This window comes from Engystomops pustulosus, chromosome 1 (genome assembly GCF_040894005.1).
Source record: "Engystomops pustulosus chromosome 1, aEngPut4.maternal, whole genome shotgun sequence".
NCBI classification, from domain to species: Eukaryota; Metazoa; Chordata; class Amphibia; order Anura; family Leptodactylidae; genus Engystomops; species Engystomops pustulosus.
This window is the reverse complement of record NC_092411.1, coordinates 193,817,985-193,890,073: the sequence shown is the minus strand read 5'-3', so window position 1 is coordinate 193,890,073 and position 72,089 is coordinate 193,817,985. Positions and strand designations below refer to the sequence as shown.

The following is a 72,089-nucleotide window of genomic DNA, read 5'->3' as shown; positions in this document are numbered from 1 at the left end:
CCCCCTGTTCTAGTTCCCCTCTCCCCCTAGTTCTAGTCCCCCCTGCTGCCCCCCTGTTCTAGTTCCCCTCTCCCCCTAGTTCTAGTCCCCCCTGCTGCCCCCTGTTCTAGTTCCCCTCTCCCCCTAGTTCTAGTTCCCCCCTGCTGCCCCCTGTTCTAGTTCCCCTCTCCCCCTAGTTCTCGCCCCCCCTGTTCTAGTTCCCCTCTCCCCTAGTTCTAGTCCCCCCTGCTGCCCCCCTGTTCTAGTTCCCCTCTCCCCCTAGTTCTAGTCCCCCCTGCTGCCCCCCTGTTCTAGTTCCCCTCTCCCCCTAGTTCTCGTTCCCCCTGTTCTAGTTCCCCTCTCCCCCTAGTTCTAGTACCCCCTTTTCTAGTTCCCCTCTCCCCCTAGTTCTAGTCCCCCCCTGCTGCCCCCCTGTTTTAAGTCCCCTCTCCCCCTAGTTCTAGTCCCCCCTGCTGCCCCCTGTTCTAGTTCCCCTCTCCCCCTAGTTCTCGTCCCCCCTGTTCTAGTTCCCCTCTCCCCCTAGTTCTAGTCCCCCCTGCTGCCCCCCTGTTCTAGTTCCCCTCTCCCCATAGTTCTAGTCCCCCCTGTTCTAGTTCCCCTCTCCCCATAGTTCTCGTCCCCCCTGTTCTAGTTCCCCTCTCCCCCTAGTTCTAGTCCCCCCTGCTGCCCCCCTGTTCTAGTTCCCCTCTCCCCATAGTTCTAGTCCCCCCTGTTCTAGTTCCCCTCTCCCCATAGTTCTAGTCCCCCCTGCTGCCCCCCTGTTTTAGTTCCCCTCACCTCACCGCAGCCTGTTCCGCAGGAGTTTGTATAGAGGAGAAGCCGGAGGGTCATGTGACAATGACATCATCACAGGTCCTCCTGCTTCCCCTGTATACAGCAGGAAGGTCCTGCACACATTTATTATTACATTTATGCCGTGAATCGCGGTAAAAATGTAATACATTCGGGGCCCCGCTGTCCTCTGTTTAGGCCCCTCAAGTCCCCTGCGTCTTCTGCTCACCTGAGAGGTGAGTTTCTGAGAGGACTTGATTCTCCTGCAGGGGACAGGCTGCGCGGCCGCGTGATGTCATCATTTAGTGGCCGCGCATCCTGGGTCAAAGTGCGACGTGCGCCAGGAAAGTGTCCCAGCCGCGTCGCACTGTGACTTTCAATGGCATCGGCATCTGTAGATCCATCAAGCAATGGTGCACGAGCGGTCAGTGACAGCCGCACCGCATACTTTTGCTAGAACTCCTATCGGGCAGAGCCCCCTGCCATAGAGACGGCTGCTGGGGCCAACCGGAGGATGCTCCGGTCCTCCGCCGCCCCAGTCCGAGCCTGCTAAGGTATATAAGATATTGAACACGGAAAATTCATGGAATATTAAATTTAATTCAGAAAAACAATGGGAAAGGGATATTATTTATAACACTGTTATTCACTGGTCAGAAGTATATCGTAATATTGTATACTCCTCCTTAAATATGAACCATAGGTTGCAACAGTTTAACCGGTTCGCGACCGCCCGCCGTGTATTCACACGAAGACCCGAAGCTACTTCGGGTTAACCCATTCATTACAATGTGCTATCAGCACATTGTAATGTATGAGGAGTAAAATCCCCATATACTGCCATACTGTAGTATGGCAGTATATGGTAGGATCGATCAGACAACCTAGGGTTAAAGTACCCTAGGGAGTCTGAAACATAGTAAAAATAAAAAAAAGTTATAATAAAAAAACCTAAAAATTAAAATCACCCCCCTTTCCCTAGAACTGATATAAATATAAATAAACAGTAAAAATCATAAACACATTAGGTATCGCCGCGTCCGAAAATGCCTGATCTATCAAAATATAATAACGGTTTTTCACTGCGTTTAACACCGTAACGGAAAATCGCGTCCAAAGTCAAAACTAGCATTTTTTTGCCATTTAAAAAAAAATTAAAAATTCTATAAAAAGTGATCAAAAGGTCATACAGTCCTAAAAATAATATCATTGAAAACATCATCAAAAGTTGCAAAAGATGACACCACCCTCAACTCCATACAACGAAGTATGGAAAAGTTCTAAGCACAAGAAGACTGCAAAAAAAAAAGTTTTTTTGTTCATGAGGTTTTCATTTTTGTAAATGTATGAAAACATTATAAAACCTATACAAATGTGGTATCCCTGTAATCGTACTGACCCAAAGAATAAATTAGATGCATCATTTGTGGCGTGAAGTGAAAACCGTAATATCCAAGCCCACAAGAATACGACACAAATGCGTTTTTTCACCATTTTCACTGCATTTGGAAGTTTTTTCCTGCTTCCCAGTACATGGCATGGAATATTCAATGAGATCACTATGAAGTGCAATTTGTTACGCAAAAAACGAGCCATCACATAGCTTTTTACGTGTAAAAATAAAAAAGTTATAGATTTTTGAAGATGGGGAGTGAAAAATGGAAATGAAAAAACGGGAAAGGGCCCGGTCCTTAACCGGTCAATTTTGTGCATAGACTCTATCTTACCCCTGGTCGTAGGGCTAAAATGGGGTACAGTTTGGTATGTCCCAAGTGCAATGAAAGACAAGCCGACTTTTTGCATATGAGTTGGGGGTGTACAGCCCTAGAAAATATTTGGGTACATGCTTTTATAACTAACACTCTGGGTATCCTGTTACCATGCTCTTTTGAGGTTTTAGTGATTAATGATCTCATTAATGAGGGAATAGTAAAGATATCAAAACAACAAAAAATAATTATCTGTAGGCTATCCATGGCGGCAAAAGTATTGATCGCAAGGAATTGGATGAAGCCCATAATGCCAACCATTGGGGACTGGAGATCCCTAATGGAAAAAATCAGGAATTATGAAAGAATATATTATGAGAAAATGGGATCTAATCTGGAAAATAGCTCTGTAGCTTGGGGAACAATTGTTAATGAGGGGTGTTTTTTTTTCTTCCCCTTGGCAGATTGGGGTTGGAATTATACAGTAATTTAAAGATAGGTGGTGTCACAGTCTATGGGGAATAGTCCCTTAGGACTGAGTCAGTGCACTCCCTGGACCACTGAAGGAGATAACAATACCAGCCGCAACCCGGGAGCAGAGTCTTAGTGAACTCCTGGTCTTCGCCAGAGCCCGCCGCAAAGCGGGATGGGAAGGCAGGACCACAGGGAAGGCAGGACCACGGGGAAGGCAGGACCACGGGGAAGGCAGGACCACGGGGATGGCAGGACCACGGGATGGCAGGACCACGGGATGGCAGGACCTCGGGATGGCAGGACCTCGGGATGGCAGGACCTCGGAAGGATGGATGGCAGGACCTCGGAAGGATGGCTGGTAGGACCTCGGAAGGACGGCTGGCAGGACATTGGAAGACCACTAGGATACCGGACCGCCACAGGAATACAGGACCGCCACAGGATTCAGGAACACGGGAATCACCACAGGAACACGGGAATCACCACAGGAACATGGGAATCATCACAGGAACACGGTAATCACAGAATACACAGGAACACGGGAATCACAGAATACACAGAGGCTTCTGGAAACGCTCAGGAACACAGAGGACTTTCTCTTCAGTAACAGGACATGAAGATCCGGCAGGGGATGCTGGGAGTCGCCAGGCTATTTAGCCAAGCCGGGAATGCCAGGGCCAATAAGGAGGACGCTGGCCCTTTAAGGCTGGGAGAAGTCCGTGCGCCCCCCCCCCCCCCCCCAGTGGCGGGAGCATGCGACTGCAGAGAAGAAGCATGCGGCCTACACGCTGGGAGCCAGAGTGCTGGCCGGAGCCAGGAGAGGTAAGTGAGGGCTGGGGAAGCGGAGACCGCGGCAGCAGGCACGGGTGCACCCTCAATCTGTACTGAGGATCGAGAGTGTAACCGTGACTGGTGGACATTGAAATAAGAGGTACAGCTGAACAAACTGTCAATCATGTGAAAAATGTGAAAAAGGGGGGATATTTTGTAATATGTTTATTAATGTATTATTGTATTATGTAAGTTTTGAATGGAAAATGAAATAAAAATTAAAAAAAATAATAATAATAATTTTTTTAAACCTAACTATAAATTGTAAATTGATCCGCATTTCTTTTGTGTTAAATACAGAACTGTGTTCATGGGTTATCATATTGCTAAACTGATGCATATTGCATCATTTATACATATGCATAATGCATGTAAATACAGATAACTTCTTTGATTGAGTAACTAAGCTGCTTCAATCTGTTCTTATTTTCCCAAAACCTAGGATCCAAGTAAACATGTCCTTACGCTAAAAGACAAATATGGTTATCAAAGAAACAGATATAAGAAAGCCTTTGAGAATATACAGGCAGTCCCCGGGTTACATACAAGATAGGGTCTGTAGGTTTGTTCTTAAGTTGAATTTGTATGTAAGTCGTAACTGGATATTTTATCATTGTAATCCCAGCCAGAACTTTTTTGGTCTCTGTGACAATTGGATTTTAAAAATGTTGGGTTGTCATCAGGATTAACACTAAAGCTTCATTACAGACACCTGTGATAACTGTTACAGCTAATCATTGTAACCTAGGACTAAAGTACAGTAAATTACCAATATCCAGTGGTCTGTTTGTAACTAGGGGTCGTATGTAATTCGAGTGTTCTTAAGTAGGGGACCGCCTGCACTGTATAAATAAGTGTTACTATCTAAAGCATTGTTGTTCCTGTTTAGCAGCAGTCAAAGGCTCATTTCTCCCAATCATGTAATAAGAAATCAGAAAAAATGTTCCATAATCCCCTTTCACGGTACACAGATGCTACGGCAGCTCCCACATTCATGCTAGTATTTAATCTAGACACATTTGGTGTCCACAGACATTTTTAAACATTTATGGACCCTGTAGATAGGGACAGAAGAGCAGCAGACTGCTGAAAAGTATACTTTTATCACATTATTTTTCTTTAAGAAAATCAGATGTATAAAATCCCCTATAAACGGAAATGTAGTTGTTTTCAATTTGTCATGTTTGGCAAATACATTTAAGATGTGTGTATTTTTCATCAGAACTACTTTATTGATTTACTAGCACTTTTATACACACAGTTTTCCATATATTTTTTTAGATATAAAAGCTTTTGACAAATACCAGTGTAATGTGTATGGTAATACTGTACATAAATAGACCAAGCTTTTGTAAGTTTATGAAAATATTACTATAAAGGCACTTATTTCTTCATCCTCGTTCAGTAGCCCCTGATGATGTTTGAATGACGCTGCTGTTTTTTTGAGCCCCATTGCACCTAAACAGGTGAAATGCTGTCATCGTTGGCAGATGAGCCCTCTCCATACATGACTAACCGCACTGTGACATACAGGTTTGTTATTTGAAAAGCCTAATGTGTCGCGTAAAAAAACATTAAAAACATCCATAAAAAGCAATACACCAAAAGGTAACATTTTGCTCTCTTCGGTTACCCCCAAGACACTGTACAACACAAAAGGGTTGAAGATGAGAATAGTTCTTAGTCCACAGTTCTAAAGATCCAGAGATAACATTACATAAATACAGTGAATTGTGGGAACTTCACAAACAGCTCCCACTTCTGATTGTACTATTAATCCAATATTTATAGCTCTGTAGCCCCTAGAAAAAGCAATCCATATGTGATTTTAAAGATGACATTCTAGGTGCCACAGATCCAAAATGTTGGTTATTAGTAGTCAGGGTTGTGACAAGGCATTTTGGTGCCCTAAGCAGACAAGACAATACATTTTTGCACCCTGACAATGTCTCTATGCACAGCTCCCAGGAACATTGCATAACAAATAGGTACAACCAAGCATATCACATTCCATATCCTATTCCTCCCAGTGATTGTGACTCAGCAGTCTCTTCTCTGTCATCCGCACATGTGCTGAGTCACACCGAAAACATATGGATCTCAAGCAACATATCTATGGTTTGTGGCTGGTGACATCCACAAGCCCTAAAGATAAAAGCATAACCATGTATAGCACATATACAAAGAAACAATCATAATGTTTCTCTAAAGTGTTATGAGATAAAAATGGTTGTTTTTAATATTTATGGCTCTGGGGGTAAGAAAATCATAAACAACAGATACTCACCCCTTCAGTCCTGGTGCCACCCTTTACCACTCGCCGCTATTTGTATACTGAGGCCAGTGGTGATGTCACATCAATAGTCGTACGTCTACTACAACCTTAAACTCCTGCTGTATTAGGTGCCCAGGTGCAGGTGTTGTGAAAAATTTTAAAAACTGAAATAAAACAAATCAAACATTTCATATAGCTATTAAATATTGTGAGAAAGTAAGAGGTGTTATTTGGGAGAACCGCTATCTGTCATACATGCAGATGAAGGGTGTGTGGTAAAAGCCCTGGATTTGTCTGCAGTAATCTAAGGGTTAATGCATACAGGTGGTAAGCAGGAGCAGTCTGTTAGGCCCCTTCCACACTGGCGATTTTCACGCGCGAGTTCTGCGCGTGCATTTGACGCGCAGAACTTGCATTGCACTCTGTCCCATTGTATTCAATGGGTCTTTCTTCATTAGCGTTGGTTTTCACGCGCGTGCTTGCGTTCGTTTTCACTTTTGCGTGTCACGCGCGTTTTTCCCGCCCCATTCAAGTCTATGGAGATGCATCAAGAACGCATTGCACTCGCAATCATTGCAAGTGCAATGCGAGTGCAATGTGTTTTAAACGTAAGGGTTGCTAGGTGACCAGAATAACAGTATTTCCCCTGCTCGAGAACGATCATTTAATTAAAAAAACACAATGAAGAACAGTGAAGAATAGAATAAAAACAGTGAACACAGGATCATTTAAGAGAAAAACACAGTGCAGAACACAATGCAGAATAGATTACAGATGTTCGGCACATCTGCTTACTTGTCGGGAGATACGCGCGGAACGGTGCGCCCAAAATAGCATGTGAAGAACAATATATATGTGTGAAGAACACATTGCAGATGTATTTAAACATCTGCAATGTGTTCTTCACACACATATATATTGTTCTTCACATGCTATTTTGGGCGCACCGTTCCGCGCGTATCTCCCGACAAGTAAGCAGATGTGCCGAACATCTGTAATCTATTCTGCACTGTGTTCTGCACTTTGTTTTTCTCTTAAATGATCCTGTGTTCACTGTTTTTATTCTATTCTTCACTGTTCTTCACATCTGCTAACTTGTCGGGAGATAATATACACGGGGAACAGTGAAGAATAGATCGCAGATGTTTGCAACTTATCAGAAGACATTATTTTTCAATTAAATAACACATTTTAATCCCAAACCATGGTCCCTTTGAAAAATGCTCGAGTCTCCCATTGACTCGCGCGTGAAAAACGCGCCAAAAACGCAAAAAAAACGCTGACAACACGCGCGTGAAAAACGAAAAAACGCTAATTACTCCAAGGAAAAATGGAACAAAAACGCAGCCAAAAACGTCAGTTTTTCACGCATTGCACCCTGACGTGAAATGCAACGCTAGTGTGGAAGGGGCCTAAGTCTATGTTGGACTAGCTAGCATAGAGACCTTGTTATTTCCGTACTGGGCCTGCTTATAATGGAGTAGGGGTAGGCTTTTAGGGGAACGCCTTCTCAATCCGGGCTTCAGCCCACAGGTGCAGGTCACAGGACTCCTTAGAGACAGATTTAGACTCCAGGCCAGAAGCAGTAGGTGAAGCTGAATGCCGGACTGTGTTCATACAGGAAAGATAACTGAGTGCCTCCTGATATTCTGGCAGCCATTTGTTCATGCCTATGCTGAGGCTGAATTGAAGTTGATTGACCGCAGAATGTGAATAAAACACTTGATTTGGACTATAACCTGTGTGTCCCTGCTTCCTGCACCACTACTACCTAGCGTCTACCAGAGTGATATAAAACTTATAATCACTTGACATGTTATATATTTAATAGCTATAGGAGATATATGGCCTCATGCACACATATGTGTACTAGCCACTTTTTTGAAGCTAAAACTAGGCCCCAATACACCATAGGGGATCAGCTGCCCATCTTTGCAGCCGGCCAGTCATTTTCTATTGATATTGGTGGCGTGAGTGCTTGCATTCATAAGGCCTATATCTTCATTTAAGACAAGCAAGCACTCCAGGATTTTTCAAATAAAAGTGAAGACACATCCTATAACCAGCGCTATATTTTCTACTACTAATAATAATAGTAATCTTTATTTATGTAGCGCCATCTTATTCCATAGCGCTTTACACCTATGAGGAGTGATCAGCTGAGTTCTCTACCTAGCCATACCTGGTCATACAAAGCAATATATACAGTATATTTACTAATGTACCTCTTTGGTACTAAACCTTTACAAAAACAATACAATTAATAAATATATTAATATCATATAGCCAGAAGGCTGGCTATATACTGGAGACAGAAAGCTGGCTTCATGCAAGTGCATGCTGGATACGTATACTGGGAGCATGGGCTGGCTAAATACTGGGGGTTTGGGCTGGCTATATACTTGGGGACAGGGGCTGGCTGGTTATATACTTGGAGCAAGGGGGTTGACTATATACTAGGGGGTATGTGCTGGCTGGTTATATACTGGGGGGTAGGGGACTGACAATATAATGGCACACTTTATACTGGAGGCATGTGCTTGCTGGTTGTATACTGCGGAAAGGGGTCTGACTATACACTGGGGGCATTACCGACTGTCTATATACTAGACACAGGTTTTATACTGGGGGCAGGGGGCTGTCTTTACACTGGGGGCATGAGCTGGCTGGCTATATACTTGGGAAGTGGGCTGACTGCCTATATACTTGGGGCATGTGCTAACTAGCTTTATACTGGGGGCAGGATGCTAACTAGCTATATACTGGGTGGGCATGGGGCTGGCTATATACTGGGGGCATGTGCTGGCTGGCTATCTACTGGGACATGGGCTGGCTATATACTGGGGGCATGTGCTAACTAGCTATATACTGGGGGGGCACAGGGCTGGCTGGCTATATACCGGGGGCATGTGCTGGCTAGCTATATACTGGGGGCATAGGGCGGCTGGTTATAAACTGGGGCATGGGGCTGGCTATATACTGGGGGGATGTGCTAATTGGCTATATACTGGGGGCACGGGACTGGCTAGTTATATACTGGATATTGGGGTGCAGAGCGCTGGCAGCTATATTTTGGGGGGCAGGGCCATCTATATACTAGGGGGCAAAAGGCAGGCTAGCTATATACTGGGTGGAGGCTGTGACCAATGCATTCCCCACCCTAGGCTTATACTCGAGTCACTAGGTTTTCCCATTTTTTTGTGTTAAAATTAGGTACCTCCACTTATACTTAGGCTGGCTTATACTCAGGTATATACAGTATATTTTTTATTGTACCCCTATGGTACTAAACTTATATAGTAACTATAAACATTTTAAAGTTTTTTAAATATTTTTTTAGATCTTTAAAAATTTTATGAGAACAAAAATCAGTAACTGAAACATCATGGCAGGAAGGGATACATGGTCTGCTTGTCCCCCCCTTATCCAATAACTCTAACCACTAACCCTAATCACATTAATACCAACCTTGTTTATGTAAATGAAATTTGAACATGTTTACCCAGCATTTACCTAAACGCAATGTGAGCTTGATGTTTGCACTGCGTTTACATCAATGTGAGATTTACATAGCGTTTACGTAAAAACACAATCTGAGCATTATGTACACCTGCCTTTAGATAAACAGTGATATGAACAGTGCAATGTGAACAGGATGTTAGGCTACGTTCACACGGTACATTTACACAACATTAAGATTGCATTGATTTCAAATGTGATTATATAAACAATGCGCTGGATTCGGGTTCGGCCGGGATTCATCAAGGTAGTTCCTCCGCCGTCCACCAGGTGGCGCTGCTGCGCTGAAAAGCATCTGAACGGACTGGAGTTCACCGGGCCGGACCAAGTGAAGGTGAGCGCGTCCCAAGCGACACATTTCTTTTTTTAAATGCGGCGGGTTTTCCGAATTCGTCGGGTTTTTCGCTCGGCCACGCCCCCCGATTTCCGTTGCGTGCATGCCGGCGCCGATGCGCCACAATCCGATCATGTGCGCCAAAATCCTGGGGCAATACAGGGAAAATCGCCGCAAATCGGGAATATTCGGGTAACACGTCGGGAAAACGCAAATCGGGCCCTTAGTAAATGACCCCCAATATTTACAGCACATTTACATAACATTTCCAAGGCTATCTATAGCAATGATCTTCACACATGGACATTTTTTGAATTGACATGTCCTATCTTTTTGCTGTGTATGAAGCGGTACGGTGCCGCATGTGTGTGGCACTGTATAGCTCTGTGTGCCCATTGCCGGCCATACATACGTCCCCCTATAGTCGTGTGAAAGTAACCGAACTCAGTATTCCTCTGTAAAAGCTGTCTGAGAGAGAGTTTAGTTGTAACATCACCGCCACCTACTGGTCTGTAACAGTATTTATGTGCAATATCTACTCATTAACATATTGTAATATTCTATCTTATATATTTTTTAACATCACTTTCTGTTAAGTAGACTACAAAGAAAAGCCCTGTTTTGAGACTGTCACTCCAAGGCCTAATAGGGTCACTGGGCTAGCTGTTTAGCATAATGGCCTCCCCTTTAACAACGGCCCAGGACCGTTACCACCCAGGGATCCCGGAGGATCTTACCACTGTCTGGCCAGTACTACTTGCTTAGTCCTTGTCAGTACGTTGGGTGTAAGAGAGTACACTATGTCAGGATGGAGCAAATTGCACCAAAATATTTTTCCGTTGCCATGATAAGTACCTGAAGTCCTCTGAAGTACCAAAACAATGGATACCCCTACCAAGTGATACCCCTACCAAGTAGTTTGGAAACTACACACTTCACTGATTTTATTAAGTGGTATAACGCACATTTTAAAACAAGGTAGTAGTCTATACAGGGTAATCAAATTATAAATGAAATGTGGGTAAATTATATGTTTCAAACATTTCATACAGAGTCCAGGTTTTTCAGTGCAAGGGTCACACTGACAAGTAGTGCCCTTCCACCCCCCCCCCCCTTGTTTAACCTGCTGGTACCTACAACTGGAGCAGCCATCCATAAAGAACCCCTCCCAAATGTACCTGAGGCTCGTGAGCCAAAATCCCCTGTGGACATCAATCAGTTAATCAATCATAATACCGGAAACCCAAGCTTGCTCCAAAGATGGGTCCTTACTAAATTTTTAATACCCCTTTTCAAGCCAACATCCCAATTTTGGTTTTCTCAAGTATTCTACTGGTGCCATATGCTGTCACTTAGTGATGAGAGTTGTTGCTCCTGATGTCTTTCTTGAGATTGTGCTGAGAGAACACACTGAGAGCCGACCTAGATCTTTGGGATACTTGCCAACCAAGTGGACCATTGGTGCAGGCTGACGTTCCCACTAGCCAGGGATTTTTCCTACTGCCATAGCCAGCTAATCTACAGCTCTGCTAGTCCTTTGAAGGAAGGGGTTCATTGCCAGCCTGTTACCTGCCAACGTACATTTCTGCCAATAATGGAACTGTAAGTTGTTTTCAAGATCTCCACTTGCTGTTTCCATGGCCTGCTGCTACCATAATGGGCCTCCCTCTTTGCCATCTGCCAGGGATGGCACATCGGTAAGTTTCAACATGCGTTTAATATCTTCAAAAATGTGTGCGCATCCCATGGCGTGCAGCATGGACAATACCCAGCGCATATTACCTGTACCAGTCTCTTTATCCAGCTTTGTATTTGAAAAAGGCCAAAAGGGGCCGAAACGTCATAAGCTATTGCTGTAAATTCACATTTTGAAGCTATTAAACACATGTTGAAACTTAATGATGTGCTTGATCCTAATTTTACTATAGTAACTTGGGAATGGATCCATGGATCAACTGCACCAACACAACAAGGTTGTGCAGACTGAACACATTGGGGCTCATTTACTTACCCGGTCCCGCAGAGTTCACCATTATGCCGCAATTCACTAACATGGTGCTCCCGATATCCTGCATGTGTCGCATCCCCGCTCAGGTACGACAGAGTTCACCATCTTTTTCGTAGTGCATCTAAGTGCATTACCTTGTGACACAATTTGAAAGCCCCCAATTTCTGTCACATGAAAGCCAGCGCTGCTGACCCAAAATCGAATTGTGTGTGACACAGTCCCAGCGCAGAAACCTAAGGGTGAAGACACACATGGCGTTTTTGGGCCGTTTTTGGGCCGTTTTTACTAAGTGCGTTTTCAGATCGTTAAAAATGCATGCGTTAAAACACGCATCCGTTTTTTAAAAACGCATGCGTTTTTTGAAAACGCATGCGTTTTTGTCCGTTTTTCATTGCCCAATTTCGGAAAAACGGACAAAACGGACATGCGTTTTCAAAAAACGGATACGTTTTTTAACGCATGCGTTTTTAACGATCTGAAAACGCACTTAGTAAAAACGGCCCAAAAACGCCATGTGTGTCTTCACCCTTAGGGTGAAGACACACGTGGCATTTTTAGTTAGTGCGTTTGCAGATCGTTAAAAAGGCATGCGTTTTTAAAAAACGGATGCGTTTTTTAGCACATGCGTTTTTTACGATCTGAAAACGCACTTAGTAAAAACGGCCCAAAATCGGCCTAAAAACGCCACGTGTGTCTTCACCCTAAGTCAGTTCTAGCAAATCTTCTGCATCTACGACTAGTAGATGCCCTGGTACTTGAGGGCCCCTTCGCTACTTCACTATGAAGGAAAACCTAATAGGGGGAAGATGCTAGCAATATTTACCCTGTACCCTGTGATTGAGGAACAGAGGAAAGCAATCTTGATTGGCCAGTTACGGGGACCAGATCTTTGGGAAGTCAAATCTTGGCCAGACTATAGTTCAAATACTGGATTAGAACTACTTGAAAACTGCACCTGAAGTAAAACTGGCTCTGTGGGAAGAGATAACAGCTCCAAGAGTCCCTCAGAGACTGTGCGAGAAACTTGGAAAGCTATTGTTCACATAGAGCACAGAGAGGCAGGTAATCAAACCCTGAGGGCGCGTTCACACGTTGTGTTTTGGTTGCGTTTTCATTGCGTTTGAAACGCATATACAACAGCTGATGAGAGGTGATTTGCCTAATTACATTGCCGTTTACGTTTGTAAATGCAATCTTAACGCATGTCTTAACAAAATGCATGCGTCATTGCGTTGTTAACGCATGCGTTAACATGGCATTTACGATGCGTTTTGTAAACGGAAATGTTTACAGTGATGTAATTAGGCAAATCACCTCTCCTCAGCTGTTGTAAGGACAATGTTACTCCGTCTGTTCCCTTGATATAGCTGTAACACCAAGGGCGCCCCATCTATTACCCAGGGACTCATACTACAGACACCAAAGGGGTTGCCCCAGGAAGAACCAGTACATCAGCCTCCATCTTTCTTGCATACACCCCATGCTGGAGACCTGCCAGGCTGTAGGACAGCCCTCCAGTCCCCATACCAAGCACCGTGACCACAGCGTCCCTAGGCCGCAACCGCCAGCCACTCCGGTATTCTGGGCGATGGCTGCCTCCTGGCCGTAAAAAAAGGCTAGGCCCCGGTGGGGGATGTTGCAGATGTCTCCATCCAGAGAGCCATCCTGTGAAGGAACACTTGACATCTTCCAGTTGTTCCAGTGTTTCTCATATCCATGTGATGGTTCCAGTGTCTTTCAGACCGCTGTGGGGAATTGTTCTGGTAGACAATAGGTAGTGTTTTGTTTTAGTCATCTAGGTCATGTGGCTAAAATCTAAAGGACTTGATGCTCCTCTCATCCACCAGTTTTCTTTGTTGGCAGGTCCAATTTTCCAACGGGGTGGCTTGTTTTATTACATAGGGGAGGGGAGGGTATGTAGGTGGGTCCTTACTTATTCATATATGCCCCTGTAGGAGCCAACATCCCCATTTTGGTTTGCTCAGCAATTCTGCTATCTAATGTACTGAACCAACATAGAATGGAGTCGTAGATACACAATCTAAAAAGACAATACATCTTTATTGTAATGTTTTGTATTGTAAAATCTGTAAACAATAAAACATATCAAGATTCCAATACATTAATAGCCATCAGGCAAGTGAGTCATTAAAACAAATAATTTTAGAGTAAATGCAAAGTTGCAGCAAGTTATATATAGGAAGTGATTTTCACACACCACATATAGTCACTACACTCTCAGTGATTCTAATGTATCTGTCACGGGTGGTCCCGCGATCCACAACCTCGAACCCTGACAGTATCCAATCTCATATCATGACATACAAACATTCCACATTTATGGCTCCCTTACCCATGTTCAATGACTGCACCCCGGGGCACCCCACCATGCATTTTCTCACCCCAGGGCGCCCTCACATTCACTAAAAACAGTGCAAACTGCACCATGTGCAGTTTGCCTATGTAGAGTGTTCTTCATGAATCTGGCGCCACCTGCACTGCCTCAGAATACGGCGGCCTGCACCATATATTCCTATGAAGAGGGACGGGGGTGAGCAGCGCTCTCTCCCCCTCCTCCTCTCCCCCGGCACTGCCGTGCTACGGTACAGCGGGCAACGGCACTGTGCATGTAGCCATACAGTGAGGAATACAGCCAGACAGTGAGGAACACTACCTCCATACAGCGAGGAACAATACCGCTATACAGTGAGGGACACTAATGCCACACAGTGAGGGACACTACCACCATACATTGAGGGACACTACCGCCATACAGTGAGGAATACAGCCACACAGTGATGAACACTACCGCCATACAGTGAGGGACATACCGCCATACAGTGAGGAGCACTACCTCCATACAGAGAGAAACACTACCGCTATACAGTGGGGGACACTACCGCCATACCGTGAGGGACACTACTGCCGCACAGTGAGGAATACTACCACCATACAGTGAGGAACACTACCGCCATACAGTGAGGAATACAGCCACACAGTGATGAACACTACCGCCATACAGTGAGGGACATACCGCCATACAGTGAGGAGCACTACCTCCATACAGAGAGAAACACTACCGCTATACAGTGGGGGACACTACCGCCATACCGTGAGGGACACTACTGCCGCACAGTGAGGAATACTACCACCATACAGTGAGAAACACTACCTCCATACAGTGAGGAACACTACCTCCATACAGTGAGGAACACTACCTCCATACAGTGAGGAATATTACCGCCACACAGTGAGGGACACTACCGCCATACAGTGAGGGACACTATCACCATACAGTGAGAAACACTACCTCCATACAGTGAGGAACACTACCGCCATACAGTGAGGAATATTACCGCCAGACAGTGAGGGACACTACCTCCATACAGCGAAAAACAATAGCGCTATACAGTGAGGGACACTACCGCCATACAGTGAGGGACACTACCACCATACAGTGAGGAACACTACCGCCATACAGTGAGGAACACTACCGCGATACAGTGAGGAATATTACCGCCATACAGTGAGGAACACTACCCCCATACAGTGAGGAACACTATGGCCATACAGTGAGGAACACTACCTCCATACAGCGAGGAACAATACCGCTATACAGTGAGGGACACTAACGCCACACAGTGAGGGACACTACCACTATACATTGAGGGACACTACGGTCATACAGTGAGGAATACAGCCACACAGTGAGGAACACTACCGCCATACAGTGAGGAACAATACCGCTATAGAGTGAGGGACACTAACGCCACACAGTGAGGGACACTACCACCATACAGTGAGGGACATACCGCCATACAGTGAGGAGCACTACCTCCATAGAGCGAGAAACACTACCGCTATACAGTGAGGGACACTACAGCCATACAGTGAGGGACACTATCGCCATACAGTGAGAAACACTACCTCCATACAGCGAAAAACAATAGCGCTATACAGTGAGGGACACTAACGCCATACAGTGAGGGACACTACCACCATACAGTGAGGGACACTACCACCATACAGTGAGGAACACTACCCCCACACAGTGAGGAACACTACCCCCATACAGTGAGGGACACTACCCCCATACAGTGAGGGACACTACCCCCATACAGTTAGGGACACTACCCCCATACAGTGAGGAGCACTACCTCCATACAGTGAGGTGCACTACCACCATACAGTGAGGCACACTACCGCCATACAGTGGCAATATAAAGGATTGTTGAATCCAATGCGGCAGGGGGTGTGTAGGGTAAAGTGTGTGTTGTGGGGTGGAAGGTGGGTGCACTGAATAGCAAAGTTACATGGAACCAGGCAGGTGAATTTTCGATCAAATCACCACATATAACACATGTCTGTGGCCACATACATATATAGCTCCCTTGGTCCGGAGCTCTGGGCACCTGTGCCCTGCTGTCAGTGAGGGAAGTATAGTGAACCCCGGCATCACTTGCAGCATTGCACAGTGACAAGAGATCTGGGCTAATGGCAGTATATAAGTGGATATCTGTTATACAGGACAATTTGGCACACTAAACAATAAGGACCTATAGTTGTTTAGGGTCCCAAAGCCACCTGACTGCTGCCTGTGCAATACACACAGAGCAGCTCCTTTACTTATGACTTCTCTAAACTCACTGGTCAAAGGTCGCTGTGTGCTTGGGCAGTTCTGTCTCACTCTCCTCCTGTTCCCAAGCTGCAGGGGTATGGGGGGAGTTGCGGCACTGACCTGCTCTGTGCTCACTAGTGCTGCCTTAGAGACACAGCAGCAGGTCAGTGCCGCAACTCCCCCCATCCCCCTGCAGATGCAGCCTTCAGCTAGAGAGATCACCGAGCTCTCGGCCAGCGGCAGCTTTTCCTGCCTGGCCCTAGCTTCAGAGATTAGTATATAGACGGCAGGGGAGATGGTGCGCGTGCCATAGGTTCGCCAACACTGACATAGGGCGTGCAACACGTTTCTGTCGGACTATGTATCATAAATAGTGCACCGGAACGACAATTCCAGTGCAGACTTTGTGTTGCACGAAGAATAGTGCAGCCGCGCTAGAAAACGGTTGCGTGTGACACAAATGTGGCGCATGCACTTCTTAAATACCTGTGCAAGCAGCTTGCACTGAAAAGAATGTGCAAAGTCTGACAGAAAATTGACGCAAAGACCTTAGTAAATGTGGGCCGCTGTGTACAATGTCCGTCTATGTCAGTGGTGGCGAACCTATGGAACCTAGAGCCCTCTATATTGGCACCCATGCCATCACCACAGGGTAGAGTTTCGCAGACAGGACTCAAAGCCTCTTGTAGTCCCAGTTAGTCCAGGATCCTAGAAGGAATCTACAATGATAATCCAAACTTCTTCTCCTTCTTTCTACTGTATTGGTGTCCTGAAGTGCCTATACCAGTGGTGGCGAACCTATGGCACGGGTGCCAGAGCTGGCACTCAGAGAACTTTCTGTGGGCACCCAGGCTTTCCCCCCAACACAGAGTTTGCCAAGGCTTTCTCCTGTTATCCAATACAGCCCAGGACGTGCCATGCTCAGCGCTATTTTAAAGCGACATCCTTGGCTGGCAGGGCCACAGGAGGAGCGAGACGGTGTGGATAGAGATGGGTTTTCATTGGAGTTCCTGTTCTGGGTCCCCTGATTCTGTCTCTTCAGGGGGCCCTGGAGGGAAGCTACAAAACAAATTTCTCCATCATCTTTCTATTGTATTGGTGAATTCAGGAGGCCAATACAATTAAAACATGTGCTACAGCAATAAGCAATAAGTTACGGCTTAAATTGTCATGTTGGCACTTGGTTGTAGCTTGGGCACTCTGTCTCCAAAAGGTTCGCCATCACTGGCCTATACAATTTAAACCTGTGACACAGCAGCTAGTAATAAGTTACTGCTTGAATTGTCGCAATGACACTTTGCAAAAAATATGTGGTTTTTGGTTGTAGTTTGGGCACTCAGTGTCTAAAAGATTTGCCATCTCTGGTCTATGTGTCACACCAAAGGGTTAATTGATTTATTTAGATTAAAATGTAAAGCTGGATTCACACCTCCTTATTTGCCATACGTCAGGAGGATTCCACCATGTCCTTACATGTATTGCACTGTAGGTCTCTACAGTTGGATACGCTGACCGGGGACCCCTCTCCCTCCTGAATGCAGGGGGAAGAGTGTATATCGGCAGCAGCTGGCTATTGGCTGCTGAACGGGGTGAACGGTTGTCCCTCCTGCCAAGCGCCATATGCAGTCTGTGGGGCTGTGGGGAGAGATGTAATATGCTGCATCCACTCCCCATAGCCATTTATTGCCTCCCCTGTGCTCATACGTCGTCCAGACGCAGGCTGCAGGAGGAAATTATGTAGCTCTGTCTTCAGAACACACTATGTACAGCAGAGCAGACTTGGCTCATTAGAGATACTTGCCAGCCAAGCTGACCACTGGTGCAGGTTGAAGTTCCTGCTAGCCAAGCACTTCTGCTACTGTGAAAGGCAGCCAATCTGCAGCTCTGCTAGCGCTTTGAAGGAGTCTGTAGCCAGCCAAATACCTACTGTTGGACAATTCTGCCAATAAAGGAACTGTTACTTGTTTTTAAGATCTCCGCTTACTGTGTGTGTACCTGGCCTGCTGCTAACATGACGGGCCTCTCTCTCTATACCATCTGCAGGGGATTCTACCTCCTACATCAGGAGTGCCCCAGAAGGAACCTAATAGTCCTTTTATGTTATGTTCACAACTGCCAAAGAGCTTTATTGTGACACAAGAAGTCTTCAGTTCTATGCAAATGGATGGCAAAATCAGTCCTTTTATGTCACAAATGCCAAGGTGCTTTATTGTGACATGTGCAGTGTTCTATTAAATGCAAATGGTTTGTTGCTTTCAGCATCAATCCCTTTATGATGTCATGCTCCAAACTGCCCAGAAGCTTTATTGTGACCCATGCATTTTTCCATACTGTATAAATGGAATGGTTGCTGCCAGAACCAGCCCCAACTGCCAATAGATTTCATTATGACATGTGCAGTATTGCATTCTACACAAATGGAATCAGATTGGAATTGGCAAATTGAATCGGATGGAATCAAAATGAAATGGATTGTAGAAGTACAGGCAGTCCCCTGCTTAAGAACACTCGACTTAGAGATGACCCCTAGTTACAAACGGACGTACATTAGCCCTAGGCTACAATAAACAGCTGTAACAGTTATCAAAGGTGTCTGCAATTAAGATTTATTGTTATTCCTGGTTCTCATGACAACCCAAGATTTTTAAAATCCAATTGTCACAGAGACCAAAAAGAATTTGGCTGGGGTAACAATTATAAAATATACTGTTTTTTATGGCATCCTCCCAAATAGCTTTATTATGATGTGCAGATCTCTATTTTATGGAAATGCCAGAATTCATACATTTATCATGACATGGTTCCAACTGCACATGAGGTGTATTGTGTGTGACACTTGCAGTGTTCCATTCTATGCAAATGTTGTTTCTAGGATCGGTCCCATTAAGATCTCATAGTCCCAAATATAAAGGAGGTTTATTGTGATATGTGAAGTGTTCCAAATATTTTTTTCACCGTGTCTTTTTGTGTGCGCTTTTATACTGATGAGTTTATGAAAACCATCTTTAATTTGATGTGGCTTTGATGTAGAATTTTTTTCTGGAAATGTCAGATTTTGAAAGAAACATATTTAAATCTGGATTAAAAGTTCACTAGACATACCGGCAATAAATCCATGCATATAATCCATATGTTGGCGCTATATATAATCATTATTATCACAATATGCCCCATGTTCAGGCTAAACCATGCTCACATGGCTATTTTATAGCAGAATGTCCATTTACAAAAAAAGCCTAAAATATTTCAATAATTTCAATGGGAGACAAAGCATCATGTCCTATTGTGTTTCCGTGCCCCCATAAGCTAAGCCAGCAGCCGGTTGTTGTTTATTTGGAATCCCCCAAGGTTTCCTTGTCTGGGCTGGCAGAGTAGATGAGTATCCTACACAGTGTCAGGGAACCTGGATCCCACTAGTAACGGGAAGGACACGACACCCACTATGTGTTGTATGGGAAGGTGAGGTGACATCAGCTGCTGCTTGTACACGTCACCGCCACGTCCTCCGCGCATGCGCGCACAGCGACCGCCGCTTCCTGGTTTTGCTTGGTGAATGCACACGTCATCATCGCTCTGCTGTGTGTACACTGACCGCAGCTCCCGCCCCCATTTCACCCTTCACCCCGCCGCGTCTGCATAGCACCGGGGCCTGCACCCTGCCTGACCAGTCCAGGGGATCCGTGTCCCCGAGTCCCGGCACAGTCACACCTGACAGACAGCCGTCACCATGAATTTCCTACGGGGAGTGATGGGAGGTCAGCAGAGCTCCGGGGTGCAGCCGTCTGGAGCCGAGACTGTGAGTGTCTGCTTATTATATGTGCGGTGTAGTGACGTCATATACGTGTGTGCCCACCTGTGCAGGCTGCCTGCCACCCGGCTGGGCACTTCCCTGCCAATCTCCCACTATACCAGCTTGAGCTGAAAGCATTGTGTGTAGGCTGACATGTCTGCTGTGTGACTGATGGAGGAGGTACCCATGTGTACAGGGGATGCCTAATGGAGGGGGGTACCCATGTATACAGGGGATGCCTGATGGAGGGGGGTACCCATGTGTACAGGGGATGCCTGATGGTGGTGGTACCCATGCATACAGGGGATGCCTGATGGAGGGGGGGTACCCATGTGTACAGGGGATGCCTGATTTTGGTGGTACCCATGTATACAGGGGATGCCTGATGGAGGTGGTACCCATGTATACAGGGGATGCCTGATGGAGGGGGTACCCATGTGTACAGGGGATGCCTGATGGAGGGGCTACCCATGTATACAGGGGATGCCTGATGGAGGGGGGTACCCATGTATACAAAATGTATACAGGGAATGCCTGATGGAGGGGGTACCCATGTGTACAGGGGATGCTGATGGAGGGGGTACCCATGTGTACAGGGGATGCCTGATGGAGGAGGTACCCATGTGTACAGGAGATGCCCGATGGAGGGGGTACCCATGTGTACAGGGGATGCCCGATGGAGGGGGTACCCATGTGTACAGGGGATGCCTGATGGAGGGGGTACCCATGTGTACAGGGGATGCCTGATGGAGGGGGTACCCATGTGTACAGGGGATGCCTGATGGAGGGGGTACCCATGTGTACAGGGGATGCCTGATGGAGGGGGTACCCATGTGTACAGGGGATGCCCGATGGAGGAGGTACCCATGTGTACAGGAGATGCCCGATGGAGGGGGTACCCATGTGTACAGGGGATGCCCGATGGAGGGGGTACCCATGTGTACAGGGGATGCCTGATGGAGGGGGGTACCCATGTGTACAGGGGATGCCTAATGGAGGAGGTACCCATGTATACAGGGGATGCCTGATGGAGGGGGGTACCCATGTGTACAGGGGATGCCTGATGGTGGTGGTACCCATGTATACAGGGGATGCCTGATGGAGGGGGTACCCATGTGTGCAGGGGATGCTGATGGAGGGGGTACCCATGTGTACAGGGGATGCCCGATGGAGGAGGTACCCATGTGTGCAGGAGATGCCCGATGGAGGAGGTACCCATGTGTACAGGAGATGCCCGATGGAGGGGCTACCCATGTGTACAGGGGATGCCCGATGGAGGGGGTACCCATGTGTACAGGGGATGCCCGATGGAGGGGGTACCCATGTGTACAGGGGATGCCTGATGGCGGGGGTACCCATGTGTACAGGGGATGCCTGATGGCGGGGGTACCCATGTATACAGGGGATGCCTGATGGAGGGGGTACCCATGTGTACAGGGGATGCCTGATGGAGGGGGGTACCCATGTGTGCAGGGGATGCCTGATGGAGGGGGATACCCATGTGTACAAGGGAAGCCTGATGGCGTGGGTACCCATGTGTACAGGGGATGCCTGATGGAGGGGGTACCCATGTGTACATGGGATGCCCGATGGAGGGGGTACCCAGTGCTGTAGTATTGTAAAAATGACTTTTATTCTTCTTTTCTTTTCTCAGTTATCCAGTCAAGGAGGCGGGGAGCTCTTGGATGCAGTCAAGCTCTCCGTCTCCTCCTAGTTGTCTAGAAATCCATAAAACTTCTGTTGCACAACTAAACCTCTTGTTAACCATTGACATCTAAAATAAATCTAAAACAATGTCACATCGCTTATGGGAAAGATTTCTAGAACTGTCTTTGTTACCCATAGAAACCAATCACAGCACAGCTTTCATTTCTTATGGCGATCTTGAAAAGTGTAAGCTGAGATGTTATTGGTTGCTTTGAGCAGCAAATGTCCTGCTGCTTTTTGCCAGAATTCATGGCTCCAACTGCACATGACACTTCCATTCTATGCAAATGTTATTTCTAGGCTCAGTCCCTTTAGAATCTCGTAGTCCCAAATATAAAGGAGGTTTATTGTGATATGTGAAGTGATTGGTTGCCTTGAGCAGCAAATGTCCTATTGCTTTTTGCCACGTTGACTCTCATATCCATATGCTTGTAATAGTGTACTGTGTATATATACTGAAATTATTAGCAGTCAGTTATAGAGGTTGTTCAGCCAGAACAAAACCTTGTTTCACTGTTATGTAAATAATTATTTATAATCCTTATTATTATGACAGTCACCCAGTGCCTGAGAATACACGCTGAGGTTTTCCCGCTGGACAAGCCCCTTAGTACATAGGGACAGTGGTGACAACAGAACTCAGCAGGGTCAATAGCAGGTGGTGAAAGAAACAATTTTCTATGTAAGGTATTTCTGTGTTGCAGGTGACCTTTGTAAATACAAGCAAAGATAAGAAGGCATTGGGATATGTCTGTGTGGCCATACCTTATGGCTGTAATTTGCTCAACCATTGCTTGATTTTCTTTTCACACCTAAAACATATTTTGTGATGCTACACCAATTCATACGCCTCTCACTTACAGATTTAACCACTACTATTACAACTTTTCAGTTACTCAAGTTTACATCCCATTGCCAGGCTAACCATGCCATGCCATGGAGTAGAGGTCCATGGAAGTTGCTGTGACTTCATGTGATCAAATACAGTACAGTACGGGTACAGTTTTCTATTGTTAAGATGCTAAAGGACCTGAGATGATGTCACCCTCGTCACATGACCTGAACTGCTGATTAGGAAGGGGGCCTAAGGCATGAGGAGCAGTAGATGGGAAGGGTCGGCCAAGCGGGACACGCCTCCTCTGATGCCAGGTAATATAAGGTGATTTATGTTGATGTAAGTGGAGCAATTTTTAGCTAAAAGAAGGTTGTCAGTTAGTTATGAGGGCTTTATAGAAACCTGTCACTAGCTGTATATGTGATAATGTGGTGACAGGTTCCCTTTCATTGCCTAGATGAGAATGAAGATGGACTTCAGCCTTTGTTTCTGTTGTGGTTCTGGTGTCGGGGTCTCTGTAGGTCATCAGTATACCTATCCTGGAAATCTTTTAGGAGATCAGCTCTGTAAATGTGGTGACACATAAAGGCTGTCATGTGTAGTGTGTAGTTGTTGTGAGACGCGGGGTACTAATCTGTATGGATGAAGGCTTAGAGAAAATGCACATCTCTGTGTTACAGCATTGATGTGCTGAGCTGTCACTTTTTACTGTCCCTGTAACTGCTGGTCATGTGGCTATGGCTAAGCTCTACCTCCCTGATAGTAGTATAGTGGCTTGTAGCTATCCTGTGCTGTATGTACACTGTTTGGTGCTATACTGATTTTACTGATCTTGGACTCCTTTATGAAAGTATTTTGGCTAGTGTAGTTATTCAGCCTGGTAAATGATAGCAGAGATTGTAGCCAACATAGTAAAGGGTTGTTTACTGGATGTGTTTGCAGCTGTTGGGACAAGTTGGGAATATGAAAAGACTGTGCCAAGTTGAAGGATTTTTTTGGGCATCTGAGTATGTGCTATATGAGTCCATACGTTTTCTGAAGAGGGTGTAACCGTGCCAGTACAGTTCTTGTCTAAGCTTTTCGGTTCCTTTCCTTATATTCCTAGTGATTAAGACCTCTAGTTTCCCAGTTCAGCGACCCTTTAACTTTGACTGCAATCTGTATCTGGATTTGCAAATCATTCTCAGCATTTTTTAACCCATGCCAGCCAGCACAAAATTGTAAAAGGACCACTTGGACATGCAGCGGGAACGTAAATAGTTCTTTGCTTTAAATTATGTAAGACCAGCACATAAGATTTCCATTCTGAATAACTTTTGTAATGAAGTTCTGCTGATTTTGTCATTCCCAGACTTTGGATGTAGGAGACATGCTTAAGCTCCTATCATATATTCTGACTTTCTGTACTTGTGGTCCGTTGTTCTGGTGTTGGGGTGTGTGTCCTAACTGTTGGACCCAGCGTAGCATTTATCATCTATCTAGTACTGAAATACCCTTACCTGAATGAGATGTAACTTTCCAAGAAAATCTGTGGAAGAACCACATTAAGTTCAGACATATAACCATGCTTGGTCGGTGAATCATACACAGAGGAAGGGACTGTAATTATATTGATATGATACAAGGAGTCCTTCTTCAAGCGGGAAAGAGGGGAATCCTTCCATTATATATTTCACTATGATGCATGGAGTCCCATCTTCTGTGGTCCGTAAAATCCACAAGCACACAGTCTGTGATTCACAGACCTACTGCGGTTTTGTCACTGGCCTGACTGTTTCCAAATTACACTGCTCAAAAAAGGGAACCCTCAAATAACACATCCTAGATCTGAATAAATGAATTATTCTCATTGAATACTTTGTTCTGTACAAAGTTGAATGTGCTGACAACAAGCTCACCAAAAATATCTATAGAATTAAATTTATCAACTAATGAAGGGCCTGGATTTGGAGTCACCCCCAAAATTAAAGTGGAAAAACGCACTACAGGCTGATCCAACTTTCATGTAATGTTTGTAATACAAAACAAAATGAGGCTCAGTATTGTGTGTGGCCTCCACGTGCTTGTATGACCTCCCTACAATGCTTGGCATGTTCCTGATGAGGTTGTGGATGGTCTCTTGTGGGATCTTCTCCCAGGCCTGGAGTAAAGCATCCGCCAACTCCAGTCTTTGTGTGTGACGTTGCTGGATGGAGCGAGACATGATGTCCCAGATATGCTCAATCTGATTCAGGTCTGGGGAACGAGTGGGCCAGTCCATAGCTTCAATGCCTTCGTCTTCCAGGAACTGCTGACACACTCCAGCCACATGAGGTCTAGCATTGTCCTGCATTAGGAGGACCCCAGGGCCAACCGCAGCCTCATATGGTCTCACAAGGGGTCTGAGGATCTCATCTCGGTACCTAATGGCTGTCAGGCTATCTCTGGTGAGCATATGGAGGGCTGTGCGGCCCCCCAAGAAAATATCACCCCACACCAATACTGACCCACCAGTCACGATGAAGGATGTTGCAGTTAGATTTTGCTCTGCACAGCGTCTACAGACTGTCACATGTGCTCAGTATGAACCTGCTTTCATCTGTGAAAAGCACAAGGCACCAGTGGAGAATTTGCCAATTTGGTGTTCTCTGGCAAGTGCCAAGCATCCTCTATGGTGTTGGGCTGTGAGTACAACCCCCATCTGTGGACGTCGGGCCCTCATACCATCCTCATGGAGTCAGTTAATAACCGTTTGTGCAGACTCATGCGCATTTATGGCTGTTGGAGGTCATTTTGCAGGGCTCTGGCAGTGCTCCTTTTTTTCCTCCATGCACAAAGGCGGAGGTAGCGGTCCTGCTGCTGGGTTGTTGTCTCCTACAGCCCCCTCCATGTCTCCTGGTGTACTGGCTTTTATACTGGTGCGCCTCCAGCCTCTTGACACTACGCTGACAGACAGCAAACCTTCTGGCCACAGCTCGCATTGATGTACCATCCTGGATGAGCTGCACTACCTGAGCCACTTGTGTGGGTTGCTGAGACGCTGTAGGGAGGTTTTACAAGCACGTGGAGGTCACCCACAATACTGAGCCTCATTTTCTCTTGTTTTAAGGATATTACATTAAAGCTGGATCAGCGTGTAGTGTTTTTCCACTTTAATCCAGGCCTCCAATGGTTGATAAATTTGATTTCCATTGATAATTTTTTTTTGTGATTTTGTTGTCGGCACATTCAATTTTATACATAACATTCATTCATGTCTAGGATGGTTTTATATTGGTTAGTTAAATGACTAGTATGTGAGCAGCTTCTACGTGAAGAAAACAAGTGTAGGACAACTTTCTAGCTTTTTATGGAATGCAGCTGTTTCCTAGCAGCTGATGTAGCATCTGTCACATGACCAAAGTCATGTATATATAAAAATATATTAATATATTACTCAGCAATAGGGCTCTGTGATAAGCCCGCTAACACTTGTACACAAGTGTGCCCAGAGAAATGTACAGGGACAAGAATAGTGAAAAAAAAATCCCTGGGAGGGACTCTGCACGATTGCATATGCATGCGATCAGTAACCAGCGATCGGTGTTTTCGCCTTAAACAATACAAGACACTCGGATTCTTGTTAGAGATCACATTTGTTTAGCTAGCTTTGCGTTAGTAAATGCAACACTAGCTGAACGTGTGACCTCACCCTCGCACACTAGCAATTGAACTAGGACTGGATGACAACTAGAAAGGTATCACTGTTGGACCCTGAAGAACCAGTTGGATTGATATGTCTTTTTTTTTTTCCTGTCTCAACCAGCTGCCTCTCTCACTTATGGCCAAATGGTAACAATTAGCTTGGTAACGCTACCATGTGTTTGGCCGTTTTTCTTCATTGCTGCAAGTGTAAGCAGCTCTGCAAACATTTTTAAACACCCTTGGGGTTGGGGCCTCCATCTTGGATTTCTGTGTGATGGCCGTTGTGCTGAGTGTCTCTCTATTGGCTCGCTGCAATGTAGCACCGTTCCCCTGAAGTACAGGAGTCGCTCACTGATGCACAGTGAGACACAGACAAACAATTCCTGGCAGCAGCAGGACTACAGAAGGAGAACTACAAGCTACAAACAGCCAAGGTGTTTATCTGGGTAGGCACAGCAGATCTAGTGTGTCTTGGAATAGCAGGCTGACAGTGTGTAATAGACATCTCATGGGTCTCATCATCTCACATCATAGATCATAATGTGTCCACTTAGAGAGTCCACCCCACACCCTGGAATTTTGCACTGACCAGCCTAGGGAGTGATAGGGAAAACTCCTTTAACAACATATTGCATACACCATGTGTGATTGCACCCTCAGGCCCAGAATATGCAAAGCCTGGAAAACTCTCCTATTGTGGATTGCAAAATTTGTGTGACCCAGATTCAAGGCTGCTGGAGCGGCATATGAGCTGGGTCTGTTCTTCCATCTCCAATAGTGGGATTTTGGTCGTCCATCTCAGACTTTTAGCACATTGTATGTACAGTCCCGGTGCTATATAATCCTACATCGTGTCTTGCTTGTACTGTTGTCAAATGGACACTCCAAATAATTATATTTCTACAGGAACATGATTAAATTCCTTCTAAGTAAGTAGAAACTACAAGTTAATAATATGTTTCCTTATGAGGCTTATGAGATGTTGAAAAAAAATTGTAAGGTTTCTGTGTAGCAGCTCCCAGTATACCAACAACTCATCCTTAAAGAGTAACCGTCATTTAAAAAAACTTTCGATATGTTGTAGGGCAGGTAATTTTAAGCCCTTTTGCAATAGGATTAGTTACCCAAATCTTGCTCCTTCCCCTTGATGTCAGTGATCTCTCCTATGGATGTTCCTAGGCACATTCTGTCTTCACTGAGGAGCTGACCATGGAGATAAAGACACGCCCCCCTGTCCTCTCTGCGCACAGCTGATTCTCCTCATAGCTCAGTGCTGCCAGGAGCTCTAACTACTATAGCAGTGATGGCGAACCTTTTAGAGACAGGGTGCCCAATCTACAACCCAAACACATTTATTTATTGCAAAGTGCCAGCACAGCAATTTAAGTAGTAATTTATTGCTACCTGTTCTACCACAACTTTCAATTATATCGACCTCTTGAGGACAATAAAACAGTTGAAAGAAGAAGGGCAAATTAGGACTAATGTTGTAGCATCTCGCCATGGTCCCCCTGTACAGGAACAAATGTGGGGCCTAGAGGAGCTCTAAAGATAATCCTCCCCTTTGCACATGTTTTACCTCTTTCTCCACTCCCAAGCAATCAAAAATGTGTTGCTTTAAAATAGCACTGAGAGCAGCATTTCTCGAGTCTCCTGGAACTGCAGGATGATTCTTTGAGTTCTATGTCGAGTGCTATGTTGATGGCTTGGGTGCCCAAAAATAGAGCACCGAGTGCCACCTCTGGCACCCGTGCCATAGGTTTGCCACCACTGTACTATAGTAACCACACAACTAAACTGATCTCTCCCTCAACCTTCCCTACACTTGTATATAAACAAATTATTTACACAGACACAAGCTGCAGATCAATTACAATCCCCCTTCACCTCACACTCCACAGCAGGAAATGGCAGGAGAGACTCTCCAAGTCTTCAAGCTGGCCCCTCATGGGTTGTGCTGAAGTTTTACATAGGTAGGAACATAGATAGACATATATTAGATTTGAAGTCATTGGTCAGCAGCACGTGCTTGTGATGAGGTGACAGGAGGCAGGTTCCGCCCCTCCATCTTGCTGATTGTAGTTCTTTTGAGAGCTGGAAACCCTGGTTGCTATGGGACCAGAAAGATACTAAATGAGGACCGAGAGGCAAAATACTTTTAGGAATGATTCCCAGGGACACCTGGAGCAGAATTATGGTTTTTAGGTTTTTGTTTTTTTTTTTTTTTTGCTCAGAATGACGGTCACACTTTAAGATTCTGCACTGCAAGGGTGGAGATCAAGGAAAGAAAAAAAATGGAAGTTGGAATATGTTGGGTAGTAGGCAATGGTCATGGGAATTAATTGAGATGAAAGTTGTATTAATGCTACTGCACTATTTTTTTCCGTCTCAAGTAATAGAAGTACCGTATATACATGAGTATAAACTGAGCCCCTGATTTTACCACAAAAAACTGGGAAAACCTATTGGCTCCAGTATAGGCCGAGAGTGGGAAATGCATTGGTCACCCAGAATAAAGCCAGCTATCCCCTGCCCCAATGTATATAGCCAGCCAGCCCCTGCCCCAGTGTATATAGCCTGCCAGACCCTGCCCCAGTGTATATAGCCTGCCAGCCCCTGCCCCAGTGTATATAGCCTGCCAGCCCCTGCCCCAGTGTATATAGCCTGCCAGCCCCTGCCCCAGTGTATATAGCCTGCCAGCCCCTGCCCCAGTGTATATAGCCTGCCAGCCCCTGCCCCAGTGTATATAGCCTGCCAGACCCTGCCCCAGTGTATATAGCCTGCCAGACCCTGCCCCAGTGTATATAGCCTGCCAGACCCTGCCCCAGTGTATATAGCCTGCCAGACCCTGCCCCAGTGTATATAGCCTGCCAGACCCTGCCCCAGTGTATATAGCCTGCCAGACCCTGCCCCAGTGTATATAGCCTGCCAGACCCTGCCCCAGTGTATATAGCCTGCCAGACCCTGCCCCAGTGTATATAGCCTGCCAGACCCTGCCCCAGTGTATATAGCCTGCCAGACCCTGCCCCAGTGTATATAGCCTGCCAGACCCTGCCCCAGTGTATATAGCCTGCCAGACCCTGCCCCAGTGTATATAGCCTGCCAGACCCTGCCCCAGTGTATATAGCCTGCCAGACCCTGCCCCAGTGTATATAGCCTGCCAGACCCTGCCCCAGTGTATATAGCCTGCCAGCCCCTGCCCCAGTGTATATAGCCTGCCAGCCCCTGCCCCAGTGTATATAGCCTGCCAGCCCCTGCCCCAGTGTATATAGCCTGCCAGCCCCTGCCCCAGTGTATATAGCCTGCCAGCCCCTGCCCCAGTGTATATAGCCTGCCAGCCCCTGCCCCAGTGTATATAGCCTGCCAGCCCCTGCCCCAGTGTATATAGCCTGCCAGCCCCTGCCCCAGTGTATATAGCCTGCCAGCCCCTGCCCCAGTGTATATAGCCTGCCAGCCCCTGCCCCAGTGTATATAGCCTGCCAGCCCCTGCCCCAGTGTATATAGCCTGCCAGCCCCTGCCCCAGTGTATATAGCCTGCCAGCCCCTGCCCCAGTGTATATAGCCTGCCAGCCCCTGCCCCAGTGTATATAGCCTGCCAGCCCCTGCCCCAGTGTATATAGCCTGCCAGCCCCTGCCCCAGTGTATATAGCCTGCCAGCCCCTGCCCCAGTGTATATAGCCTGCCAGCCCCTGCCCCAGTGTATATAGCCTGCCAGCCCCTGCCCCAGTGTATATAGCCTGCCAGCCCCTGCCCCAGTGTATATAGCCTGCCAGCCCCTGCCCCAGTGTATATAGCCTGCCAGCCCCTGCCCCAGTGTATATAGCCTGCCAGCCCCTGCCCCAGTGTATATAGCCTGCCAGCCCCTGCCCCAGTGTATATAGCCTGCCAGCCCCTGCCCCAGTGTATATAGCCTGCCAGCCCCTGCCCCAGTGTATATAGCCTGCCAGCCCCTGCCCCAGTGTATATAGCCTGCCAGCCCCTGCCCCAGTGTATATAGCCTGCCAGCCCCTGCCCCAGTGTATATAGCCTGCCAGCCCCTGCCCCAGTGTATATAGCCTGCCAGCCCCTGCCCCAGTGTATATAGCCTGCCAGCCCCTGCCCCAGTGTATATAGCCTGCCAGCCCCTGCCCCAGTGTATATAGCCTGCCAGCCCCTGCCCCAGTGTATATAGCCTGCCAGCCCCTGCCCCAGTGTATATAGCCTGCCAGCCCCTGCCCCAGTGTATATAGCCTGCCAGCCCCTGCCCCAGTGTATATAGCCTGCCAGCCCCTGCCCCAGTGTATATAGCCTGCCAGCCCCTGCCCCAGTGTATATAGCCTGCCAGCCCCTGCCCCAGTGTATATAGCCTGCCAGCCCCTGCCCCAGTGTATATAGCCTGCCAGACCCTGCCCCAGTGTATATAGCCTGCCAGACCCTGCCCCAGTGTATATAGCCTGCCAGACCCTGCCCCAGTGTATATAGCCTGCCAGACCCTGCCCCAGTGTATATAGCCTGCCAGACCCTGCCCCAGTGTATATAGCCTGCCAGACCCTGCCCCAGTGTATATAGCCTGCCAGACCCTGCCCCAGTATGCAGCCAGTCTCGTCGTACAGCCGGGTCCTCGCCACGTCTTGCAGCCAGTTGATTACAAAAATAAATCAAAACTTACCTTCCCGCAGCCCCCACGGGTCTTCAGCGCGATCCGTACGTCAGCGGCAGGTCCATGCGGCGCACAGTTATGACGTCAGCGGCCACCATTGACAGAGTGTGTGCCGGCTGCCGGCACACAAAATGCCATTGCTGCGGCTGACGTCCGATCATGTGTTGACGCACCGACTTGCTGCAGGACGGATCGCACAGAAGACCTACGGGGGCCACCAGAAAGGTGAGTTTTGAATTATTTATTTTTTGACTCGACCATAATCCGAGTTTGGGTTTTTCAGCACATTTTTTGTGCTGAAAAACTTGGCTTATCCTTGAGTATATACAGTATATTGGAAGTGACTCGAACGGACACTAATGGAAGCCATGAAAAGTCCATTGAAAGAAATTAATATTTTAACAGATTCAAAAGACTTCTGTTGTTATTATTTTTTAGTGACGGAGGATAATAACAGAGGTCAAAAGCATTTGAAAACTGGACCTAAATTTGTGCATAACTTTTAATTTTTTATGGTTTTCAGGTTTTTGTAGTAGTTTGCAGGTACAAATATAAATGCCCTATGTGTCAGCTTTTGCTATTTTTTGTTTGGTAGTTTTTAACTAGTTCAATTTTGTTCATGCTTTCTGAGCCTGTAAATTGTGTAGAAATATGTTAATGGTATCCTCCTTCTCTCCAGATCCAAAAGCTATGTGACAGAGTCGCCTCATCGACCTTACTTGATGACAGACGAGATGCCGTACGAGCCCTCAAATCCTTGTCCAAGGTTTGTTTTTAGCAATCATCTTGTTGTTTATTTATTTTTCTATCTAAAATTTAATCAGTTGAATAAAAATATTAAATAGCGGTGTGACTTGTGTCCGTCTGTCTGCATTTTGTAGTCAGATGATATCTCTTATAGGCTGAGTGACCTCCTGTCAAGTGGCCATAGAAATTACATCAGGAAGCTTAATATATAATAAAATGTGATAAGTAACCCTAAGGGTTACTTTAAATTTAAGTTGACAACTGGTGCAATGATACCCCCAACACAACTGGTAAAAGCCAATTTGTTAATTTCTCATAGATTTATCTAAGGAATAAAAAAAAAAATTACAAACAGAGGATCGAGAATTGTTTTATGGAAAATACATGTATTTACTAGAATAGACTTTCAGGATATCTGAGAGGTATGCTGTACAGGGTTTGAGACCTTCCGTCCCGCCAGTATCCTGGGTATTTGGCAGATCAGGGGGCTGTGCACTCATACTGTATGCCCGCCCGCTTGAACGCCAGTCCCATGTCAGTGGTTGGATGGGCGCGTTAAGGACATCTGCAAGCCATCCCTCAAAGTGTTTAGATTCCTGAATATGAAGATAAAGTCTGTTTCTGGTTTAAACAAATGCATATGCATATTACTACAAAATCATCCTTTTTTTTGGATTAATAAACATATTACAGAGCCAAAATTAGAAACCCTTTTTTTTTTCTTTCTGTGAACAGAAATACCGTCTAGAAGTGGGAACGCAGGCTATGGACCATCTGCTAAATGTATTACAGACTGACCGGTAAGAGGCCCTTTTATCCATGAGTTTCAACCTTTACTACTTCCATTATTTTTAGGAACCATGTAAGTGTGTATCACTGCTGTGCTGCTCCTAATTAGCTGATTGGTCGGGGGTGCTGAGTGTCAGACCCCCACTGATCTCTTGATGACCCATCAAAGTCCTCAAATCCACTTTAAAGGGGTTATCCGGGTTTAAAAATCTTTTTATGGCCGGGCTGGGGAGGGCTAGTTAAACATAATAAACATGGACTTACCTCCTCCGGCGCCGCTGATGTCCCGCGCCGCGGTCACTTCGATCCGTGCCCCTGTAAACAAACAGGGGCACGGAAGCCACGCACAGGGAGCTTCCGGTCCGCGTTGTGCACGGCTCCTCCCATCCCTCCCTATCTCTCAGCGTTGTAAGCGCTGGGAGATGGTGCGCATGGGAGCATCCGGCCGGCCGGAAGCTCCCTGTGCGCCGGTGTAATGAAACCGGCGCACGGAGAAGACGGGCCGCGGCGCGGGACATCGGCAGCATCGGAGGAGGTAAGTACATGTTTATTATGTTTAAATAGCCCTCCCCAGCCCGGCCATAAAAAATGTTTTAATCCCGGATAACCCCTTTAACAAACAGTCAATGTTTTGCTACTCATGTCTCACTCAAGTGGCAGAGGATCTTGTTCTTATCTTGTAGCAAACAACGTGATTTTAATACACAATTGTAGGACCTTGATGGGTCATTATATGGCCTGTTTCCCTGTACTGGTGCTGTGCAAGTCAGGAGAGCAGCCTAGGGCTGATGGTACTCAGATACTCACTTTTCACATTCCCCATAAGCTACCTCAGTCTTCTTTTTTTACTCCTATATACAGCGGCAGTATGTGGCACTAAAGTCAGCAGATATGATGAGGCAGTGAGGCGCCGGCAGTATGCAAATTCTGTAGTGAGTTGTGTACTGCCAGCACCTCACTGCCTTGCAATCTGGGACAAATACACACTGAGAATGGAAATGCAGTGAGCCGCATTCACATCTAAGTGCCCATGCTGAAAGTTGAGGGCTCACCACGCTAGTGCAAGTATGGCTTGCTGAAGTCGTTAGTAGGAGAGAGAATGTGGGAGAGGTTCCGGAGGAGGGACAAGTTAACTGTATTTTTAGCTCCATTATAGTAGGATATTCTGTATTATCATGATTAATTGCTGATCACATGAAAAAGACTGGTGACTCTTTGGCTGTTCTTCTACAGATTGATGTTCCTGCAGATTGCAGTGAAACATTATACAGATGGTCCCCGACTCAAGGACACCCGACTTACAGTCCAACACTAGTTACAGACTGACCTCTCTGCCCACTGTGACCTCTGGTGAAGCTCTCTGGATGCTTTACTTAGGTCCCAGGCTGCAATGATCAGCTGTAAGGTCTCTGGAATGAAGCTTTTTGAATAATCCTTGTTCACACGACACAAATTATTGAAAATCCAGTAGCCACAGGGACAATAAAAATTTTATCTGGAGTTATAATTATGAAATATTCAATTTCCATCTTGCATACTAATTCAACTTAAAGGAAATGAACCAGTTAAAAAAACAAAAACATAGAAATACTCCCCCCCCCCACTCCTCTTGATGTTGATCCTGGAGCTGTCTTTCGCTATACTTGACACGCCGGGATCACCTAGAAAAGAAAGCTGAATGGAGTGCGGGGACAAGATGTCCGGCGCTCTTTGATGCTAATTATAACAAACTATAAGTACAATCCTAAAGAACCTATCTAGTATGTAACCGAGGGACTGCCTGCATGTTGCAGTTCTCTGTGTGGGGGATGGCTTTATGGCTTAGCAAGCAGTGCAGCTCTTTTGTTTTAAGGATTGATGGGTGACTTGGCAGGCAGACCCCTAGTGATCAGTTAGTGAAGGCCTAATGTATTTGTCCGCAGGAAAACGCCTTTTAAATGATTGGTGTATAAGAGGTTAAATGCTGTTATTCACTGTGCTTTTGTAAATGTAGGATGTCATATCTAGAACAACAGTAATAGCTGAGCTGTATTCCTGTAGAACATTATCAAGTTGTCATACCTACTGGATAGGACGTAGTTGTCAGATCACAGTGGGCCCCACCAAATAAGAGGGCTGTGGTGTTATGGCTTCTGTGAACAGGGGCCACAAGACTGTGTATTAGATAAGTTGAATGTATATGATCTTATCTGATCAGAGGTTCTTTAGATTGAGCTGTCAATCAGAAAAGACCACCAGCATAAATAAAATACTTCTTATTCCTCTGTTTGGGATCCATATACTTACAGAATACATGTTATCTTTCAGTGCTGACTCTGAAATCATTGGCTACGCCTTGGATACACTTTACAATATCTTATCTAATGATGCAGAAGAGGCAGGTAAGTCAAGAGCCTCACATAGATGTTCCATGTAGTGCACTCACTTTGGTTCATAAAATTCACAAAAATACTATTTATTTGAAGCTAACAGAAAGCGCCTGTCTGTTATACAGCCAGAAGTCCCTTTCCTACACTGCTACCCCTGTACATATATTTTTATTAAATACCGTTATTATGTGTGTTTGGTAGCAAAACGATATTCCATATTCTTCGCACTCAAAATACATCCAGCCGTTTTGGTGAAACCTGATCTTGGTGAAATCATAAATTATAGCTGGTCCCTTTAGGGCCAGATATTACATGTTTAACAATGCATGGGTAGCTGGAGTACATGTGAAATATCTGCAGTAGTATTAACTCAATTATCCATAGTGTAACAAGCTGGATGACATAACCCATCTTTTATTCCGACCCGGCACTAGGTAAAGAACGTTGACAGGCCGTGGTACTTCTTAGGGAGAGTTCATCAAGGCTCACTCTGACAATCTGGAAATTATTGGTAGAAAGAAGCTGCAATTTTCTGCGTCTGTACAAACCCTTAAAATAAGAACAAGAAACTTTGTAATATCTGTAGAGTACAGGCGGTCCCCTACTTAAGGACACCCGACTTACAGACAACCCATAGTTACAGACGGACCCCTCTGCCAACTGTGACCTCTGGTGAAGCTCTCTGGATGCTTTACTATAGTCCCAGACTGCAATGATCAGCTGTAAGATGTCTGTAATGAAGCTTTATTGATAATTCTTGGTCCAATTACACCAAAAATTTTGAAACTCCAATTGTCACTGGGGCAAAAGAAAAAAAATTGTCTAGAACTTCCATTATAAAATATACAGTTTCGACTTACATACAAATTCAACTTAAGAACAAACCTCCAGACCCTATCTTGTATGTAACCCGGGGACTGCCTGTACTCAGAAAAAATGGCATATCTACCAAAAAGTGCAAATCTACCATCAAAATGCAGCATGATAAACCAGGGACGCTTACTCATAGACTGTTGTAATCTTATGTTTGTTATTCATGGTTTCCTTCCCTCTAAATTCAACTTTTAAAATTGTGCTAATAAGCCAGAAGTGCCCATTACCAGACTATTCCATGCTGCAGATGTACAGGCTGTTACACTGCTCAAGGAGCACTTTTCCCTCCCACTGTGTGCTGAAGCTTGTTCAGCTTTAGTGATATTATAGCAGGCAGAGGGAGGAAGCGCCGATCGAGGCCAGAGCACTTTATAGGCACAATTTTAAAAGTTGATTTTAGAAGGATGACCATGGATGGCAAATCTAAGAAGATTCAGTCACATTTCCTGGATCTATGAGTAAGCGGCCCTGGTTTATCATGATGAATTTATCCTCACTGTATTTCAAAGGAAGAAGCATAGCAGTTCGCCAGGTATGTGTTGCTTGTTGAACGCTGTTACAATAGTGTAGTCTTCCCCACTTTGACCTGACATAGAACAATGCAAAGGATACAGACTAAATTCAGATTGTTTTAGACATTAGAAATCATTTGGAGGTAAAAACTTAATATCTTCTTAAAACCATATGTGCAGATTTTTTGGTTATGTTTGGTAATTCTAATAGAAATTAATATTCTTTAGTTTTAATTAAATATATCCTACCATTTTGTTACTGCTGCTATATCAACCTAGGTGTCTATACTTTGTCCAGATATATTTGTCATACTACAAAATCAACCCTGACTAGTGTGACACAATTCTTCTAGCCCTTCTAGCTTACTTATTCTACTAGTAGGCAAACTTTTTCACAATGACAAATGTAGGAAAATATTCGGGATCAGCATAAAATCACAGAGTTGGTAATACCTATAGAGGCTCTGATATCTTTGTCTCCTGTTCTCAAGGACTTGTTTGTGAAGTATTTATTTTCACCTTGAGTCGATGGAGAATGAATTGTCAATAATTGAGCACCCAAGGACAAAGTTGTAGCACCCCCTAGATATGACTGGCTGTTCAGCCATAGCTCCATCGAGTATAGTAAAATGAAATTGGAGCGAAATGAAGCAAAAAAAATGATCTCCTCATTTTCCATTGAATCAGTTTAATGCATAGTCCCCTTAGTTTTCTTGCACTGATTCGCAGACAGAAAATGAGTCTGAATCAACATGGAAAAATGTTCAAATCTGCCTCTTTGATGTAAGTAATCACAGTATAGACTTATAACAAAAGCAGCGTCCTTCCCTATCATGCTATGATTCAGAGATACCTTTAAACAAAAAGCAATTAGATGTAATGATTTAGTGCATAGTATTACATAGTCTTAATGTTCCCTACAGGTGCAGTAGAATGTAAAATTTGCCGTAGATTAATATGTCAGCCTCTAGATATTCAGGAATGGCCATTTATACTCCGCTGCTCTGATTTTTCCCTTATTTTTCCCCCACAATTCCCCACCAAATTGTTCATGCAGTTGGTCATTCCCGTAAATGGAGCCTCCTTCCCAGAGATACAGGTGAACTAGCACCTATGAATCCCTGCTTCTGGCACACAGACAGACTGCTCCTGTTGGTCCAGCGCCCTCACTCGCATGCACGTGTCATCTTGCCACAATTGCTGCTGATACACTTCTGGTTTTGCGTCGTGTACATTGTTGTATAATGATATTTGTGCTTCTCGCTGTTAACACCAAAAGATGTTTTTTCTGCTTTGCCAGGTAGAGAGGATCTATATGCAATATCGAGTTATGTTATGGCAGCACAGCAATGTAGAGCGTCTTCAGCATACGATACAATGTTGCTTTATTAACATGGCATGTTACAATCATTACTAGATGTGTTTGGTTGATAATTATAGCCTTCATTTTTCTTTCTCGGATTGTAAACTTGTCTTCTTTCTTTTATGTCTTTGCAGCCGAATCTGAAGGTAAAATTTAGTGTCTGCATGATGTTTAGTCCCCTTTACTAACCTGGTGCTGGTTTAGTTTCATCATGTTTTGCTTTTCCATTTTCACTTAGGTCCCTACTAAACGTATTCACTCTTTTAGCCTTCTTGCTTCAAAAAGTTGAGAGCTGTTGTTGTTTTTTTCGTTGAACTGGGGCATTCTGTGATACTTGCAATAACCTGTGATCCAGAGAACATGGATGTAGTTCCCACGAGTATGTACGTTCCGCTACACTTACTGTCTATGAGAGTGCCAGAGACGACCGATTGCGGTGCCCGCCTATCTTTGGCAGTCGCAGTCAGTGAGTGGAGTGGCTGGGTACATACTTGATCTCATGGCCTATCAATTAGTGAGAACAGGGTCTCTGGATTGCGTGGGTCCCTTAATCGTACCTATATCACGGGTGCCAGAGGTGGCACTCAGAGCCCTTTCTGTGGGCACCCAGGCCTTCACCCCAACACAGAGTTTGCCAGATAGGACTTAAGGCTTTCTCCTGTGGTCCAATACAGCCCAGGATGTGCCATGCTCAGCGCCATTTTAAAGCAACATCCTTGGCTGCCAGGGCTACAGGAGGAGCGTAGAACGTGTGGATAGAGATGGATTGTCATTTGAGCTCCTGCTCTGGGTCCCCTGATTCTTCCTCTTCAGGGGACCCTGGAGAGAAGCTACAATCCATTTTTCCTCATCTTTCTATTGTATTGGTGAACTCAGGACACCAATACGATTAAAACCTGTTATACAGCAGGGATCAATAAGTTACTGCTTAAATTGTCATGTTGGCACTTTGCGACATATAAATGGGTTTTGGTTGCAGCTTGGGCACTCTGTCTCCAAAAGTCTCGCCATCACTGCCCTATCCTGTGTATAGGGAACAACTTCTAAACTTGGGACAACCCACTTTGAGGGGTTAAAGAGTTCTATAAGATTTTAAAAAAATCTTCTTTTATGTCCTCTTTTCTAGAGACTCTTCAGTATTGCTGCATGGCCCCAAAAAATAAATAAAAACACAAACACGTAAACACGTTATGGATGTAAATAGCAGGATATCAATAAGAGAAAAATGTTCTTTCTTTCTTTCTTAAAGGGAACCTGTCACCAGGAGACCCATTTTTAGCACTCCCCCAGTCCCCACAGAGCATAGTACATACACTGCCAAAGTGTTTTTGTATAAAAAATAGGTTGCACAGAAAAAAAGATATGTTATATTGTACCTTTCATTAGCATCTGCTGTGTGACTAGGCAGTTGCCTTTTGGGAGGGGCTGGAAAGGAGCAGTTCCCCCCACCCTTGGGAAACATGTGACCTTTTCAAATATATGAATAACTCCCCACACTCAGGATTGGCTGTAGAGGAGGAGGGGGCGTCGCTAAGCCAAGTGATGGGTGTTTTCATATATTTGAAAAGGTCACATGGAGAAGCTGAATCCCAAGGGTAGGGGGGAACTGCTCCTGTCCAGCTCCTCCCAAAAGGCAACTGCCTAGTCACACAGCTAATGAAAGGTACAATATATCATATCTTTTTTTCTGTAAAACCTATTTTTTATACAAAAACACTTTGGCAGTGTATGTACTATGCTCTGTGGGGACTGGGGGAGTGCTAAAATGGGTCTCCTTAAAGGGAACCTACCACCACAAATCTACCTATAAAGGTAGATTGGGTGGTAGGTGGATCAATGGGACGTGAGGATTAGCCCTTTTAAGGGCTAATCCTCACGTCCCTGCACTTTTTTGATAACTTTTATTAGATATATATTCAAATTTACTTATGCGGCTACTGGGGCGTGGAGTAGCCGCATCTGAGATTACACGAGGCAGCTACTCCACGCCCCGGTAGCCACTTTACAGGCCCGCGCCTGTTTCGGAGCAGTGACCGCGCAGGTGTGGGCCTGCTCTTCTGCGCATGCTCAGACGGCAGGATCGCCGGACAAGGGCGCGCAGCTCCGCGGAGCTGCGCGCCGAAGATGGGTGAGTAGGAGGGGTAAAGTGGCTACCGGGGCGTGGAGTAGCCGCCTCGTGTAATCTCATATGCGGCTACTCCACGCCCCAGTAGCCGCATAAGTAAATTTGAATAAATATCTAATAAAAGTTATCAAAAAAGTGCAGGGACGTGAGGATTAGCCCTTAAAAGGGCTATCCTCACGTCCCATTGATCCACCTACCACCCAATCTACCTTTATAGGTAGATTTGTGGTGGTAGGTGCCCTTTAAATTAAGTATCCACTTTTATTTAACTAGCTCTACTGGTGCTCTTTGGTGGAGAAATCTCCCCAACCCCACCAGTTTGGAGTGTTTTTTTGTCCCGCACACCACTTTGGGTGTGTCACGGCAGAGAACTGGGAGGGGCCAGAGCCTCAGAGTAGGACTGGTATTTTAAAAGGCAGTCATGATAAGTTCCCCCATTGTGTTTCACGTCAATGTGACCGTCAAAAGGAATCTGATTAATAATTGTAATGTTTATTTAGTAAAACTCTGCTTTTACTACCTACTTGTCCTTGATTGAAAGTTCTATCTATGTCCAACATTGCACTTTCTGCACTAACTCTCACCCTCTCTGCAACTTGTATACACTGCTTATGTGCCACAACCAGTCAGTGGAGAAAGGTGTGATATTGGACAACACAGGGGGCTTTAGTCAGGACCAGATGTGAGTGTAGGGCAGCGTTTGCTGTGGAGGACCTAAACAGGTGCTATAAAGATGGATGAACAATTGTGTTGACTGGGAGCAGTCAGGAACACATTTCTATGTTTTTGGGACAATATTTGATTGTTTTCTTGCTAAAGAAGGAAACAGAATGTCAAATCCTCTACAAAAAAGTAGGAGAAATTGTAGTCCATTTATAAATTAATCACATTATGTCAAATACTTAATAACTCCAGTGTTGATCCAGAATTGTGAGCAGGAAAAGGGGCAATAACTTCTTGGACCCACCTAGAAAAATTTATCATAAATTTCCATGTGTTATAGAATTTTGATTTACAGAAATAGACATACAGGCAGTCCCCGGGTTACGTACAAGATAGGTTTGTTCTTAAGTTGAATTTGCGTGTAAGTCGGGACTGTATATTTTATTATTTTAACCCCAGGGAATTTTTTTTTGCTCTCTGACAACTGGATTTTAAAAATTTTGGATTCTCGTAACCCGGATTAACAATAAAACTTGATTGCAGACACTTTTGATAACTGTTATAGTTGTTTATTGTAGCCCAAGGCTAAAGTACAGTAAATTACCAACATCCAGTGGTCCATTTGCAACTAGGAGTCGTCTGTAAGTTGGGTGTTCTTAAGTAGGAGACCGCCTGTATATGGATAATTTTTTTAAATTAGCACAGGGGCTCCAGATGCTCCTGGCTTCATTATTCTTTGATGCTGACATCTGTTGTTACTTAGACAATCCCTTTAAATCTAAGGTATTTTTCAGAAGAGATATGTTCTTACCTGCTGACAATATGATTGTTCTTTAAGACCATTCATTGCATTTTCACATCATTTTGTTTGACATCAGTCAATTCGTTCTCATAATAATAATCATATTCTACTGTGCATTACACATTACATGGTATATATGAAGGGTAAAAACATGGTCATTTGAAAAAAAAGCTTTGATGGTCCCGCTCGCAAGAGCTCACAGTCTATAAAGAGGAAGTGGTAACAAAGGAGGTATAAGTGCTTGTACAGTGGTCCAGCCATTTTGATAATGTATGAGAATAAGTAAAATCACCATGGCATGATCCATTACCAGCCACCATCTTTATGTGCAGAGTCCAGCGTGAGGGGCCTTAAGAGTAACCTGTTTTATGGTATAAAGTGCTGAGAGATCACATAGACGGGAGGAGTAAACAGGAGTTGGTAAGTGAAAATACAGTCAAAGGGGGAGATTTATCACACTCTGGCGCTCGGTGTGCCACTGCCTGATGTATACCCCCAGACCTCCTGCAACGCTGGATTTAGCAGGTGGCTCCGCACTCCTGTTATATCCGGCAGCTGGCTGCTCCAGCAGGGCAGGATAACCTGGCATAGAATTACACTGCAGCCTGCATATAGTTTTTGCGCAGGGCAGGAATGTTCTGCGCCAGACCACTCCGCTGCTAACTCAACGTAGAGGCAGCACAGGGGGTATAAGGCACAATGACTAGCTGTGTACCTATTACAGGCCCTGATAAATCCTCTTACCTCAAAGTGTTAAGTTATCAAGAATTTGACTATGGACACTACTATCTTCTCCATGACTCTTTTCTATATTGCTTTACAGAGGAGAACCCGCAAGCGCAGACAGACGATCTGGGAGTCCAGTTCACAGAAATGTTCATTAAACAACAGGAAAATGTCACAATTTTACTGTCTATCCTAGAGGTTCGTATTTCAAACTCCAGCTAACTAGAAGATTTAGGCTGAATTTACACGGACGTGTGTCCGCCATAGCGTGGCATGGTGGGCACTCGTCGCCCCCAGGGAGAGGAGGAGGCGATGAGCGCTGCTCACGCCACACTTCCATTGGGGGACGTATATACGTCGCTTAAATATACCCTCCCCCCCCCCCCCCAACGGCCCTGTGAATGAGGCCTTAGACTGAAAATAAAAAGGATACATACCCCTTTTCAGTTCAACTCATGTGAAGAAAAGTGATAAGTGTATGGCATCTGCATCTAGTAACAGATACCCGTAGGTGACATTGTGACATATGATTGTTCTTTAAGACCATTCATTGCATTTTCACATTATTTTGTTTAGTCATTAGACTGATGTCAGACTCCAAAACTCCCCTACACTCTGTGTGACATTTTTTTTTTAACTCTCCTGTAAAAAGTGAGAAAGTTTTCATGATAAGTCACATTGGGGCATGATACAAACAAGATGAAACAGCTAGTAGCTTGAACAGTATTCCAAAAAGGCAATCTATATATTATTTGTGTGGTGTGCAGTCACAATTTATACTGTTGAGAACTCCCCGTCCATCATGATTATTTTGCAGAAGAAAATACATTTTAGTGTTTCTTACCAATTTTGGATGTAAAACTTCCAGAGCGGAGGCAGGGATTTCACTGCCCATTTAACATAAGTACCATATAGATTCCATGTATCACTGCGCACCCACAAACTCATGTGCCGCATACCAGGCATATGAAGATTGGTCAAAATGGACAATGTTTATTGTTGCTTCAATGACTTTTACAGGAGTTTGATTTCCATGTACGTTGGCCGGGTGTGAAGCTACTAACATGTCTACTGAAACAACAAGGACCTCAGGTTCAGCAGATTATTTTGGTCAGCCCTATGGGTATGTGCTTCAAAGAATGGATTTTTATTACTTTAGTGACACTATATAGTATGTTAAACAATGTTATATGCACGTTTACAGGGATTTGGATAAATCTCTTTAAAGGGAACCTGTCATGACAATGGTGATTTGTACGTGATGACAGGTTCCAATAGCCTCTGGAATGTTGATTTAAAAAATGCCTTTGTTGTGCATCTGAATAATCCCACAGCTTTTAAATTGTTTCTTTAACATTACCTGGCTCCCGGCCAGCAGTGTGTGGTGAGTCCCAGGGGGCAGTTCAAAAGAATGGAGTTATTTTCTCCTCAAAGCTACCACCCTCTTTCTCCTTCATCTCTCTCGCCCTCCCTGCCATCAGCTCACTGCAGCAAACAATTCTCATTTGAAACTGGCATAGAATTGCTGATAAATCTTCCCCTTTGTCTCAATCTTCTTTATCCTTTAGCTCTATAACATGCTGCCTGCATTTTATACTGCCTTTTTTATTGTGAGAACTCCCCTTCAAATCCCCAAACAAATGTGAGAAAGTAATGGTACTACTATTTCATTTTGCTTAAAAGCTCTTACGAAAAGCTCTTACTAATTTATGATTCCTAGTTGAGACATAATATCTATGTTTCCTAAGATGTTTAAATTACATATTAAATGCTGAAATATATTTTTTAGGTGTTTCCAGACTCATGGATTTGCTAGATGACTCTAGAGAGGTGATCCGTAATGACGTAAGTGAAAGGCTAAACACCCATTCTTGTTTCAGACTTATGTCACCCTATACTTGACATAGCAATCCAATTGTAGTTCCAGAACCATCTGTTCGGTCTCTGTGGTTTTGCCATAGTGCCTAAACTAGATTTTTTGTTGTGGGGGTGAGGGGTTTTATTTTTGATGTTTTGTCTTTTAAAAACTCTAAAACCTTGAATAAAATTCTAGATAAAAATAGCAGGTCCATAATTTTCTGGTTAGTAATGACCCCCCATAGACTACATAGACTAGCTCAGCTATGAATGTATCTCTTATTTGTGCTGCAGGGCCTACTACTGCTACAGCAACTGACAAAAAGCAATGCTGCCATACAGAAAATAGTAGCCTTCGAGAACGCTTTTGAGAGACTTCTTGACATCATCACAGAAGAAGGAAACAGCGATGGTGGTAAGTCCATACAGAGTCTAAAAGAAAACTGGTCTCAAAGCAGCCAGTCAGTGTAGCTTTCATTATTAACAAAATGAATAATGGAATGAAAGTTGCACTACACTCACAGCCCAGCAAAACTACAAATTATTTTACTGTGATATTGCTGCAACTGAGGAAGAACATGCAGTTTTGTCATTATTTTACTATAAAACATTGGCAAATACAGCATTGGTTCTTTTCAGTGTGTTCAACCACCCCTGGTTTTTGGTCACAGTAACTGAAGACCTAGCACAGATGTGAACAGGGCCTTAAAGGGGGTTTCCCATGAAAATTCTAAAATTTCAATACCTTGGTAATGTTAACAAGATCATTTTAACCCTTTACTTCACAATTTTGCTCAGTTTTATTGCTGTTTTAGCTCCTATGACGCAGGATGTCCAGTGTAAAATCCCAGGATGTGGGCGGGGACTCTCTAAGCAGACACATTATGCTCCATCTAGTTCTATAGGGTGACAATATGGTGACATTATCAGGGTATAGGCTTATATACAGTTTATTTAGCTTCTGAACATTGTACTAGTATCTGACACATAGAGAGATGAGATGGTGAGGTCTATGAGACGCCTTTTCCACACAATGACAGTCAGATCTGCTAAATCACTGCTATTACTTAACACACTACATCTGCTGTGCCCTCCTTCCCCAGATAAAGAACTTTTTTGTCTGTAGCTTGTAGTTCTCCTCACACTGCTGCCCTCAGGAACTCGGTGTCTGTATATCACAGCAAGAAATCAGATTCTGTGTCAGTCCTGGAGAGATCAGTCCTGGGCTGCAGGGGGACGGGGCTGGAGTGCAGAAACAGAGAGAAACTCCGCTCCACGGCCGTCACACAGAAATTCAAGATGGCTTCCATGACCCTGTCAGAAGTTACAGGGTCGTGTCTAGGGGCAACTGAAATTGTGTACACCAAGACTGATAGAGACAGGTTTGAAGTACATTTAAGAAACTTTGTGGGAATAGTGTGCTCGACAAAATGTGTTTGCCTTACTTCTGAAAATCTTCCTATATTTCAAAATATGAATATATATTTATATTATTGTTATTGAATACATTTTTTTTCTGTTATTTTAATAGGTATTGTGGTAGAAGATTGCCTACTGCTACTCCAGAATCTATTAAAGTATAACAACTCAAATCAAAACTTCTTTAAAGAGGGCTCCTACATCCAACGTATGAAGCCTTGGTTTGAAGTGGGGGATGACAACTCTGGCTGGTCTGCACAGAAAGTAACAAACCTTCATTTGATGCTGCAGGTATACACCCTAAATTAAAACAGAGGTAACATTTTTAATAATTGGTGCTGATAACAAGGGACGTAAAATATTAGGCTGCTTTGGGACAGGGTCATAAATTCTCCTATCACAATGCACTTTTACTTTCTTAGAGTGCTCTTGAGAAATAACTGTACCCTGATTTATATCTATGGGCAACTTTTTTTTTTTTTTAGTTTATTATAAAGCTAATTCCTACACTATTGTTTCTTATTGTACATTTGGCATATTTCCGTATCTAATCCAGCCTAATGATTTAGATTTTTTTTCCTGAAGAGAAGTGGAAGCTAAATGAATAGGGATGCCTGAAGCCACATTTTCTTTAGACAGTGCAGTTTCAAAAATGTCCATAAATGGATTTATGAATAGTAATTAATATTTTCTTTGCAGCTGGTAAGGGTTCTGGTATCTCCAGGCAATCCTCCCGGGGCTACGAGCAGTTGTCAGAAGTTCATGTACCAGTGTGGTTTGCTGCAACAGCTGTGCATCATCTTGATGGCTACTGGGGTACCGGCAGACATATTAACAGAAGTAAGTATTTGCATACCTTTTCACCAATGCTAAGGCCCCCCTGCACATTAACGTAATGGTAACCGATATCTGGTCGCAAATGGTTGCCCGTCACAGCGTGGACATGTCCAGAAAAATATAGGACATGTCCTTTATTTCGCCATTCTACGGCGTCTGCCACTCGCTTGTCTCTCCTGCGTGTGGCTGTACACTCGTCTGGTCCATAGCCCGTACGTGTGGATTAGATATTTGGATATTGGATATTTTTAGTTGCTGAAAGAAAATAATATAGATGGCACATTTGGAAAACAACCGCAATAACTAATACAGTCATGATAAAATGGACGGACTCCACAATCGTATAATAAATTATAAAAATTTCCTTTAAATGTCTGTTCTATTCCTGATCTAAGTATTTAGACCAGGGGTGACCAACTTTTATCACTCCATATGTCATATTGTCATACTGCTAAACTTTAATAGGCCACCTCAGTAACCAGCATCCTAGATTTAACAACAACCACAGTACAGCACAAAATGCCAACCCAGAAATGATTAGCCCCCCAGAAACCAAATACTGCATTCAGAGCAGCTAATGATAGTGCAGACCCCAGAGCAGATGATAACGGTACTGGATACCACAAAGCAGGTGTAAAATACTGGAGATCCCCAAAGCATAAAACTACTAATACTGGTGACCCACAGAGTATAAAACCACTAATACTGGAGACCCCATAAAAGACAATACTCGAGCCCCCTTGAGCATAAAACTCCTCTCCTTTCCGGTCTCATCTTCTCCTCCCTCCACCACACTCCAGCTTATTTTCTTCTCCATGTGCCGCTCTGCTCTGTGTCCCGTTCTGGTTATATGTGGTGGCATCCGGACCCGAAGCAGTACTGCGCCAGTAGTAGGAGAGCACCCTAGAGCATTAGAGTACAGCTGACAAGTACTTACCACCACTGGGTCCTCTTCTCTGTGTCCTGACCTTGACGTGTACAACCAGTGTCAGGACAGCAATGAACGCCCCAATGAACGATTCCATCAGTTACATCAGTTATGGAAGTGCTCATTGGACTCTGTCATCAGAGTGCGGACCACAACTCATGGCTGCATGTGGCCTGTCGGCGCGGATTGTGCATCCATGATCCTAGTTTTAGTTGAGATGATTGTGGCTGAACTTTATGTCGATGCCTAGGATTGAAGCTCCTCTCCTATAGATTAGAAAGGAAGGAATGGCCGCATATATCTCAAACACTGCTAGAGGGACCGGGAAACCAGGACTGTGGAGTCAGAGTCCAAGGTTTGGCTTACCGTCTCCACAACCCTGTGGAAGGCCCATCTTGCAGCTCCACAAATGTCCCAGTGTGAATACTCTTGCAATCTATAATGAAATGTTATACAGCTTCATTGTATGTTACGAACATCCAGATCCTGAAGCTGTACATATCTAATACTTCTCCTAGTGCTCTACAATGTGTCAAGTCTTAATGGCCAACTATGAGTTAAGCAGCCTGTGCTAGGATGCAGAATTGATAAGCTGGATTGATGATTCATTATAAATTTTGTACAGTGATTTACCTTTTCTGACTTTACACGTGGAACTGACTATTGTTATTTATTCTTTCATTTAAAAGACTATAAATACAGTCTCGGAGGTCATCAGAGGCAGCCAAGTAAATCAGGACTACTTTGCATCTGTAAATGCTCCATCAAATCCCCCAAGGTAATCTTTAACCACTTTTTACATTGCGATGAGTGTTTCTTCTTGGCATAAGAATTGGTGACCCTTACAACCCTTACGATATGTAAGCCAAGCATCACTACACAGAATGTAATGTTCTATGTAATATATCTCTTTAGGAATGAGGGTTGAATATTTTTTTCCAGAAGTGAAGAGTAGGTCCATGCTGGCAGTGTTTCCTACCACCTGTAAAAAGTGGTTTTTGGACCCCCTTGAGACAGACTGTTTTGCCCTGTATACTGGTAAACTCCAAACTTACAAGAACACTTTTAAAGGAAATCTCCCATAAAATCAAGTATGATAAACTAGGGGCACTTACTCATAGATACAGGCACAGTGACTGTGGTAATCTTCTTATATTTGTTATTCATGGCCTCAATCCTTCTAAAATCAACATTTAAAATTATGCTAATGAGTCTAATGGGCTACCCTAGCCCCTCTATGATTAGACTTTACAGGCTGTTATACTGTCGCACACACCCCCTGCTTCCTCAGCACTGACAATAAGGCAGGAAGTGCTCACTGCACAAGTCCTGAGGGAACAAGGAGGGGGGATGAGACGGTGTAAATGTCTGTTAAGCCAGATCATGGCGGGGCTAAGGTAAGCCCCTCAATCTCTTTGGCGTAATTTAAAGGATTTTATTGATTTTTAGAAGGAAAAAGGCCATAGGTAGGAAATTTACCACAGCTTTGGTGTTTGGATGTATGAATATCCCTGGTTCATCATGTTAGATTTCCTTTAAAGAGGTTTTCTGAGTTGGCACATGAAAAAAGGGTTGCAAATCACATTCCAATGCCATGGCACACATTTATTAGCTTTTTCCTGTCAGACAACATTTTATCTATCTGTTCACACACACCTTATTTTCTGCAGTGTTTATTTACATGCTGAAACAACAATTGCCATGAAGACTTGCAGAGCAGGCTGCATGCATTGTGCTTCCTCCTTCTTTTCACTCCCATTCAGGTTTTTGATCTCAAGCATAGTCGCCAAGTCTGTGTATATTGCACCACGTTTCCCTTGTGCAGTTTACCCTTGCTGTCTATCAGCACATTATCAATAAGGCACTTTGTTCCTCCCCCAAGCTTCTACTCTTCTGGTTCTACCAACATTAGCATTTTCTGCCATTCCACAGAGCCAGGACTCTGACCATGGGTATGACTTTCATGAAAAACTAAAATCCGGGCCAAGAGAGCAGGATATGTACAGATTTTAAAAAAAACACATTTTAATTTTGTACAGAAAACCCCTTTAAGATGACCAAAAGAGGAATTCAGGTTACATGTTGTATTATCATCTGCTCTGCTTCTTTATTTCTGTGTAGGCCTGCGATCGTGGTACTGTTAATGTCCATGGTGAACGAGAGGCAGCCCTTTGTCCTAAGATGTGCCGTTCTTTACTGTTTCCAGTGCTTCCTTTACAAGAATCAGAAGGGTCAAGGAGAAATTGTAGCCACACTTCTACCTTCAACCATAGATGGTAATGTCTCTTGTGCATTCTTGGATATTGTTCTGACAAAATAATTCTGAAATTGGTGTCATTGCTGTTATTATGATAACACCCCCCTCTTTTCTGAATTGCAAAGAATAAATAACATGCTCCGCAGATTGTAGTCTGCGACTAACCCACTTTACACAAGCACAGCAGGGAATATGTGGATACATGTTTAATGTCTGTCTCTTTAATGTTTCACAGCGACTTCACTGTCTGCTGGGCAGCTCCTCTGTGGAGGTCTCTTCTCTACGGATTCTCTTTCAAACTGGTGTGCCGCTGTGGCACTGGCACATGCCCTCTTAGAGAATTCTACCCAGAAGGAACAGCTGCTGAGAGTCCAGCTTGCTACGAGTATTGGAAACCCACCTGTATCTCTGCTGCAGCAGTGTACCAACATCTTGGCACAGGTATGAGAATTCATGTGGCTTCTGAAATGAGCCAATACAAGGTGCAAGGTCTCATTAGCTTTTTAGTAATTTTATTCCAACCTCCTTATAAGTAGAAGATATGTTTCAGGGACAATCGCCCTCAAATCCAAATTGGTTTCTCAGATTTTAGATATTTTGCTACTCTTTTATTCTAACTTGAGTAGGGTTATATTGAAACATTTGCTCTCTTGTCTACAGTCAGGTATAACAAGCTACTGGATTGACATGAATAGTGTCCGGCCATAATTAGCGGCTAATAACCGCTTTGTGGTCATGATGGGGAGGCCCTTGGACTACAAGGACACTATTCATATCCAGAGGATGCATGCAGTACTCAGCTTTCCATGACCATCTATTGATCTTTGCTACTAAGTGGGGGTGGATGACTTTGCCATTGTGTGATTTTGGATTAGAAGTACAGTATCAATAATTGCATTAACCATCTTGATAGAAATTAAAATTTTCACATATAATTTGCAGGGGGATAAGCTCGACAGACGGGTATGTATTTGTTGGCACTGCTCGCTGACACTGCAGGGCTTCTTTTACTTGCTTTTTCAATATGGGTTTTGTTTTTCTTATTTAACCCTTTCAATAACCGCTATGAAGTGACCTTTACTCACATGTTCTCTCCTGCTGTGGGGTATGTGGCTCATCACTGGGGCTTATAGGAAGCAGCTTGACTACTCCATGATTATCATGACTGTCTCAAAGAAAAACAGTCTTCAGTTGTAACAAATCCCAGCGCAGTATTCATTTTTTGTGGTGCTTTTCACAATTGAAAGCTGCTTTGTCATTTGTTGCTGTGGGCTACAGTGGCTGTATTTCTTTTAGACATTTGTCATAAATCTACCCCTGTATCTACTCAAATCAGGAGAAATGGGCAAGGTACTCTATTTCTTATTTAAAGATGCATTCTGAATCACCGTATGGATAAATGTAAGGCTTATTTCTTGATCCATAGTTCTCTGTTAGGCTACATTTACACTGACGTATGCCCACACAGCTACGGCTGGGCAGTCATACGTCAGCTGCAATGGAGAGGAGGAGGAGTGACCCCTCCCCTCTCCATAGCAATCCATTACACATGGCCCGTAACACGGGGAAAGTTTGGACATGTCCTATTTTTCCCCATGTATGGTGCGGTAGTATCGCTCTATGTGGCCATTGCTTTCTATGGGGGACATATGTCCCCAATACTGTCTTGTGAATGTAGCCGTAGATGGTGCAGTTGCATCTTTAAAGTAGCAAACAAATGCTTCCTTTCACCTGAGGTTCTATATCAACCTTTTCTGACTTCTTCTTAATGTATGTGGTTCAAGCCTTGTTCCACATTTTGTGAAAGTGAAAAGTATCATAGGCCAACCTTGGTCACACATGGAACGATTACGTTCACTCACCTTTACCACAAATAACATTACTAATACCCTCTAATTTATATTTATTTGAATGAGGGACTGAAGTAGGCCCAACTCCCCTACCAACTCCTTCACGTCGGTGTAACTGTACACACCTTTTACCAGGAACTGCTAAAATATACCTACTATTATGTCCAAATGCTGTAATGGCTTAAATAGAGGTGTGTACATGTTGTTGCTTACTAGTAAGTATACTAGGCAAGATGAACCAAATTCTTTTTAGTCAGTCATTTCAGAGGAACACTGGTAAACTGGTAAAATATAATGAGAATCTGGTGTTCAAATTGAATGGAAATTTTGACCTAAGTTAAGAATAAAAAATTATAAATAATTTCCCTGTATAAGAGAGGATTTCTACACCGTCTGCATTGTTTAGTGACAACACCAGTTTATTGTGAAATATATTCTATAGACCAGTGGTGGCGAACCTATGGCACTGGTGCCAGAGGCGGCACTCAGAGGCCCTTCTGTGGGCACCCGGGCCATCACCCAGCGCACCAGACAGGAATCAAAGAATTTTCCTCCAGTTCCAAGCAACTTAAAAGATGCTGCTTTCAGTCATATTTTGATACTTCCTTCGCTACTTGGGACTGTAGGAAGAGGGAGAATGAGTAGATAGGGCCGAATTATCTTTGGAGGACCTCCTGCAGGCCCCACAATTCTCTGTGTACAGAGGGACACTGCAAAGAAGCTAAAATGATAAATATTTTCCATCTTTCAACTGTGTTGATGTCCTCAGGAGGTAAATATGAAGTCGTTGAACAGGGAGCAATTAGTTACAGCTTTAATTTTTGGTTGGCACTTCGCAATAAATAAAGGGGTTCAGTTTGGGCACTCGGCCGTTAAAAGGTTCGCCATCACTGCTATAGACTGTAGTATTCTCGGTGCAATATTGGTGCCTTAACACAAGCTCAACCTGTTTATCATACTATTTCCCCTGGTTTTCTACATGTTGAGTTAGTATGCGATTGTTCAGCAATATAAAAATGGGGTTTTCACCTTATTCAAATTCATAACTCACCAATAGGATAGGTTTTTTAAAATTGTATTCTGGTAACTTAGAGTCATGCAATGTATGTTTTGTACTCTGGATAAATGGTGGTGCTCACTACTCCAAGTGCATGTCTGATCAGTTTTTCTATTCATTCTGTAATAATAGGGACTCCTGAGTTTTGTGATTAGCGGTGACCCCAGTTCTTATAAAAATCACCAAACAAGGGTCATTAAATGTTTAATCTTTTATTGGTTGTTTTTGTCCCTTTAACAATTTGTTAAATTTAAATCATTTCTTGATTTTATAAAAATGACTAACCACTGCATATTGCATTATGGTGCTACCTAAGCTGTTTGCAACTTTGTTACTAGACCATAATATTTTTGAAATGTTCCAAAAAGTTTCAGCATGTCTTGAGTGTTTTTTTTTAACATTGTGTGTGTGTGTGCAAAGAACCCTAACTTTCCATGGTTTTATGTCCCAATGATTTGGAGGCGATATCTGGGACTGATTAGCCCCATCTCCGAGCTTTCACAAGAAAGATTTGCCAAGAACCTTCCTACAATTTGATTTCAATGTGAAGCAGTTGCGCATTTTTTTTCAGCTAGCAAATTTGTCAGCAGAAGGTGTATTCTTCTCTGAAGGGAGGCGCAAAAATAAAGTTATGTGAATGAGCAATGTGTATGACTAGCCTTTGTATGAGCCATTAGTGTGACTACTCTCTCAGCATGTGGCTCCGTCTGTGGCAAAGCATAGTTCAATAACATGGCGGAGGACACCAAATCCCCAGGGACGCCGTATCTTCAGACTGGCGCAGCTGATTGAATAACTATAACATCGGGCAATACACTCAGGAAAGGATTATATGATCCAACTTCAATTTTGCAAGTATATTGAAAGGTTTTTTTATTGGTATATGTTATAAACTGGTAAGTTCTCACAAACCGGAAAAAGTCTTTAGAAAGTTGATTTCGGAGCGGACTGTAATGAGGATATTGAAATTGATTTTGCGCCTTCCTTCAGAAAAGAATACATCTTCTGCTGACAAATTTGCTAGCTGAAAAAATGTCCAACTGCTTCACATTGAAATGAAATTGTAGGAAGGTTTTGGCAGATCTGGCAGGTCTGAAGATTCGGCGTCCCTGGGGATTTGGTGTTCTCAGCCATGTTTTTGAACTATGCTTTGCCACAGACAGAGCACGTGCTGAGAGAGTAGTCACACTAATGGCTCATACAAAGGCTAGTCATACACATTGCTCATTCACATAATTTGTCTCAACCATACATATTCAGTTGGTGCCATGGATTGACATTGGAAGGTTGACTGACTCAACCAAGATTGTCAGGTTTACCTGTGTATGGTTATTTTGAATAAAGTTTTCTGGATTCTGCTACCTCTTAACAGATTGTTAGCATGATCTCATGTGTTTATTCATTGTCTTCCATTTCTGCAGGGTAGCAAGGTGCAGACCAGAGTTGGACTGTTAATGTTGCTGTGTACTTGGCTAACCAATTGCCCCATTGCAGTTACTCATTTCCTACACAATGCATCTAATGTGCCTTTTGTATCCTTTACTGTTCTGAGTTGTTTGTGTGATTGCCACTAGTTAAAGACAGTCTGTTAGATTCTTGATAGGGGTCCTGCAGTGCTGCAAATCCAGAATCTAAATGGACAGTATCCCCTCATCAGTTCTGACTGAAGACTCTTGCCACTTCAAGCAAACCTTTCACCTGGAATTGCATTTTTAGCTGGTATGTTATGCAGATTTTAAAAATGCTTTGTCAGTATTCTGAATCATTTCAGTAGTTTATATAAGCGTAAGACACTTTAACTGGCTCCCTGCCAGCAGCATGTGGTGAATCCCAGGGCAGGGGTAGCTGCAGTCAGTGTGTGCCTGTGTCTCCTCATGCCTTCTTCCTCTACCCCACACCATCCCCCTCCCTTTCCTGCCTGCTCAATGTACATGACATTAAGTGGGAGGGGTGAGGGAGTTGGATGAGTATGGGGACCCACCCCACACTGCTGGCAAGGAGCAGGGAATGTGAATTAAACTTGTACAAACCACTGAAACGGTTCAGAATGCTGGGAAATGCATTTGTAAAATCTGTATAGCATAGGATATTGGAACATCTCACCAGGGGGATAGGTTCCCTTTAACCAAACTTCAACAGTAAAATACTTCTAATAGCTAGTGATATCTTCTGTTTTTTAAGAATGTTTCTTCCTTAATGGACATACAGCTCACAGCTCAGATATCTGAAAATCTTGGAGAAGAGGAGCAGCTTGTTCAGGGTTTGTGTGCCCTGCTCCTGGGAATTTGTATTTACTATAACGATAACTCGCTCGAAAGCAATACCAAGTAAGTGTCACTTAAAGGGAGTTAGCTTGCTTCCAAATTATCCTAGAAGCAAAACCAGAATTGCGTAGGGTACTATATAAACAGGAAAGGTAATAAAAAGAAAAGAACATAAACTTGTCATACATAATGAAAAACAACAAACAAGAAAAGTGTAAATATGTCACATAATAGGTAGACAGGCCCTACTTATGGCGCACCAAGAGCTTGACAAATGAACTGAGGACATAGAGTACTACAAGTCCTACAATCCCTTCACGACTATCATACAGCTATATATATCATACTTCCACATAACCTGTGCAGATAGCACGTTTATAAAGATCTTGACAGTGGGCACTTTCAAATGGCTGAATCCTGGCACCTAGAAACAATAAATGGGAGAATCACACCTTATATAATATAATATCATAGTGTGTGGATGCTTCACAGACCCGGAGATATCCACTGTTAAAGTTGCCGTAAAAAATGTGATTATTTATTTTTTTTTCTTTATATACAACTTTCTATTTCCAACTTTGTGGACATAAACTATAGTGAATTAAATTAATGCTACTGGCCCTTAAATCATCAGCCTATTGATTTTGTCCCTGTGGACCAGACAACGGAGGCAAGGCCTATCACAATTTAGGGTGGAACTATCATCAAAGAGCAGAGAAGCACACACATCATTACTATAGTAACAGAGCAGGACAGTTTGTTAGATCATCACTGGGAGCAGAAGATGATGGGTAGGAGCTGTTATTGACAACTGAGGGCTCATTGGAGTTGTAGTATCCTGTAAGGGCCATCTTGGAGATAACTCCACCTACTTTAGAAAGTCCATAAAATTTTGTGAATCGTAAGAGCAAACTATTTAAGCTCTATTTTGTGATTTAATGACAATGAGTTTTGTTGTATTCATTTATTTATAGCATTATGGGTTTTTGTATAAGACATTTATACTCCCAGAATCCCCTTTAACTTACAGTTTGCAGAAGTACATGCACTCTCTCCATCTGTAGTTAATAATGCTGTACATATTTATAAAATATTTTGGTAAAGGTTTATTCAGTTTTAAATAAAATGTCATTACATTTGTAGTATTTTATCGGCTAATTTTAATTAATTTTATTTTTTTTAAAAAGACCAATGTAATTAATAAAACTATCCTAACAACTTGTATTTCATGAAAAGAAAATAAAGTAAAAATTGATATGCAAATATTTTCCAAAGATATTGTCATTTAAAGAATATTGTCATATAATGTCACAAAGGGGTTAAGCATAACAGTTCCAGGTACACTAGTACATATGTCTACACTTAGTGAGGAGTAGGCTCCACAAGCAGGTCTTAACAGCTTGACTCCAGGGGCATTATCATGTATGAGATGTGAAAAGATAGTGATATGATAAGGTATGAAACCACTGAGACCCTGGGAGCAAATTATACCTATCAAGGGATATGAGGTGGGTGGAGTATTGTGACAACAAACTTATAGTTCTGCAAATAACATTTCTGACACTGAGGATGAGGCTATGCTTGCTGTTGAATCAGTTTTCTTCTTTTTACCCAGTTCTCCTATGGGCAATGTCAACCATTGTACAAATGGATGATGCTGGGCAATATGGAAAGAAGAATATGGGTGCAGTAGTAGTAATGGCCACATTACCATCTACCAAGAATTTACTTTGTGTAAAGATGAACATTTTTATTTATTTTTTTTTTAAACTGGGAAGGGATTGTGCCCTAAACACTGAGATTTTCATAGGATTTTCTGGATGTATATATAAAGTAACATGTTCTCCCTTTTTTGTTAATCCTCAAAAATTGGTTATGTTTCTTCAGAGAAAAGTTGAAGCAATTAATAGAAAAGAGAATAGGGAAGGAAATCTTCACAGAAAAGCTGGGCTTTATCACAAAGCATGAATTTTACTCGAAGGCTGCACAGAAACCTCAACCAAGTTTTTCCAGTCCTGACCACATGATGTTTGATCATGAGTTTACCAAATTAGTGAAAGAATTAGAGGGTAAGACGCCTGTATACATTTTTTGGTATTTAAAATTATCTGAAGGATTTATTACATCCTATCTCCAGCTATAACAATTTCATAAATTAATACCAGGTTAATAATACTAAGTTATTTGTACGTGTTGTTACTTTATAAAGAGTAGCTAAACCTCTGGAGCCTCATTTTTTATAGTTCAGAAATGAATAGTGCTGGTGATATGTGAAAACTTTGTAATTTACTTTAAGTAAAACCGCTTCTCTGTGTCCTGTATCTGCTTGTTCTCCTGTAATGAGAAGAGTATCTGAAAGCATTCAGGAAGCCTTTCACTTTAAACAGATAAGGAGGCTAATGATTAACTCTTACCATAAATATAGAATATTTCCCTTGATGAGTCTGCTCTCTGTGAAGATTAGACTATTTAGTAAGTGTCTGTAAAGAGTTATGGGGAGCATTATCACTTTTGTCCTCATCTGTTAGTGGAGAACAGGACAGAAAACTGATTTACAGAAACTGCTTCAATAATGAAGAAAGGCAGAGGAAAAAAGAAGGAAACAGGAACATATTTCTTTAATAAAGTATATTATTATGAATTAGCATTTGCACCATTTAAAATAAAAATGGCCAAAATGTATTTGCACTTTAAATGTACATATTACCATGGCAAGAAAATTTTAGCATTACTAAGCTTGTGTTGTATCGGAATATTTCTTTTTACACTCTTCTTGTCTCCAGCGGTCATCATAAAGGCTATCTACAAATCTAGTGAAGAAGACAAGAAAGAAGAGGAGGTGAAAAAATCTCTGGAGCAGCATGATAACATTATATCTCACTACAAAAATGTCATCAGAGAGCAGGTAAAAAAAAAAAACTTTCATTGTGTAAGTTGTTGTAGATGTTGGGTTTTGTTATTGTGATGTTATATTACAAATACCCCAAATGTGGATTCAAGGTAGATATCATATGTTGGATAGTGCATGTGCTCTTCATGCTTACACCATATATACAGAGAGACTTTTAGGCTCTGTTTTACATTGAATAAGCCAAATATATGACAGAACCATTGTGTAAGTATCCTTTATTCATTGAGAAATGCAATAATTTTTTAAACATTTTTTGATACTTTATTTAAATGTTAATCTATACTGGTTTGATTCTATTCTTTACCTTAAACACTACCTTGAGCAATATTTAGCTTGGTTTCTCTTTACATTCTGCATTGTGTCGTGCAAAGTGGTTAGAAGCCCTCAGGCGGGTTTATTATCAGTTTATTACAACTTAAAGGGAGTCAGGTGAGAGTGTGAAAGAAACCCAAGTGATAAAAAAGAAGATAACAAAATAAACAACAAATAAACCAAAATAAACAATAAAAACCTATAAGTGAAATGATGTCAGTCTATGATAAGTGTAAGGCAATGATATTAAATAGATGGACATGGCCTTAAATCTCTGTGAAACTAATGGTATCTGGTATAAGTGATAAAAGGCCCATTTCTTTCCTACAACCAGTCTCTCTTTTGTCTAGGAGCATCTAGTATTTAACCTCTGCAGCTTTTTATAGAATAAGACAGATATGGGACAAAAAAAACTCTGTTCCAGAAAAAAATGCAGCCCCTTAGACCTTTATGTTTAAGAAAAGTTCCCTTTTTGTTCTTTTTCTTATGTGACTAGAAGAACTCAATAGCATAACAGTAGTAGCTCTACTATTTTGTCTACTATCAGTCCAGCAACCACCCTACCGATCATCACATTTCCTGTATAGTCTGAAAGGCTTTGTGAATATGATGTGATGTGGAAGCTCTTGTATATTTGGGGATTATAAAATGTATGTTCTTTCCATTTTCATTTTATAGGACTTACAACTCGAAGAATTGAAACAGACAGTCTCTACTTTACAAGCTAAAAATGAACAGTTCCAAACTACTGTCTCCCAGCAAGTTGCCCAGATTCAACAACACAAAGACCAGTACAATCTTCTCAAGGTGCAACTAGGTAATATCCATAAATAAATGTCCTTAGTATATGTAATACAGTAGTATTCAATGAATATTGTCTACTATACATTGTAATCTAAAGTAAAGATAGAAATGGTTTAAAATTATTTTAATAATTCATTTTGGATCTGTGCCTTTTTTTTGCCTTTTTTATGGCAATTTTCCAATACTCTTTGCTTATAGACTGTGTAAAGGACAGCCATCCTGACGTGCCTGTCTTAGTTTAAACTATATATTTTGTATGAAATAACAAATCAGGAGCATTTCACATAGGACTGTGTTGTGTTTATTGCTCTGTTATCCCCTACAGAAATTAATGAATAATTTGATTGCACAGCCAGATCATCTACCTGGACAATAAGGTTGCATTTAGATTGATTTGTACACTTCCTGACTTCTAGGGTTATAGCCCTGTTGGCAACCCCTTATTGTAAATTAATTCATAAATATCTTGCAAGATAGCAGCAGAATGGTAAAATACTGAACTAATAAAATATTGCAATACTACTATTTACAGCTATAAACAAGTGGTTCCAGGGCATTTTTAAAGGAAACCTACCGTGAGGAATCAGAAGTAGATCTGATGGCAGATTCCTCCTGCCAGTCTCTGCCCTAATCTGTAATTTGATAACCCTGGAACCTAACCGAACTGGTTAAAAACTTTGTTTTAGTAATATGTAAATTAACTGCAGGGGATAAAGGGACATATTACTAAAGGAATTATTATTATTATTATATAGAACACAGATTACACAGTGCTGCATATATTTTGTCAGATCGGTTCCTGTCCCCAATGGGGCTCACAATCTAATCAACCTACCAGTATGTTTTGGAGAGTGGGAGGAAACCCTGAGAGAACATACAAACTTTTTGCGGATGTTAACCCTGGCCCCCTTGAACCCAGGTCCCCAGCGCTGCAAGGCTGTAATGCTAACCACTAAGCCACTGTGCCGCCCACATGTGGGAGCTGAGCCTTGTACACACCCCAGTAGCCTCTGCAGTTAACTTTATTTTAGTAATATATAAATTATTATTATTATATAACAAGTTAGGTTCCAGGATTATTAAATTTCAGATTACCATCATATCTACTTCTACTTTCCTTTAATAAATACTAATGCAGGATCTTTCCTTATAATGTGAGTAAAGCCATAGTTGTGAATATAATGTGTAATCTAATGTTTTGAAATGCCTTGCATTCACCCTATAGCAGTGGTGGTGAACCTATGGCACCGGTGCCAGAGGCGGCACTCAGAGCCCTTTCTGTGGGCACCCGGGCCATCACCCAAGCACACCAGCCAGGACTCAAAGAATCTTCCTGCAGTTCCAAGCAACTTAATAGATGCTGCTTTCAGTCATATATTTAAGTGATACTTCACTACTTGGGTTTGTAGGAAGAGGGAGAATGAGTAGACAGGGATGAATTATCTTTGGAGGACCTCCTGCAGGCCCCACAATTCTCTGTGTACAGAGGGACACTGAAAGAAGCTAAAATGATGCAAATTTTCCATCTTGTCCTCAGGAGGCCAATATGATTGAACCTTGTTGAAGAACACGGAGCAATAAGTGCTCTACTTTAATTTTTGGTTGGCACCTCACAATAAATAAGGGGGGTTTTGGGTTGCAGTTTGGGCACTCGGCCGCTAAAAGGTTCGCCATCACTGCCCTATAGTATAGTTTTTCTCCACTTCTTTGGAGGATCAGGTCTATTCACTCTGCTATTTCTTTATCCATAAAAAGGAAAAGATAACCAGCATCACAACTCGCATAACAGCAATGCACAGATCAATGGGTTCCAGTCTGAAGAAGTCAGCAGGTTGAAGGAGGAAATTGAGGAGCTGAAGAAACAGCATGATTTACTACAAGGAGAACTTTCTGAAAAGAACACTCTTATAGAAAACTTGGTGAGAATTTTTAGAATACGCTGGTGCTGTTGGGAAGAAGGTCCCATTTGACGTATAGAAGTAGCAGAAGGTGTCAATGATTTTGTAATCTAATATCAAGAAAATAGGTGGTGTGGTAAATGTTGTGCACGTAGTTTGTCTGGGTTCTCCAAGTTTTTGGTTATATTTTTAGACTGAAATTTATGCAGAAGTAAAGGTTTTGAGCTTTTCACTTTCCATGTCTTAAATAACAGAGAACTTAGAAAAAATGGTAAAAGTAGTATTGGATTATTTGCATTCACACCACCCCTGCTGTAGCCTATATTTTTATTGACTTCTATAGGAGTGTGTTGTGGATCTGCCCTAACATGATATAAAGGAACAGGTGGTTTTGTAATTTATATTGTTATGGGTGATATCGTTAATGGTAATCATGCATGACAATAAGATGATGGCTGAAAAGTGGCCAGTTTAGTGACCAGCATTTAATGGAGAGGGTTTGCAGATCCTTTACTCGATGATGTGCACTCAACCCAGCTTCTAGACATGGAGAAAAATGTAAAAAAAATGGTTGAAAATTGTTGAAATAAATTAGTGAATGACTATAAAAATGTGCTTACTGGTGCAATTAAAACTGGTTGGTGTTGTGATATACAAAATACCTCTTATCTTGGTATTTTAAGTACGATCAGAATCACAAAATAAGCTGTAGTATGTCGCGCTCCACATATAGGGATATATTGTTCAAACTTGCAGAATACGGTTGTTGTTACCTTTCTGATGTTAATGTTCTTTTTCATCTAACGTTCTAGATGGAAGGTAAAGGTAGTTGCACTTCTGTCGTCACGGATAGCAGCCCTGGCCGGTGGCTGCACTCTGATGTACGTGGCCGCTGCTTGAGGCTTGCCGGTTTTTCACTTTGGTGTCATCACCACTTTGGCTACAGGAAGGAACGAGAACAAATTTCCAACATGTTTCCTTCGTCAAGGATCGTCACGCTCGTTCAGAAGTTTCCTTATGTATCTTTTTTAGTAAAGACTTCAGCTTGTATTCCTGGATGGAGCTTCTTTAATGCTTCACAAGTCACTTTATTCTGTGTGCTGAAGTAATCCGATTGACTGGATACAACCTAGACACTTGCTGTCCCTTTTTAGCCCACAGACAGTAAAAGGAGCTCAGTGTTAGTGGGTGAGTAAGTGAATCAACTAGCAGGGAGGACAGTAAGTTGCTTCCGAACGAGCATGACGATCCCTGACGAAGGAGACCGATTCAGTCTCCGAAACGCATTGGAAATTTGTTACTCGTTCCTTCCCGTAGCCAAAGTAGTGACGTCACCAAAGCGGAAACCAACGAGCCTCAAGCATCGTCCACGCATATCCGAGTGCAGCCACCGGCCAGGGCTGGTCTGGATCCGTGGAGACAGAAGTGCATCTACCTTTACCTTCTATCCGGAACGTTGGATGAATCGAACATTAACATCTGAAAGGTAACAACTACCGTATTCTGTAAGTTTGAACTATATATCCCAATATGCGGAGCGCGACATACTGCAGCTTATTTTGTGATTCTTAAAATAAATTTGTATCGGCTTATACACTTGATTTGACTAAAAGGTCATTTTGTAAAAATGTTTCCTTTTAAATTCCCTTTTCTGATTTGTATCCACAGAGTTGCAACCAAGCCGCAGGACAGACAGAACAAACCACTGGATTGTCTGAGCAAGTCACAGAGCTCCAAAAAGTACTGTTAATTTTTTTACAAGTACTTGTAGTAAAACATTGATCGTTTTTTAATTATGTGCATGTTTCCACCAACATATGTACAGTATTTCAGCCATTAATACCTGTTGATGTCATTTCTTGCCTTGTGAAAATTAATGGGATCCTTCACTTTGGTCATGTGATCATAGTGACCAAAAAATTACTTTAGTCTTAGTTTCCTGTCACGCTTCTAGTCAAATTGTGACACTGCTGCCACCATGTGATGCTGTGCAATTGCCTCATGGGATAGATGGCAGAGCAGAAATATAGAGAAATCTTACAATCAAGATGGCATCAGAGCAGACACAACGTGACAATATAGGGAATTTTTCGCACACTGCAATTCATGTACTGTACATTACACACATACCAAACAAACTAATTCTGCTAGAGCCAGTTTTTGCTTACGACACAGTTGACCACAGTGTTGCTTAGTAGTCATTAGAGCCAGAGCATATAGTAGTAATATTCATAAATATTTTAAGTGCAGATTATTCCACCTGTAGGAGGTTAAAATGTAGTACCTTTTGAAGATAGTTGATGAATGATACTATTCTTTATATTGTTAACAATTTTTTATTTTAATAATTTAAAGGAAATGGAAACGCTACGATCCCAACTACATGTTCAGTCTACAGAAATCAATAGGCTACAAGCAGAAAGAATGGAATTGCTCCAAAAAGTAGAAGCCAGTGTAAGTTGCCTCCGTGCACCCAATTTAATGCACTTATGTTTATATTAAATGGTTACGCTAGGTATAAAGATTCAATCAATAAATTTGATAAAATATCAGATCAGCAGGGGTCCAACATCTGGCATCACCACTAATCACCATTTTGAAGTAGTCTCATTGAGTCGAGAAGCACAGCTTACAATTCACAGGTGCCACATGGCCTAGTTGCAGCTCAGTCCATTAACTGACCTGACCTGCAACACGAAGCGCTGCTGCTGTGCAATATACTATAACATTCTGCAGTCCCCTTACTGCCCTGTGCCGGAAATACCCTCCGAAAAGAAATGCATGTGTAGAGATTTTCTGTTCTTGCATACATTAGTATATTTTTCATTTAAATGTGGATTTTTTTTTGTAGTTTTTGTGTCCACAAAATATTTATATAGTATCTTGAAATATAGGTTTTAGGTAACTTTAGCATGCTTTTAGTACACAGCAGACTACTTTTTTTTATTTTGTAACAAATAACTAGTGTTGTGTAAATGAAGCCTTATATCCGCAACTGTATTGGGGCCCTGATGTGGCTGCACATAAAGGTCTATTACAATCGGTCACAATGCAGTGAGCATACTGTATCTCAAAGCACCATGACCGAGCCAGCCATGTGGCAACATATAGAGCAGGTTCTGTTGTTGGCCTGATTAGTGGCGCAGCTGCTCAGTTTCCTATGGAGATGAAAAAGGTGAGGAGCGCTTTCCTTCTCTACCTGGCCTTAGCTTATCTTCATTTTTTTTTTTCCACAGGCTACAGTTACAGCTTCAGGTGACAGCGCTTCTGCTGCTTCCAAAAATAATGACTATGAGGAGAAAATAGCAGGTTTGCTGCGGGAGCTTAGTTCTCTAAAGGTTTGTCAGTCCCTGAGGTTTTGTACCTTACATAACCTGCATTTTATATTACATTGTTTATTAAAGGAAACCTACCATTTCAAATGGTAGGTGTAAGCTGTAAACACCGAGCACCAGCTCAGGGTGAGCTGGTGCCGGTGCTTAGCTTCGTTAGTGTTAAAACCGCGGTATCGCGGTTTTAACACTTTTTAAACTTTATAGCAGAAGCCGCTTCGGCGCTGCGCGCGACCGTGCGCGCGCAACGCCTGCAGCATTTCCTATGTAGGCGCGCGCACGATCGTGCGTGCGCAGCGCCGAAGCAGTTTATGCTATAAAGTTTAAAAAGTGTTAAAACCGCGATACCGCGGTTTTAACACTAACGAAACTAAGCACCGGCACCAGCTCACCCTGAGCTGGTGCTCGGTGTTTACAGCTTACACCTACCATTTGAAATGGTAGGTTTCCTTTAAGTCTGAACATTGAAAGACGTTGAAAAGTCTCATACATGTAGATGGAATTCATACTGCAGTCATGTTCATGGATTTTACTGCTCGTATAGTTTGACCTAAAATCTGAAATCTTTGCTGTTCTTTTCCCTTGGGAAAACCTTTTACGTGCAAAAATGATTAACTGGTTGAGGACCGGGCCCTTTCCTGTTTTTTCATTTCCGTTTTTCACTCCCCACCTTCAAAAATCTATAACTTTTTTTTATTTTTACACATAAAGAGCTGTGTGACGGCTTGTTTTCTGCGTAACAAATTGCACTTCATAGTGATGGTATTGAATATTCCATGCCATGTACAGGCGGTCCCCTACTTAAGAACACCTGACTTTCATACGACCCCTAGTTACAAACGGACCTCTGGATTTTGGTAATTTACTGTACTTTAGTCCTAGATACAATAAACAGTTATAACAGTCATCAATGGTGCCTGTAATTAAGATTTATTGTTAATCCTGGTTCTTATGACAATCCAACATTTTTAAAATCCAATTGTCCAAAACATTTTTGACTGGGGTTACAATTATAAAGTATACGGTTCCAACTTGCATACAAACTCAACTTAAGAACAAACCTACAGAACCTATCTTGTATGTAACCCAGGGACTGCCTGTACTGGGAAGCAGGAAATAAATTCCAAATTCCGTGAAAATGGTAAAAAAAACGCAGTTGCGCCATTTTCTTGTGGGCTTGGATATTACGACTTTCACTGTGCACCCCAAATGACATGTCTACTTTATTCTTTGGGTTGGTACGATCACGGGGACACCAAATTTGTATAGGTTTTATGTTTTCATACATTTACAAAAATTAAAACTGTACAAATTTTTTATTTTTATTTTGCCATCTTCTGGCGCTAATAACTTTTTTATACTTTGTTGTACGGAGCTGTGGGTGGTGTCATTTTTTGCGACATTTGATAATATTTTCAATGATATCATTTTTAGGACTGTACGACCTTTTGATCACTTTTTATAGATTTTTTTATATTTTTCAAAATTGCAAAAAAATGTCATTTTAAACTTTGTGCACTATTTTCCATTACGGGGTAAAACGCAGTGAAAAAAAACATTAGTATATTTTGATAGATCAGGCATTTTCAGGTGCATCAATACCTAATGTGTTTATGATTTTTACTGTTTATTTATATTTATATCAGTTCTAGGGAAAGGGGGGTGATTAGAATTTTTAGGTTTTTTTATTATAATTTTTTTACTATTTTTCAGACTCCTTAGCGTACTTTAACCCTAGGTTGTCTTATCGATCCTATCATATACTGCCATACTACAGTATGGCAGTATATGGGGATTTTCCTCCTCATTCATTACAATGTGCTATCAGGGTTAAAACGAAACAGCCTTGGGTCTTCGGAAGACCTGAGGCTGTCATGGTGACGGATCGCTGCTCCCTGATGACGTGACGGGGAGCGACGATCCTAGGCAAGCTTTGCTGGCAGCGATTGCTTGATAACACCCGCGATTGGTGCTAGCACCGATCGCAGGTGTTACCGGTAAGTCTTTGCTGCAATACGCAGCAAAGACAAAACCAAAGTAATAAAACGGGTGGTATGGGCATAGATTGTACTGGATCCCCCCGTTGTATAAATTAATCTCACCAAAAAATTGAAAAACACAACATCTAAAGTATATTACGTATAATACAAAACAATCTTTATTGAGAAAAAATAGTGCATCACAATGCACCAGCAGCAATACAATATAAAAACAACAGAGAGTGCCACATAATATAAAGTTGATAAAACCAATGGAACAAATAGAAACTGGTAAGTGTAGCCTATTAACAGTCACAACCTAAGTAGGAATTGTAAACAGAGGAAGAACGTCCCTCACATAAGAGCAGTAATGTTACCTATACCAGTAGGAAGGCACACGCTGTACACCCCGACACGTGTTTCGCACTTAGCTTTTTCAAGGGGAGTGTCTAGAGAAAGGCTTGATGGGTTTAAATATAGGAGTGCACCAATGAGAGAATAAGGCTGAAAAGTATAGATAAGGTACAGCTGTGTACCTATAGCTGATGAACGGCAGGGAAAGGAAGGGGCTGGACAGCAAAAGATCACATGACATGGGAATGGATACCAAGAGTCCGAGATATCGCGGTATCTCGGACCAGGATATGTTTCCTACGCGTGCGCCAAAAAGAGCGAGTGCTGCGACAGATTACCAAGATTCTGGCGCAGCTGCGCCAGAAATCAGATACAGGGTTCAATAGACCACTATGTCACTTGGGAATGCCTAAAGGGTATCCAGAGGACAGTGCTACCTTGTATCCTAGTGTTGTAAAGTCTAGAAGGTATTAAAACCAGCATCAGAGATATAATTATTACAGGGAAGGGGGAAGGGGGAACATCTACATCTAAAATATGGGAAAGGGAAGAGGCTCAGAAAATACTATATAAAGTGACAAGTGCATGGATCAAAATGGTAAAACACAAGTACAAAAACAATTGAATACATGGAATTGATGAAAGTGATAAGTGCAATGAGTACATTAGTACGGGTATATGTACAGGAATGTTGATGTAAACTTATGTACAGGAATGTTGGTGTAAACTTCCACATCTGGGATATAACAGTAGAGAGGACCATGATACATATAGCAAAAAGGAATGATAATAAGTAAACACAATATCATATAAGAAAAACTATGTGCAGAGTGCAAAACAACATGCATGTGACAGTGCAAAAACCGTGCAAAGTGCAAGTGCATCAAAGTGCCAACTAAGGTGGTGAATAGGTAATATAATGTATGCAAGAGGAAGGGAGGCATGGAGGGGTCCAGTATGGAGAATCAGTGGGATTGAGGGGGCCGTTCATATTAGTTCACTCCGGGTGGGCTTCTTGAATAGGGAGCAAAGACTTACCGGCTATGGAGAGGGCTATACGCAGCAAAGACTTACCGGCTATGGAGAGGGCTCATGGCGGGCGGTTGTGAACCAGTTAAAAAAAAAAATCAATCCCCACCCTCCTCCCCCATTCATTTGTTCAGTTTTTCTAATACAGTAGCTGATTATGCATCACTCTAAAATTACTTCTATGAGATCCCCCTGCGAGGTGCATGTTATGCCATGACCTATTTGTAAGGCAACTATTGTGCAACAAAATTAACAAAAATCATCAAATTTGCATTGTTTCAATTTGATGTGTTACTGATAGACGACATTTGGATTTAAAATATTTTCCTTTTATAGGACACATGAAAAAAGATAAAAGTTGTGGTTTTTTTTCAGTAAAAATGATTAGTATTGCTAGTAATAACTAGTTTTTCTTTTGTCTAAGGATGAAGTTAACTTGCTATCCGTGGAGAAGTCGACTTTAAAGCGGGAGCTCGATTCAGCTCACAGCACAACAGCGATTTTACAAGATGAGAAACTTAAACTAGGGCAAGAAGTTTCTGAATCCAAGAAGGAACAAGATGATCTTCTGATTCTTTTGGCTGATCAAGACCAAAAAATCCTGAGTCTGAAGAATAAACTAAAAGAACTTGGGGAACAGGTTAGGCTCTTATAGATTAAAGTGAACTTTCAGCAGAGAAATATGGCAAATTAAATATATTGCCTTGATTGCTCGTAGTATGTTATTGAGCAGGAGCAGACCTGTTTGTGTTTGTACTCGTCAATCATCTTCTCTTTTGAATCGTTCAGTACTTCCAAGACGAGAGGTTATGTTAACAAACGGGGGTCATACACCCACTTTTGTCATTTTGTCATTGCTGTGATACACCATGCTGCAAGAGGGCTATTTGGGTATCTGAGATTGTAGTTAATGGGAACCGGTCAGAGAAAATTTACATAATAAACCACGTAACACCTTCTACGTCATGTTTCTTGCATGGTTCACTGTGGTGGCATCATCAACTTTGAACAGAACTGTAGCACTGAAGTCCAGCTCTGCCTTCCCTACAATGCACCCTTCAATGTAATTGGGTGGCCTGTGTGGATGTGAAATCTGACGATAGTCACACAGGTGCGCTGCTTGTTATATTATAGAGGGTAATCACAGCTGTGTGTTATAATGAGCTGAGCACCTTCATGTCCATCGCATGACCATGGTCAGAATTCTGTCCACTGGAAGTAAACAAAGAAGCTTTCTACAGAAGGACAGCAAGCAGAGATCTAGAAAACTGCGGAATTGATACAGAAATTAGTTTTTTTTTTATTGCTACAGAATCATGTTTACTTTTTGTGCTGTTACTTTGGATCTTTCCACAGAACATCTGCAGCATGTTTGAACATACCATAAAAAGAGAAAATTGCTCTAACACATTCTCTCTATTTATTAGGTGGATGATGAAGATGATTTGGAATCCGGAGACGCAGGCGATGAAGATGACCTGGATGAAGAAGATAGCAGAGACGATGATATGTAGAGACATTCGTACTCCCTGATTTTGTTTTATTTTTACAGTAATAAACCTCTCTAGTAATTCCTCTAATTGAACCTATTGGACTCTTTGAAGGTAAAAGGTGAAGGCGAGAACCAATGGAAGTCATTTAGGTTCTAGAGCAGTTGCCATACATCTTTAATCTAGTTTTGCACATTCTCAAGCCTTTCTTTCTACGGCTTGGCGATGTGATCTTTTTATTGCTCTGCCAGTGTTATATTGCACCTTATTCTCTGTGGTGCTCCCCTGTACTCTTGCCAAGTGCAGAACATTGCTATGCAATGTCAAATGTCCCCTTTCCCTTGTGCATCTAGTTGATTCGCCTGAAACTTGCTGCTACGGCCTCTTCACAGCAAACACTGAATAGATTTCTCTTTATACAGAGGTTGGAATAGAATGAAACAGGAGGTGGATCATTCCTTACTCCCCTGTAACTGTAAAGAGTTTTAATACAAGCATATTAGACCTGGAAGTGTAAGTCTAGTGCCTTTACACCTGAGACAGCTGCTTTCCTCAGTGGTCATATCTTATTTTTCAGAATCTGTGGGAGGCATTAGTATTTGTAGTTCTGCTAGATCCTTGTTTCTTTTATTTGCACCAAGAAGTTTTTAAACATGGAGGGAGGGCCCCCAAAAAAAACACTTAACACCCTGGAACATATTTTCAAAATTGTGGCCATTTCCACTAGTTCACTGTACCGATAACGTTATATAATTTATTGGCTTAAGTCAGGCCATAGAGATTTAGCCACAGAAAGACGTTTTAAGAGTGAAAATATGAATTACATTAATTTCATGTTTTACAAATAAAATAATGCATTTACTTATCATTGTTTTGTGTGACTTTTTCTTTAAATGTATAATGGCTCTATCATGTAACAGCTTACTCATATTTCTAATGGGGAAATGTTAAGATATCAGCCTATTTCTAATGTGTGCGATATGAGTAAAATAAAAAATACTTTAAATGTGAAAACTAGTAAAAATATTAACCTGTCAATGATCTGGTGACAACTGAGTTCTGGATCAGATGTGATATTTTAACCGTAACTAAAGTTTTAGCGGAATTTTAGAAATAATAATTCACATAATAGAAAACTTTGTGGTATTCTTTATTAAAGACCTATATTGCTGTGTGAGTCTTTTCAGACATTTTCTCTAGCTATGCAGAGTTCATCTTTAGCCTCCTCCTCTTATCTATATGCCATGCAAGGAGCTTCAGACACCCTGCTCATTGCAGGAGAAAGAAGAGGATCTGATATTTAATTCACAAGACTGCAGCTTAAAATGTAATTCAATCATTCCTATGATATTTTTAATAGATGTTGTTATTTTACACATTAGATATAAATAGACACACTATATAGAGTGAACAACTTAATTGTCTCCCCTTGCATTGTCTGGTTTCTCTATGGTAGCCATAATAGGTGATGTCAAATATTGGGCTGTAGTAAGCGATTCTTGTGAAGTTTGTACTGTGGTCACAGGCATCTTTGGTGTTCCGGTGATTGTGGTCAATGTTGGCTGCTTTCCCTAAAAGAACACAACTTTTATCAGAATGTCGTGCATTTAGGTAAAATAAATATTTTTATGTATAAAATGTTATTATGTAAGTACTTACACAATTTTTCCAAACAAAACTAGGATACCTGGGATAATACTGGAAGAGATGACATAAGTCATATTGTTAATGTGAACCCCTGTTATATAAATCTCACACAGTCTCTCATATGTTCTTACTGTGATGATGGAAAAACATTATACCTTCTTATTAAGATCTTTGAATCCATGTTTTGGGAAATACCTATGCCTTGGAAAAGATTTTCCCCTCTGCAGACAAAAAAAAAACTATTCAAGCAAAGGTATTGGTAAAATAGTAGTATGCTGATCTTCAATGTACAATATGTAAAAGTTATATGCAAAGTTTTTTTCTGGTCCAATTCATCAAGTGAATTAAAGGGAACGTGTCACCACATTTTCACAAATTATGAGAATCTGTCACTGGCTCAGATTCCTATCAACTAACTACCACCCTTCTTTTAGCTAAAAATAGTTTCCCTTACATCCCCATAAATCAACTTTATGTTATATTACCTGGCATCGGAGGGAGTGTGTCCTACTTAGCCATTTCCTCTCATCTACTCCAAATCACATACCTCTTCTCAGCATGTCATGTGACCAGGGTGACATCATCTAAGGTCCTGTTACATTTGCAGTGTATACCCCATGTATGTTTATGATCACATGAAATCACAGCATGTGGCTCAGAATTCCTAATTTACATTTTGAATAAAAATTTCTTTTGGAAGAATTACAGTCCACAACTTTTATTTCTGAAAGTATGTCTGGAAAGAACAACTGCTAACAGCCCAATTACTACATGAGGAGAGGGAGGGGTGATTCTGGAGTAAGTCTCTTTTAGTAGTGGGAATTAAATGGTTACCATCAAACAAAGATTACTGGTTGTTTCTATACAGGCGGCCCCTTAAGGACACCCGACTTACAGATGACCCCTAGTTAAAGGTGGGCCCCTGTGACTTATGGTGGAGCTTTCTGGATGCAGTACTATAGTCAAGACTGCAATGATCAGCTGTAAGGTGTCTGTAATTAAGTTTTATTGATAATCCTTGGTCCAATTACAGCAAAAAATTTTGAAACTCCAATTGTCACTGGGGCAAAAAAATTTGTCTAGAACTACAATTTTAAAATATTCAGTTCCGACTTACATGCAAATTCAACTTAAGAACAAACCTATCTTGTATGTAACCCGGGGACTTCCTGTATTAATAATCCCCCTGAAATCATTTAGAAAATACATCTGATGATTTTGAATTGGTTAACGATGTGACCAGTGGAGATGATGGGTATAACAGGTTAAAGTTAGTTATTGTATGGCAACAACTTACCGGATAACAATAAACTGCCATGAGAAACAGGGCAAACACCAACATGTACTTCATCTTCAAATCCTGGTAAGGGTAGCAGAAAATAATTATAAACAATGGGTCAGATATATAAAAAGTGTCCTAAGGTTAGACAGTGCAAAGTTAGACTAGTCAGTCTTATTCTGCTCCAGATTTATATAAGTGTCTGGTGCTGGGTGATAAATATGTCATAGTATAAGACTGTCTAATCTTATTCTACACATCCTATTAGTTGGCTTACTTTCCGCCAGAAAGTTAGGACAAAATTCGGGTCAGGAGTACTTTTGGCACACAAACCTTTTTTTGCATGAGATCCACAGGCCACACCCCTTTCAAGCTATTCACAGGAGCACCAGAAAATTGTCTACACCCCTTTATAAATGTGGTGCATTTTTCGTGCAAGCTAC

At 42.6% G+C, this 72,089-nt stretch overlaps 1 protein-coding gene across 4 annotated transcripts; it reads left to right on the top strand.

The window, feature by feature from the left end:
• Nucleotides 1-20,058: 20,058 nt before the first annotated feature.
• On the top strand, nucleotides 20,059-69,588 carry USO1 (USO1 vesicle transport factor). Of its 4 annotated transcripts, XM_072117037.1 has the most exons (26): nucleotides 20,059-20,335; nucleotides 31,853-31,939; nucleotides 32,656-32,720; nucleotides 35,017-35,090; nucleotides 37,961-37,972; nucleotides 42,240-42,340; nucleotides 43,163-43,265; nucleotides 43,932-43,987; nucleotides 44,294-44,414; nucleotides 45,531-45,709; nucleotides 46,118-46,258; nucleotides 47,873-47,961; nucleotides 49,305-49,459; nucleotides 49,676-49,881; nucleotides 50,383-50,403; nucleotides 53,769-53,879; nucleotides 54,556-54,674; nucleotides 56,499-56,680; nucleotides 57,395-57,516; nucleotides 58,513-58,651; nucleotides 60,394-60,557; nucleotides 62,205-62,276; nucleotides 62,892-62,990; nucleotides 63,773-63,874; nucleotides 67,655-67,870; nucleotides 68,658-69,588. In XM_072117037.1, the coding sequence occupies exons 1-26, from the start codon at nucleotides 20,267-20,269 to the stop codon at nucleotides 68,742-68,744; spliced, it is 2,892 nt and encodes a 963-aa protein (XP_071973138.1). In that variant the 5' UTR covers nucleotides 20,059-20,266; the 3' UTR covers nucleotides 68,745-69,588. The 4 variants fall into 4 exon arrangements, with proteins under 4 accessions (XP_071973138.1, XP_071973146.1, XP_071973155.1 ...); XM_072117045.1 differs by lacking the exon at nucleotides 37,961-37,972; XM_072117054.1 differs by lacking the exon at nucleotides 50,383-50,403 and having other exon boundaries at nucleotides 20,060-20,335.
• The last annotated feature ends 2,501 nt before the right edge of the window (nucleotides 69,589-72,089 follow it).

What these genes read in the sequence shown, in the direction of transcription:
- USO1 (XM_072117037.1), top strand. Translation starts at nt 20,267, where the DNA reads ATGAATTTCCTACGGGGAGTGATGGGAGGTCAGCAGAGCTCCGGGGTG. An exon ending in GGGATAAGCTCGACAGACGG is followed by an intron (nt 50,404 to 53,768) that starts GTATGTATTTGT and finishes CCATTTCTGCAG; the next exon opens with GGTAGCAAGGTGCAGACCAG. An exon ending in TCGCTCGAAAGCAATACCAA is followed by an intron (nt 54,675 to 56,498) that starts GTAAGTGTCACT and finishes ATGTTTCTTCAG; the next exon opens with AGAAAAGTTGAAGCAATTAA.